This window comes from Ictidomys tridecemlineatus, chromosome 3, assembly GCF_052094955.1.
Source record: "Ictidomys tridecemlineatus isolate mIctTri1 chromosome 3, mIctTri1.hap1, whole genome shotgun sequence".
NCBI classification, from domain to species: domain Eukaryota; kingdom Metazoa; phylum Chordata; class Mammalia; order Rodentia; family Sciuridae; genus Ictidomys; species Ictidomys tridecemlineatus.
Genome location: NC_135479.1, coordinates 69080775 through 69152299, shown reverse-complemented (window position 1 = coordinate 69152299; position 71525 = coordinate 69080775). Strand labels below are relative to the sequence as shown.

Here is a 71525-nt window from a genome sequence, read left to right as displayed (position 1 = left end):
ATTTGTTTTCTTCCATAGCTTTTGAATATTTTGAATTGAGCTGCTACAAACATTGATGTGGCTATGTCACTATAATATACTGATTTTAAGTTCTTGGTCCTGGTCTCTTTTCAGCAATATTCCTGGGAACTAGGAAGATTTCTGGAATATAATGTAAAATGGAAGGTCCTCAGGAAGCTGTTGAGGAAGTTACAAATTTGTGCACAACAGAAATTTCTATTAATATTTTAGAGAAAAATATAAAAGACTCATTAGGCATAGTGTTTCAGGGTTTTATATTGATACAATTACCCAAGCTTAGGAGCTTTTACTTTGATTTACAAATTCAAGAACTCAATTCTGTCCATGTTCAGAGGTAAAAATTAATCAGCATTTTAAAATATTCAATTATTCATTTCACAGGTGGCTGATATATAAAAACAATACATCACAACCAGAACACTCATCACTTATCCAATGCATTCCATTCTTAATACATAGAAGGTGAAATGTCAAATTGGTAGCCAGAAGTTGAGTTGTTAATCTCAGAATTAGACCATAGGTAAATAGAAGGCAATGTCCTCCAAGTTACAGTGAGTCCTAAGGAAACTTCCCTGCTCATACAATAGAGCACCTACTCTCAAGCAGATACAGTGAACATTCATTGAATCCCCAATATTAACCAGCACTAGGGATACACATATGAATAAGAGATAGCCTCCCAAGTGGTTCTTCATGTAGTGAGGACAGTTGGTTGACAGAACATTTCTCCCTTTGTGGGTAAGAAAACTTAGCTGATGGGAGAGTATATGACACCTGGGTACTTTCCACCCTGCACAGGGCCCAAGCCTCATTTCTCTCTTTCCAGTGGAGCTTCATTTATTTTGTTGTCACAGATTTTGACTATTGTCAAAACATACTAATTCTGCATTTTAACCTTTGCATATTTCCTGTCTTAAGGCTTATCAGCCCTAGTATGATGGGTATGGATAGCTTTCCTTATCTAATATGATGTGAAATTCCTTGATTTAGAGAACTGTAAGGGCTGCCCTGAACTAGTAGAAATAATTATTAATTAGAAATGTGGAGAAAAATTGTATCAATATTAGTTTTATTATTACTTTTTATTATTTTATGATTCAGTTTTTAGATTGATAATATCAAAACTATAACCTTATAATAGAATTATCCTTGACACTGATACAAGCAAACTCTTTTTCTTTAAATCTGGTGCTATGATTTACCTATATGTCCTCCCAAATCTTATGTGTAAGACAATAGAAGAAGTTTTAGATGTGAAACAATTGGGTTATAAAAGCCTTAGGCCAAGTAGTAAGTTAATCTCTAAGTGGTAATTGAAAGCAGTTAGGGTATGGCTGGAGAAAGAGTGTTCCTAGGAGACATGACTTTGAGGCATAAAATTTTGTCTTTATTGTGTTGAGTGTGTGCACTCGTGCGCTCTCTCTCTCTCTCTCTCTCTCTCTCTCTCTCTCTCTCTCTCTCTCTCTCTCTCCACACACTGATTCCTAATGTTGTGTCTTGAGCCACTTAGCTGCACCTCAGACTCCTGCTGTGATGTTTTCCCTCATCTCAGACTCTGAGGAATGGATTCAGTTGTCTATAAACTGAGATCTCTGTGAGGCCCAAATACACTTTTCCTCCTCTAGAGCTGTTTTGTCAGGTCTCTCAGTCACACCAGAGGAAAGGCTGACTAAAACATCTTGAGATCAATATTGGGAAAAGAACATAGAAAAACATATGTGTTCGGGGCTGGGGATGTGACTCAAGCGGTAGCGCGCCCGTCTGGCATGCGTGCGGCCCGGGTTGGATCCTCAGCACCACATACAAAGATGTTGTGTCTGCCGAAAACTAAGAAATAAAATATTAAAAATTCTCTCTCTCTCTCTCTCTCTCTCTCTCTCTCTCTCTCTCTCTCTCTCTCTCTCTCTCCTCTCTCTCTCCTCTCTCTCTTATTTTTTTAAAAAATATGTGTTCCTTTGTGTAGATACATACATGCTCAGTACACTAAGGGTATTATACAACAATAACATTCTTCTAAACCCCAAAATAATCCTACTTTAAAAAAACCTGTATTTATTGTTCTTCTTATTTAGTGTTCCATTAATATCCAAGCACAAACTTGAAAGTTATAGCCATGACCTAGAAACTATTTATTTATTTCTGGTTTATTGTACCAGGGACTGAACTTAGGAACACTTAACCACTGAGCCACCTGTTTTTATTATTATTATTTTATTTAAAGACAGGATCTTTCTAAGTTGCTTAGGGCCTCACTAAGTTGCTGAGGCTGGGTTTGAACTTGTGATACTCCTATCTCAGCTCTTCAAGATGCTGGGATTACAGACATGCACCACCATAACCATCTTAATTTTATATTTAAACCTGGTTTCATATGATACCTGTTTTACTATGAAGAGTGTTGAAAATTAGTTTCATTTCCTTTTCCATTTGTACACATATTTTATACAGGATGGCTGCCTGATTTACTAAACTAATTAAATAAAATTTAACTGCTGGGTATGGTGGTGCATGTCTGCAATTCCAGCAGCTCAGGAGCATTATGAGTTCAAATTCAGACTCAAAACATTAGTGAAGCCCTAAGTAACTAAGTGAGACTATGATTCAAAAAAATTTTTAAAAGGGCAGGGGATGTGGCTCTCTGGTTCAGTGCCACTGGGATAAATCCCCACTACCAAAAATAAATAAATAATTTCTACTGAATCCTTATCAATTGCAAAGAATCTTGCTAGGTGCTGGAGACATGGGTGCTCAAGGAGCTTGCAATTTAACAGGATTCAGATCAAGAAGAAACTGTCAATATTTCTAGATAGGGAAGAGGAGAGGGAGGTAAAGGAAGGAGTCAGAGGAATACAAACAATGGTGGAATGTGATGGAATTTATTATCCAAATACATGTATGAAGACACAAATTGGGTGTCAACATACTTTGTATACAGAGATATTAAAAATTGTGGTATATATGTTTAATAATAATTATAATGCAAAAAACCCACAAAAACAAAGCACATGTATAAAGACATGAATTGGCATGAACACACTTTATATATAAAGATATGAAAAATTGTGCTGTTTATGTGTAATAAGAATTGTAATGCATTCCGCTGTCATGTATTTAAAAAAATAAAATCAATAAAAAAGAAACCGCAAATAATTGTATGAATACATCTGACTGAAGGATGTGAGTAAAGGAGGGATTCAGAAAAGAGAAATTAAACACTTACTATATCCCCATTTGATTATTTCTCATTAGAGTACATACTATTATCATGCCCATTTTGTAGATCAGTAAACTGAGTCTCAAAGAGTAACTAACCTAATATCACAGTGCTGTCAAATGGCAGGATTAGTAATTCAAACCCAGATCTGTCTGATTCCAGAGTCCAAGTCATTAACCAAAGGGAATATTGAGGGGTTTTCTTCCTCAATAATTTTAAATCCACCCATTTATCTCCATTCTCCCAGGGTACTTACATCTCCTTTGTGTTATAATTATATCAAGTTTCCAAGCCTTGCTAAAGATTGCTGTGTGCACAGCCCTTCAATGAGCCCAGGGCACCCAGCATAAAGTCAGAACACTTTGATCAACATGCATCCCTACAGTTCACACCTTATGACATCCAGTTTTTGCCTGGATCTACCTTAGATTTTCTGTCTTATTTGTGCGATTGGTATATACAGCTCCTCCCAATCCCTCACTCCACCCTACTTAACTAGACACAATGAGCATACCTGGCATGCTTCCGCTCCTGCATTTCTTGGCTGTGAGCACTGAGCCTCTCACCTCTGATTCGAGACCCTCCTCTTTGCTGATTCTCAGAAAGCATTTGTAACTTCTCTCATGGTACTGAATTTCCCTCTAGCAAGTCTTAGTACATGTTCCCCTAGACTATAAACTTATGAGAACCAGAACTGTATTAGTCTTATTTACCTTTTTTTCACAGAGCTGCTAATTTAAGATAACTCCAAATAAATATTTCTAAACAAATATGGATATTTATTATGTGAAATATTTAATAAGTGAATACAAATTAAGACCTAGATTCAAATCTCAGTTCTGCCACTTCCCAGTCTTTTTGACCTCAGAAATGTCAACCTGTTGGGCATAGTGTCAGGGGCATGTAATTTCAGTGACTTGGGAGTCTGAGACAGGAGAATTGTAAGTTAAAAGCTAGCCTCAGCAACTTAATGTGGCCCTAAACGGATGTGTCTCAGCATTTAGACACCCCTTGGTTCAATCCCTGATGTGAAAAAAAAAGTCTCAACCTGTTTGAACCACTTTTTTGTTGTAATCAGAATGCAAATCATCATCATTGACATCATCTTCATCATCATCATTGTCATCATCACAGTGGCCACACAGGGTTGTGAAACTACCAACTAAATGTATAGCCATCCTGCTTTCTCTCTTTGAATTTTGTGTAGCATTCTAAGAACAAAAGGCAGTGTTTTGGTTATGGGAATGGGAATCAGTAAATACATTATTGCACCACCAAGAAAAGTGCTTTTTCTATTTGTGAGTGGAAGTCATCTCCGTAGGTTTGGCTCTGAAAACTTCATTTGATATTTCCCCCCAAGTTTGATCAAATTTCCACCACACAGTTTCCCAGTTCCTTTCCTATAAACATAATATTAAAGCCAGTAACCACAAACAGTGGGCCATGTCCCAAGGGCTTGCCATTGCTGACTATTTTCAGGGACAGGAAGAGTTCTGCTATTTGTAAAGGTGAAAGGCAAGGTCATTTATGAGAGAACAGGGAAATCTGATTAAGTGGAAGAGGAAGAAAAAATCAAAGCCAGGATCCATTGGCACCAACAGTATCACTCTGACAAGACACTTGACAGGAATAAAGAAAGTTATAGTGCTTCACTAAAGAGGGTGATTTGAAGTTTCTGTCCTGGGGATATTTGGAAATGAGGCAAGATTGAACTCAGGGGCACTCAACCTCTAAGCCACATCCTCTAAGCCATATTTTTATCTTATTTAGAGACTGTCTCACTGAATTGTTTAGTGCCTCACTTTGCTGAGGCTGGCTTTGAGTTTGTGATCCTCCTGTGTCAGGCTACTGAGCTGCTAGGATTACAGGTTATATGCCACCATTCCTGGCTTCCATCATAATTCCATTATGAACTATATATTGACATTTAGAGCCAAGCATATAATTACTTACACATATTTAGTACTGAATAATATTTGTGGAATAAATGATAGAGAAATCACATATAATGTTGAAGAAATATTTGAATGTCTTTTTGGTACTTAATAGTAATATTTGAGGAATGTTATTAGATGATGGACAACATTGTGAGAAAGAAACAAATTAGGTACTCCAGATATAGCAAATCACTTCTGTGGATGTACCATTAGGGATGAGAAGGAGTATGTCTGTGAAATCTTCTGTTCCCCAGCAGAAGGGAATTGACAATTGATGGAAGGAAAATAAAAATAGAAAGCTGAGAATGATGAAAGACATCAAACACTAGCCTGGGAATTGTGCCGAATTCACCAGACACTATAAATTTCCAGAGTGAAATAGGGTAATGCTTCATTCAGTAAAGCACCTCAGTGAGACCCTGTCTCTAAATGAAATATAAAAAAGGATTTCACCAAGAGTTCTCATATTCACTCTCCACACTCACATTGAACAAGATAAATTGAGAACTATTGAGTTCAAGAATCAAGCAAGGCAAAGACCTTGGCCATTTCTGACTCATTCCCAGGAATCTGCAGGACATTTTGTAGTAGCTGCAGTGTAGACAGGCACTAGATCTCCCTCTGGGCTGCACTCAGGGGCACTGTGGCATTTAGTCCATCTAAAAGTGGTGAACTTACCTCCTGGGAACACAATGAAACAATTACCAGGGGAAAAATGAGCCAGCTTCCTGCTAAAACCATGAAAGTCTGTAGGTAGAAGAAGAAATGACTAAGAGGTAGACACCTAGCTACATTTCTGAAAAGATCAGCAAATAACTCATTGTGTGGTAAAGGCTTGTGCTCTCTCTCTCTTTAACCTGGGCATTTTTTTCTATCATTAAAGTGAGATTATACACACCTCTTGGTAATAGATTTATTTGTAATCTCCCATTCATCAGGAGGATAGCGGATAGACTTGTAGTTTAGTTCTGGTGATAACACTTAAGGGCTGTACATGTAGAAGGCAATTTATCCGATTGTTATGAGTTTTAATTTCCTCATCTGTGAAATGAGGGATAAAAATACTAGAAATCTAGAGTTATCACATGGGTTAAATGAGAGTGTAAGTAAACAATTTAGCACAGTGCCTGTGATGCAGTTAAGACTATGGTAGTTTTGATACTCATACAAGAGTTTTAAAAGGTTTGTCTCTAATTCTTTGTGACTTCTGGATGTAAGAGGGTTTTACACACTAGGCAGAGACTTGCAGGACCAAGGTTCTGAATTACTCATGAAAACAGGTTCCTCTCAGGTAGATCTCTTTTCAATGGAGGCTCCTACCTAAGCCTCTTTGCCAATGCAGCATGAATCAGTGACTCCATTGTGCTCCCCAAGGGCATCCTTCTACTTGAGGATTCATCATTTCATAGTTGCTAAATCAATGCCACACCACTCCCTTTTCAGTGAAGAAAAGTTCCTGGCTAACTTACTAAACCTAAGGCACACAAATTGTCAGACACACCATGGAGGGATTTATAATTTTACCTGCATAATAACAAGGAGTTTAATTATTTCTGCATACCTACAAGAACTTTTATCTATAATAGTTTAATTACTTATCTTTCTTCATGCTAGACTCTAACTTTCTCAAGGGAAGGGGCCATATCCTATTCAGCTCTGAAGGACTTGCCCATGGAAGGCATGATAGTTGAAAATAGGAAAGAAATAATGACTTCAGAAGAGCTGAGTGACAACCTGTGAGATTGCGTGTTTTCAAACATGTTAATCTTTTGACTCCAAGCTAGTAATGAAGCATAAAAAACTGAAGGCCTTTCCAGCTTAATTACAGCAGCTGAAGGCAAACTGCATGGAAATGTATGACCACTAAGTGGCTCCAAAGGGCAGCAGCAGACACAAAGGCCCTAAGTTTACTTTTTAGGAAACAATAATAACATTTTATTTCTCCAAATGTTAGGAGATTCAAGAGTGAAAGAAATATGATATTGAGGAAGATTCTTAGGATGAGGGTCCCGAGAATGAACTACCACTTAATCAAATAGAGTGATAAATGAGAATGCAATTTAAAATTAACTAGCAAGACGTCCCTAAACAGTTCCTGCTTGGCCTGCAAAGTTCAATGACTTCATTATTCTAGAATTACAGAGCAACATTCATTTGTATACAGCAAACCACAAAAAGAGCTAAAAGGGAACAAATGGAAAGGGAAAGAGATGCTCATAGCACCTACCTAGACAGAACTCAATTCCGTCCCTAAATTTACAGATTCACACACATGTATATATGAGCTCTAGAGTCAGAAGTGGGTGCAAACAGATACACCTACTGAGAAGGGATTATGGGCTCTGAGGAGTTAAGAAACATCAATACTGGGTGTGATCTGTGCTATGGGAAGAGCACATAAAATTCATGGAAAATCGAGGAAGAAGACTCACCTCCAGCAGAGGGCATTTCAGTGGAGCAAGAGAAACTGGGAAAGCTATAGACCAATTTTTAATGCAACTTCAGGCATTTACAGACCCCTTGAAGCTGTATTTTAAGTCTTTCCTAGTGCTCCTAGCTTGGAGTAAAATGCTCAACCTAATACATCTCGCTTGCTTTGTTTTACCAGATGGAAAAAAAAAACCAGGAGAGGGAAATCTTCCAACTCAGGACACTCCCAGCCAGGTCTCTCCAATCCTTGTCCCGGTACTTTTCCCATGAAGCCACAAATATCTATATGCTTTAGTTTCACTTCTCCACATCACAAGTTCAATGACATCAGAATACCTCTTCAAGTCCAGGAACTAGAAACTCAGCAGTGGTTGTTGTGGGGCTTCATCACCAGAAAAGCCACATGCAGAAATTTTTGGCTTGAAGTAGTTCTTTCCATCACTAGTCCTGTGCACTCGCAAGTTCCCTTAAGATTCCCTCCTGAAACAACCTTCCTCTAATCCTCCCTGGCTCATGTACCTTCAGTGAGACACCTTGCCTATAGAACACACTTTCCAGCAGGCATTTAGGACCTTTCATGATGTAGCTCCAGTATGTTTCTAGGTCTTATTTTCCTTACTCCCTACCACCAACTTACCATACACTCTTTACTTTTGTTCATGCCCATTACTGAATATGACTTCTGTCTTTAGGCATGTCCCTTTCTCATACAGTGGTCCAGGAGACTGGACATAGCCCCTGTGCAGGGCTGCTTCTAACGTCCTCCTTTCCACTCTAAACTTTCTAGTGTTTCCTATTCCTCTGATTGTCTTCTGGGAAGGAAGCTCGGAGACTGGATCAGAGTTTGGCCACTTGATCAGCCCAAAAGGATTGGTATATAAATATTAGTCTCAGCAACTCATAAAATTCAAACTTGGATAAAGCTCTGAATAATACTTGTACAGAATTGTGTAACAAAACAATCTCAATGTGCTCCAAAATAAGACATTATTCTTATGCAGCCAAACAATAATCTGTTATCATCATTATACAGAGAAATTTCATAAATCATGATTATCACAATCACCATCCTAACTGTCATATCTAGAGCACTTGCCTATTTTAGTTCTCACAGTGATCTTTGGATGTAGGCTTTAATAATATATGCCCTTTTTGAGCATTCACTAAAGAATTGGTTGCACAAAAAGATTAGGATCTGAGGAAATGGAGGTGGGATTCATAGTGTTAGACATTCTACTGGCAAAGTACACAGAGCACTCCATCACCAAAACAGAAATGTAGAGTTTACTCACTTGCAATGGCCCTCAGGACACATATTCATACCTATATTGTTTCTCCATATGAAGAGTCTGAAAAAGAAATTTTCCTTGATATTTTTATTCATTGAGTGGAAAAATTACTACTCTTCAGCGATTGTTCACAGATGCTTAAATTAATGAAGAGAAGCTTTTAACATTTATATGCCTGATCTGTACATTTCTATGTAATAATGTTTCTACTTGATCCAGCATCTGGCTCTGTATTATCTTCAAACTTTAGAAATATAATTATTTTTTACTCAAGAGTTTAGTAATCTTGACTTAAAATTTGGATAAGTGTTCCCAAAAGTTCTGTGTAATACAAAAGCTTGGTCCGAGGGTGGTACAGGGAATTGTAACAAATCTTCAGGAGATGAGGCCTAGTAAAAAGTCCTGAGGTATTTGGAAGCATGGTTTGAAAAATAGATTGGGAAATACCAATCTCCTCCTCCAGCATCATTATCATCATCGTCATCATCATCATCTCCTCCTCCACCTTTCCCTCCTCCCTCCCCTCTATATTCTCCTTTGACTTGATGTGGGAGAAATTCCTCCAATATTTTCTCCCTTAATAATGTGCCACCTTTCACAGAGGCCCAAACCAAGGGGCCACCAGATCTTGGACTTGAAACGTAAGTCTTAAATTAAGCCTCTCTTGCTGGAGCATTTCCTTTGGTTTAAATGCTATGTATTATAGTTACATGATTTCACTACTAAGGCTTACTCCTGTGAACTTGTCTATGAACTTATGTCTTACCGTTGCTTCTCTATATCATCTTATCTTATTCCTATAGTCTATAACCTATGCCTATGACATTGATTATATTGACCAATTCACACCACAGCAGAACTGGCCACGGGGCCCAGAGCACTTATCCTCCTTGAGTCTGAAACAGTCCCTGAAAAGTTCCCCAGAGGCCGAATATACGGCCACACTCAGTCTGGCCACAGCCTGGTCCACTCTGTTGCAGGTATGCTCCATGTGGGGCCTCTCCAGGCAGCGCGTGCTGAGTCTCTGCGTCTGTGCTCTGGAGCTTGGCTTCCCCCCAGAGCTCTGCGTGGCTGCCCAAGGGCGCTTCATGCTGTGCATGTCCTGGTGACATGCTCCTGCCCTCTCCACGTTCAGTCTGTGGCATTGGCCCTCTAGAGGTGACCCATGTGGGCCATTGCCTGTCTGGAGTGCAGGGACAGGGCTAGGAGCAGAGGAGCTGCTGCCTCCGCCCACAGCTCGCCCTGGCCTGCACGGGAATCAGAAAGGAGGCGAAGCCCGTGGGGCACTGGTGGGGCTGGGGGCCCAGAAAAAGCAGGAATCACGGAGAAGCGGGTCAGCTCCGCGAAATAGAGGGCCCTGCAGGCGGCTGGAGTTCAGGGTTCTCATGCTTCCTGGGAGGTGAGGGCCAGTTGGGCGCAGGAAGAAGCCCTGAGCTCTTTGGCCACAGTCAAGGCTCAAGCTGGAGGCGGTGGCCTGCAACACATGTGGCCTGCGCTCTGCCTGTGTGGCCACCGTCCTGGCCCAGCTTGGCCCATGGGCTGCCCCAGCTTCACTGTGGGTACCTTGGCCACGCAGCTGGTGCAGCAGAGGTCAGAAATCTTCAGCAAAGAGAACCATCAGAAATGGCGGGTGTTGCTGGTCCTGGGCCTCCAGAAGGTCAATGCTGGGCCGGCAGCCACCAGAGACCTGAGGGAGGGACCTGGCTGGCCCACAGAGGGCGGGGTGCCTGTCCATCCCTGAAGTCCTACAGGAAGCAGGGTCCTCCCTGCTTTCAGCCAAGGCTCAGCCATGTCCCTGTGGCCAGCGGCAGGGACTCAGCTGCCTGTTGGTCCTGGAGGGCATTTTCTCAATTTTTTGTTTTGTTTTGATTTTTTGGCGGGTCCTGGAAGGAAGGGTTGGTTGTGGTCATAAAACTGGATTCAGGTCGCAGTTCTTTCTCAAACTCTGCTGCAGTCCATCTTTTGTCCCCAGGAGGGATTCAGGAGAGAAAAAGACTGCACCTGGAATATAATTCTTCATACATTAAATTCCTAGAAAAGGAAGGCAGTAGTGTGTTTTAAAGGTAAAAACATTTTCTCAGGCATTCCGAATTTCAGATTTTCTAATGTCCTGATTCTTAAAAGTGGACATTGGCTCCCTTAGGGCAAATTTCAAGTCATGCTTTTTAAAACACTGGGTGGAATGATTGTCATCTCATTGGTGCACCAGGTTCTAAAGTATTAAACTGATCTTCTGATATGTGTAGTCCAATTCTGTAAGGAGACAGAATCAATGTGGAAGTGTGCTGAGTGGTGGTAATGAACTCTGACATGAATTAAAGGCAAAGGGAGAAATGCTTAGATAGTACTTCTATCATGAAGTGTGAGTTCAGTTACCAGGTAGGTCTATGCTGTTGGGAGCATAAAGCAATATACGCCCATTACTACTTTGTGGTAGCCAATAGTATTTAAGTGTAGGTAGTATTGACAAATCATCTTCATGTTCAGGTCCATATTTGTTTGTTTTTTTTTCAGGATATGTTAGAGCAAAACCAGGACTAGCATGTAATCCTTGTCCTTTGCTTTCTTCCTATTAGGTAGCATTCATATGTTGTGCTTGTTTTCTAGGTACTTGGCAAATATTAAATTGTTGAACTCAACAATTGTGGTATTCCCTTTGCTTATAAAATATGTGTAAGAAAATTTGACCATTTTAGTGAAGTATAAAAACAATTTCTATTAATTTATTAATAATTTTAATAGAATTAATGTATATTCCCACAGAAACATTTTAAATACCTTTGGAAATTTTTGGTGAAGTACTTTAGATTATATTCAGTTTTACGCTATTTGGGACATTGTCACATGCACGTTTGTAGTGCCTGCTGAGAGTTGCAGGCATTATAGCTCTTAAGTTGCTCAAGATTGGCTCTGGAGGAAGTTTTTGATTAGAAAATTACCTTGTTTTCTTATTTGTATGTGGTGAGCCGTTCCTGTGGACTGTGGTCGCCATTACATGATGGCGCTGGCTCCGATGTGGTCTGTGAAGGACAACTCCATATCAAAGAGAGTTGGCGTGTTCCCAGCTCCTTATCAGAGAAAGTTGGCGTGTCATTTTCTAGCACCCTGTGAGAAGGGTACACGTGGCAGCTTTGCATTGGGGTTCGCGGTGCTTTATTAAGGCTGGGAGGGGCATCCGAAGTTTAGTAGAAGTAGGAGTAGAAGAATTATTAGAAGAATATCAAGGGCCTGAATAAACTGCTGAAAGAAGATTCCTGAGTCGCGTCTTCCTTGCGGGCAAGGGGGGTCGCGACAAGTGGTGCCGAGACCCGGGAAAAAGAAACAAAGAAACACCCAGGAACCAGAACTTTCAGCAGTCAGGGAGGTGCACTGGTAAGTCCCAGGTAACGTGGGACCCGCTGTTAAAAAGCGGGAAGCTCCTCTGTAAAGAGAGGGCGCTACATCTTATAGCAATTGCACTCTGAATTTTTGTTCTCTTTCTGTGTATGTTCGTTTTGTTTTGTGTACTTTCACTTTCGATTTCTGTGTTTTCTTGTGTTGCGTCATTTCTGTGTTTCTTGTGTCGCGACATTTGTATAGTATTCTATGTTTTGATTCTCAAACTCTCTACCAGTTTTCCAAATATTCTCTCAAGATTTTTAGTTCCCTCAGTTGTTGTATCAATTTTCTTTCTTGAGACAGTTTCTCCCAGGGCCTTCTGACCTGAATGTGGACTGGTGATATTTTTGTTTATTAAATAGTTCTCGTCCTGTAGTTTCCCTTCATTTCATTCTGGGCATTCTTTTGGCCATTCTTCCATAATAGTTCCTTCATTTCTTATATTCCAGATTTTTCTTTTATTGATATTTATATTCATTTTATAATAGCAGAACCCACATAAGCTTAATGAGAAAGAATATATGGGAGATAAGATTTTTCACCTTGGTATATTTAGGAGTATGTTATTATGACACGTCATTGATAATTTGTTTAAATGTTGAATTCTGTTTTGGAAATTAGTGTTGTTTAGCTTTTAGTATTACTATTAAAATCTGGACTAATCTCACTGCTATTTGTATATCATCCACTCTTTTTTCCTCCCTAACCCCCAGTCTTGGAGGAGGTTCTCTGTCTCTGAAGCTCTGACAGTGTTTGTGTTTGTGTGTGTGTGTGTGTGTGTGTGTGTGTGTGTGTGTGTGTGTGTTTAATTCAGGAGCACTGTACCCTTGAGCTGTATCCCAAACTCTTTGTTAATTTTTACTTGTTTTTTTAAAAAATTTTGAGACAGAGTCTCACTGAGTTTCTGATTCTGACCTTGAATTTTGATTCTCCTACCTCACTCTTCTTCTGAGAACCTGGTGTTATGGGTGTATTCTGCTCTTCCCTTACAGAATTTGAAAATTGTCCTTTTTTCTTTGAACTGGGTACTAGAATGACCATTTAGACTTATTTTTGATAACTTTACCCTTCTTTTTTCTTTGCCTGATGATTCTTTATTAAGTCCTCTTTATGGTGAATTGTAACCCAATCAGAAAATGCATATAAATAAAAATATACAATTTATAGAACACCAGTATTTAACCATCTCTGAGCATAATGTGTGTTGAAGTTAGCACACTGTCAACACTTTTCTCATCATATCTCTTTAAAAAGTACTCAACTTTTATGGTAGTCACTGCTTTTTTTATAATTTTCTCATCTAATCAGGTGTCCCTAAATACCATAATTAGTTTTGTCTGATCTTGAACTTAATAGATTAGAATGAATTCAATAATATGTGTTTTTATTTTTTTAATCTGTCTTCATTATGTTAATAATATTTTGAAGATACACCCATGTTTTTATTACTACTGTTATTTTTTTTGCTACATGTTGTATGAATATGCCACAATATATTATTACACTCTAGTAATAATTTCCAGTTTGGGAATTATAACTAATAATGTTACTTACAATCCTCCTGGTGCATGTCTTCAAGTATACATGTGAGTAATGTCTCTAAAATAGTGATATGTAATAGAATATAATGTGAAATATATATATATATATATATATATATATATAATTTATATATAAAAAATTTAATTTTTTCCAAGCTACATTTAAATGTAAGTAGACAGAGATAAAGTTGATTTTAATGATATATTTTATTCAGGCTAATAAATATATAATCATTGCAACACATGATAGACTAAAGAAATTAAGATATTTGCATTTTTATACTAAATATTTTAACTCTGGCCTGTGTTTTATACTCTTTAGAGCCTGTATCAATTCAGTGGAGCTACATTGTAGATGTGCATTATCCATATTTGACCAATGTCTACTGTATTGAATGCTTAACTGTAAAGAATATATATGTATATGTTCATGATGGGACACATTCTGACAGATTATTTGTTAGGTGATTTTGTCCTTGTTTGAATATCATAAAGAATACATACACAAACCTAGATAATATTAGATAATCACATACTGACTATAATATTAGATAATCACATACTGTGGCCCACTATGGCCTGTTATTGCATATTATTTTATAGTAAACTTGCAATTTTTGTTTTTTAAGAGATGGTGTCCTACGTTGACTGTCACTAATACCCTGAATTAAAGCAATCTTCTTGCTTTAGCAATCCTCCTCCCTCAGTTTCCAAATATACAAATGAATAACATAGATGCTCATTATAATTATCAAATGTTATTCACTTTTCAGAATTGTATGTGCTATACTTTGATATGACTGGAAGAACTGTAAGTTTGTTTATACTAACATCACCACAAATACATGAGTATCATGTTGATGTCAAGGCAGCTACGACTTCATTATGTATTAAGGATTTTTTTCAGTTAGATTATGGTCTTTTTTGGTGGTACTAGGGATTAAAGCCAAGGGTTCTCTACCACCAAGCCACATGTACAGCCTTTTATTATTATTACTTTAAAAAAATTAAAACATTGTCTTGCTAAGCTTCCCAGGCTGGTTTCAAAACTTCAGTCCTTCCATTAGCTCGAATTGTAGGTGTGCACCACTGCACCTGGCTAGCTCCATTATAATCTTATGGGATCACTGTCATATATATGATCTGTTGCTGATTAGAATCTCATGTGACTCATGTATGTATGAAATGGTGAATTTGAGCCATTTAATGCTCCAATAGCAGTGTAAGAAAGTTCCTATTGCTCCAAATTATCATCAATATTAGATAATAATTTTGCTGACTGGTTAGTAGGTAATAGTTTTCAATATTGTCTGAGTTGCATTTCCTTATTTCCTAAAGAGTTAGAGCACCTTCGTATGTATATTGGCTATTTAAATGTCATCTGTTGTGAAGTGCTTGTATTTTTTCCTTTATTTTGTAGGACATAGATCAAACCTAGGCCTTGCTCATGCTAGGCAAACACTCTACTACTGAGCTGTATACCCTATGCATAAGCCCATCTTCTTCTATTAGGGTTTTGATACTTTTCTTCCTATTAAAGGTTTAGGCATCCTTCATATATTCTGGATATGAATCATTTGGTTATATGTGTCATATCCATCTCCACTTCTGCAACTTAATTTTTTCTTCTTTAAGGTGGCTTTTGATGAATCTGAATTAAATGTAGTTAAAGTGTGTTATCCTTTCTCTGTATGATTAGTAACTTCTGTGTTCTATTTAAGAAGTCTTTTTTTCTACCTAAGGTCATAAAGATATATGTTTACATTATCAGAACTTTAATAAATATGTTTAGTTATTATGAAAGCCTGCAAGTATTGATTTTTATGTTGAATATGAAGTAGGGATTGAGGTTGATTTTTTCCATATAGATGTCTTTAATTGTTCAGTATCATTCATCCACTTTACCCCAATTCTCCACTGTCTACACTCTCCCATACTCTAATGTCACTTGTTGTAAGACAAGGGTATAAATGATCTTGCTTCTGAACAATCTAATCTGTTCCATTGATCTATTTATGTATCCTTATGCCAATATATTAATTGCTGCAGGTTTGTGGTAATTATAACAACTAGAGGAGCAAATACTTGTGCTTCTTTAAAGATTATGTTACTTATTTTCTTAACCTTTTGAATTTCCTATGTTATTTTTTAAATTATCTTGTCAATACAGGCTGCTTGATTTGATTGTAATTTTGCTAACTTCTTGTGGGGAATTAACATAGCCCTTCAGAAAATATTAAATCTGATAATCACAAAAATAGTATCTTGTTCTTAGAACTTCAGTTTCTCTTAAGAGTATAATTTTCTCCTGCGGGTCTTCTTATTTTATATGCTTTAGTCCAAATACATGATATTTTATCCTATTACAAGAGCTATTATTTGAAAATTTTATTTCTTAGTTTTGTAGCTGGTACATAAAAATGAAAGTTTACTTTTCATGAATTCAAATAATTTATCTGCATAACAGGTGTATCTTGTATGGGAGTATTAATCTGGTATCTCTAGAGAAGCTAAATTAATAGTATGCAAACACAAATAGAGACATTCAAAAATACATTTACTATAAGGAAATTGGTTCATGCATTTATGAAGGCTAAGACGTCCAAAATCTGTATTTCACAAGTTGGAGACCTATAATTATATAGTTCCAGTCTGAGTCTGAAGGCCAGAGTGAGGCTCTCTCCTGAGAGCTCATGGTCTGAGTTCCAGTGAGAGTCATAATCCAAATGCAGAAGACTTACATCTCACTTCAAATACAATCAAACAGAGAAAGATTTCTTTATTACTCAGTCTTTAAGTCTATTCAGGTCTCTAGTAGATTAGATGAGGTCACCCTCATTGGAGAGGGCATATTGCTGTACTAATTTTGCCAATTTAAATGTTTATTTTTATCTAGAATAACCTTCAGATACTCAGACACAATATATAACCAAATATCTAGGTACCTAAAATCAGCTATCACAAAGCATAATAAAATTAACTACAAATTACTTTGTTCCTTACAAATTCTACAACTAAAAATATAAAATCTGTTGATTTTAACAAAAGTAACTGTTTGAGAAAATGTTCATATTAAAGAATAATGATTAAACAATAATGAGTTAATTATTTATCTCAGCAAGTTAGCAAAAGAACAGCAAGTTAGCAAAAGATCAGAAAAACAGAAGAAATAATAAAAATGAAGCAGAAATAAATGAAATATACAATTGATATCAATGAAGTCAAGAGGTGATTCTTGGAAAAATTAATAAGATTGATAAACTTTTGAGGTACTAAATCAAGAAATAGAATGGACATACAAGTAACTAATATTAGCAATGAGAGAAGGGAGTTCATTATAGCAATTTTAAGACTTATTTATTATATGAGAGGCTATAATGCTTTGTTAATGTTAAATGTTTTTGTACTAATTTTTTTCAAGGAAAGTCCACTCAGGAAATGGTAAATCCTAAATGATAAGCCATTCATTAATTGGTATTCATTGATTTCATAGTGGGTCCATGATCCAGATATGAGGGAGAATGTTGTGATAAATTTTGAGAATTTAAATGAAAGAGTCAACTTCATGCTTTTTCTTTGTAGGCTGAATTTAATTACCAACTGAATTTTAAAAATAACTATGAGATTATTAAAGATTTCAGGGATTTTTTTTGTTTATTTCTTGGTCATTGGTACTGATATCCTTTTAATACCATGCCATAAAAAGTTTAAGACAATACTTGCATTCAGTTAACAAGTACTGATAAGACACCTAATATATAATAGGCAATGTTACTTATGGTATTTCTTATATCCAAAAAAGGGGTTCAGCATAGTTATATGATGACAGTGAGCAACATATAACATTATAAAACTTGAGTAGCATCTACTTAAAAAAGCATCTGTATGATTTGTGTAGTAGTATGTTTTATCAGAGGCACCTTTATTGCTGGGATTTTTTACCTGGTGGCAGTTTTAACTGGCTTCAAAGTATCCATGATTTTTTTTAATTGTACACAAATACACACACAGACACACACACAGACACCCCCCCACACACACACACATACACATACACACACACTTTTTAGTTTTAGGAAGAAGAGTACTCAATGGCTGTGGGCTCACTTGGTCCAGCCAAAGCCCACTGAATAGCTGAGGAGGTTGTGGTGACAAAGTCAAAAAGAGGCCTTTGGTGACCAGTTTCACAGAACTTGTTCCACGTTATTATTGCATAGGGAAGCCTTTTATGCATAGTCTGTTACCTTGTAAATTTAGCTGAGGGCCATAATAATCCAATGAGCAAGCAACACACTTACAAGTGGCATCCAATGGGCTGAAAGTTCACAGGCAAAAAGCAGAAAGAAAAGGAACACAATGTGCACGTGAGAGTGGCCAGGTTACCATGGTGATGGGGCTGGTTGTGGTTGGTGTTCCAAACCACAAATATCCAGACCAGTGTGTGGAGCCATATGAGCCCGCACAAAGGCAGGTAGGCTTATTTCCAGCTTACGTGCCCAACAAATGGCCTTTTCACATATTTTCAAAAGATCCAAAAACTATATGATAAAATACACCCATTAAATAGACTATGCCTGACAGGTAGTTGAGATGATAGAAACCAAAGCAGATGGGTGAATTAAGTGCTGAATAAATTTATTTCTTGATTTTCAAAGTTTTTAAAAATATTCTACACATTAGGAAATTATTTTCTCTTTCTGCTGATACTAGTTGTTATCTGAGAGAGAGAGAGAGAGAGAGAGAGAGAGAGAGAGAGAGAGAGAGAGAGACCCCTAATATGAAGAGAGAAAATCAAAATATCTTAAAAGTTTTCCAGCTGTCTCTAATTATTTTTGGTAATAACAGGAGACATTTTTATTCAATGGGGAAATAAAAGCATTCATACTGAATGTAGGCTACTTTAAGTTCCTTTAGGAATTTGCTATTTGAGAAATAGGAGATTTTTACCTTTATATATTTTTAAATGTTCAGTATAATGACTCTTGAAATTTTTCATAAAGTACAGAAAAAAGAATACCGAAGTGTTCAAAGTACTTACATAAATATTAGACCAACCACAAAATGATGGGTGTGTAGGAGGGGGGCAATTTATAGGATAAAGTTGACTTACCATAAATATAATATTTTAATAAGAATAAAATTGAGACTTGGAAAAATCAATATGAAAGAGAAATTTGACTTAATGAAAAACTGCTTTCCTCAAATTTATTTACTTGTTTTGCAAAATGTGATAACTATATTTTTTTATAGTTACTCATAATTTTAATTCTTCTTTGGAATGTCTTAATTACAGAGCATGGTGACCTGGGTAATAGCCGATTTTTAGATTCAAGAAACAAAATTTCCTTTAAGTTTGATCACTTATGGAAAGAAGCAAGTGACCCTCAACCAGAGGAAGTAGATGGAGGTTGGAAGTCTTGGAGAGAATCCTGTGACAATGCTTTAAGAGCCTATGTGAAAGATTATTCCAAAGGCTTCTGTACTGTTAAGTAATTGTCTGCCTATTTCATTATCAGAGTGTTATATTTCTTACATCTACCTTATCACTTGGGAACTTTGGCCAACCAAACATCACTTCTTTCTTAGTTATGGTCTCTGTATTTTATTCCCTAAATCTTTTTTTTTTAATATTTTTTAGTTGTCAGTGGGCCTTTATTTATTTATTTATTTGTGTGTTGCTGAGAATTGAACCCAGTGCCTCACACATACTAGGCAAGCGTTCTACCACTGAGCCACAACCCCAGCCCTCTAAACCATTTTTGAAAGGAGTATAAATACATGAAAAATTTCTTTATATAATCACAATGCCTAATAATTTTGAATTTTTATATGTTCTATTTTATATTTATCTTATTTACTTACGAAAAAATATTGCCTTACTTCAAAAATTAATTTTTTTTAAATACTTTAACTTAGACTTAGGAAAAATGTTAAAATTGTTGGGAGATCTATTGTCCACATTTGTGTCTTTTTGGCATAGGCATTTATACAAAATCTACTTCTGCATAGTTAATATATTTTTCACTAGATAATCAAAACTGTTTTGAAATAAACACTTTTAGAAATCCAGAGTAATTTTATTTTTATTTTTTACTATCTCTTGGGCTCTAATGGATAAATTTGGCTCTAACATGATTTCCCCTTTATAATATTGTGACAAGAAAAATATGTATAGAATGTTTAATTTTTTATTTGTTTGTTTGTTTTGGTGGTGCTGTGAATTGAACCTAGGGTTTTGTGCATGTGAAACAAGAACTCTACCAGCTGAGCTGTAACACCAGCCTCAGAATGTTTAATAATTTTTTATTATTGTATTTTAAAACTTATATCAATTAATAAAATCATGATGTTTTGAAATATGTATACACTGTGGAATGGCTAAATTGAGCTAACAAACATGTATTATCTAACAGGTTTATTTTTTAATGAGAATGATGAAAATCTAATCTCTAAGCCATTCTCAAAAACAATATATTAACTAGAGTATTTTAAATATGTGATGATAATGAGTTAAATGGCAATATAGAAAGTTAGTTAAGAGCACTTACATTTAAACTTTAATAACTGGTTTGAGTTTTAGTCCTGCCACCTAACTAGCTGTGTGACCTTAGGTAAATGACTTAATAGTTCTATGTCTGTTTTCTCATTTGAAATGGAATAGTTCTTACCACATAGTATTGATGTGAAGATTAAATGAGTTAATGATGCATTTACAGTGCTTAAAACAGTGGCACAAAGTAAGCCCTGCCTAAATGGTAGATAAAATTATTTTATTTATTTATTTATTTATTTATTTGTTTGTTTGTTTGTTTGTTTGTTTGTTTAATAAAGGAGAAAACCCATCTTGGTGGATACCAGTACAGAATTCCTTTTTGGAACCCAGTATTGCAGTGGGAGACTTGATACATTTCCTTTTAGAAATTGGCTTTTCGATCCTAAATATACTTTCAATTTGTCATTTGTTACCTATTCAAAGTTTGTCATTCCCCATTCTTTAATTTGGAGAGTTTCAATGGCAAATAACCTCAGGAGTCTTTTTTCACTTCTCTTAGCTATCAAATGAGCAACACAGTCCTGGAATTTTTCTAATGGTGTCTACTATACACTAGTTTTCTATATTCTTAGCTGTCCTGCTTAGTAATCTATTTTAGTAATTTCAACTCATTATTACCTATCACATTTTCTATGTGGCATTTTCCAGACAATTCTTATTTGTCCTAGATGGGCATCTAATCCCCAACGATTTTTTAGGTGTGAGTCTGACATAAAATATTTTTCTCTTCCCTCCACAGTGAAAAACGTTTCTGTTATACTTGAATTTGAGAAAGAAAGGTTCTTACTCTTGGTTTCATACTATCCTGTGTACTTTAAGACAATTTCATATGACTTTGTTTTCTCTTCTTATATAGTTCTCATTACTTAGGAATGTTGTTATTTTTTCCTGTACTTAATGGAAATAAAACTTTAATCATGATAATTCCTCTGAGTTGTTTCTGTTCATCTTGCTGTTTCTCCTCTGTTTTCTTCATTACCCTCCAAATCATTGGGCCTTCTTCCCCTACTAGTGCCATGTCCTCAATACTCATCCACTTATGAGCCTTTGAGTTTTACTCTAGTCTCCATCCTATAGAAAGTGATCTCTGAGAGTATTAATGGTTCCTGAATCACTTGATCCAGTGAACATTTTTGTGGTCCTTGACTTCTTTTGCTGTTTCATACTGAGCCCAGAAAATAGAAATGATCTTTTGCTTAGACTGCTATTATCAATACCTATTAATTCTTTTTACTTTGTCTCTAATTTTCTAATATCCCAAAACTTTTAAAATACTCTTGAAAGTTCATAGCCCACTAAATATAGGGACTGTAACATAGACTTAGTGGTAGAAAAACAATGTGTTTGGGTTTTATCTTCACCACTTATTCTCTTAAGAGACCTTGGACAAAAACACCTATGAACTAACTTCAGCTTTACCTTTTGTGGATGATAAACATGCCTTTTCTTTTATTTTGTTGTAGTTTTGCCAGTTTTGTTAGAGCAAATAGAAAATAATATGGGAAAACATATTATGTGAACTCTAAAATTCGATGGCTTCTTTGCATTCCCCTAGTAATTGTTTCCATTTATTTCTACTGTAAGGAAGAGTTGGTGTTTCTGTAACTACTGGCTAGACATTTCCATCTAGATTTCCCAGTTTGTTACTGATACCACCATCTTCCAAGTCATTCAGATGTACAAATACTTTGGCCCTTCCTTTTTTTGTTTGTTCGTTTGTTTGTTTAACCCTTCAGTTACAATATATTGCTAAACTTATGCATTCTGTCTGCAACCCTTCCTTTTCATTACCATTTGATACTACCCTAGATTATGACCTAAATTAATTTATGTGGTCTTCTAACCAGCCTCCATCTTTTCTTCCCTTTTTTCCTGTATAGCAGTATTGGTCATTCTCCAAAAATAATAGTGCTGGTCATATTCTCCCAAAATAATAGTTTTGGTCATGTTGTTTTACTCTTTCTGCTTCCTGTAGAATGAAATCTAAAGTTTTTACTTATATCTACTACTGTATGGTCTAAATATACCATACTGTCTCCCACTAGTCTACTTTACACATACCCTCTAACCTGATGACCGAATTGACATTCACTTAACAAATCCTTGATTTCATGCCTAAACTGTTTACTGGTCTTTATTCTCAGTCTCTGCTTATCAGAATCTTATCTGCTTTGTAAAGCTTAGCTTAAATGGCATATACATTAAACTCTAAGCCCGGAGCAATATTTTTCTCTATTCTTTGTACCTCTGTCTCTGTTAGAATTTAACAGAATCTAGGGCTGGGGTTGTGGCTCAGAGGTAGAGTGCTTGCCTAGCATCCGCTGGGCACTGGGTTTGATCTTCCGCACCACATAAAAAAATAAAATATGGGTATTGTGTCCACCTACAACTAAAATATATATATATATATATATAAAGAATTTAACAGGATCTGGTTGTGAGTACTATGTTTTGCTTATTCTGTCTCAAGGATTTAACACACTGCTTATGTGCATTGTCTGTCATTTAGATTAATTGTGTTTTTCTAGTTTGATTTTTTTCCCCAATAGGTTTATGCTAAAACTATAGATGGGCAACAGACTATTATGGCATGTATCGAAAGACACCAGTTTCAGCCTAAAAACTTCTGGTAAGAAATAGATATTCTCTTTTGTTTGCATATAATTATTTTGTAGAGAAATCAGCAATTTTTATCTATTTTGAGAATTTTTTTTTTGCTGCAAACTGCACAGCAGTTAATTCAGATACCAGACCAGGTGATAAGGAGATGGAGACAAGACAAATAGAGAAAAAGCTGGGCCCCCATGGTTCTCCATCCCCTGATGAGGGATGGACAACCCAGAGCCAGTTCAGCATGTTTATTATATAGGTTTTAACCTCAAAAGGATTCGTTGTAAGAAAGTTTCTTAAAGATAAACAGAACCAAAGTGGAGGGTATAAACACCCCAATTAGAACTATCAGCTTGTGCTCATAATTCTCCACCTGTGGACAACTGTCATTAGAACCCAAGGTTAAGAACTGATAAGTCCCTGGCTAGCATGGAATTTCCCTTTGAACAAGGGATCACCACAGCAGCTGGACAGTTTCAAATCTAGGCCTTTGCACAGAGAGTTCCCAGGAGGGACAGCTCAAGGATTATATAATTCATTCGCTGCTCCCAACATTTATTAATTTTTCATACATCCTAGTCCTTTTTATTTTTGAGACAGGATTTCACTAGGTTGCTGAGGGTCTTGCTACATTCCTGAGGCTAGCCTTGAACTTCTGATCCTCCTGCCTCAGCAGGGTAAATTTTTTTACTTACAAGATTTTAGTTCTCCATGTATGAATTTAGACATTATTTAGATTCCCTCCAATTCTAATTTGTTTTGGTTTTTTTGTTTTGTTTTGTTTTCTACCCAATATGTGAGATTGAACCAAGGGGTGCTTTACCCCTGAGCTACATCCCTAGTTCTTGTTATTATTATTTTTTTTTTAAATTTTGAGACAGGGTCTCTCAAAGATGCTGAGGCTGGTCTTGAATTTGCAGTCCTTCTGTCTTGTGAGTCACTGAAATTACAGGAATGTGTCACCATACCCAGCTCAAATCCTAAGATTCTATAGCCATATCTTTTTAAAAACTACTTTTATATTGAGTGAGAACAAATGATTAATATAAAGTGCCCAGTTGAAATTATTGAGTTTTACTTGGGTAAGGGTTAGTAATATTTGAGTTGATTATGTAACTCAGCAGCCTGTCCATTTTCAGAAGAGCCTACCATGAACAGAATGGGCATGGTTCACTTCAAAGCAAACTAAGGAAAAGTGGAAATCCAGATAATTTAGTAAACGTTTATGGTCAGGCCACTTGGTTCCAGACTTAGGTTTGAGTATGCCTTGGGTTTATCAAATTGGGAATGAATGGCCCCTCCTCCACAACCCCTCAAAAAAATTTTTCAACTTTTTGGCCTCAGAGGTAAATCACCTCTTTCTTGTGCCTACTGCTAATTCTGCAGCACTGTATGTGTATGTTTTAATAGGAATGGTCGTTGGAGATCAGAGTGGAAGTTCACTATTACACCACCTACAGCCCAGGTGGTTGGAGTACTCAGGATTCAGGTAAGATTCCAACATGTTCATTGATCATGGTAAAAAAAAGTTTACATTTTTTGTTTGGGAGTATGACTCAGTGCTTGCCTAATATGCATAAGACCCTGGGTTCAATCTCCAGCACTGCCAAAATAAATAAAACTTCACATTTTAAAATAAACATGCAAGTTGGTCTTTGTTGTAGAATTAAAATAAGTACTAAATTATATGCAGATGCAAAGAGAGGTGGATGGAAGTGAGTAGAAATAAAAGCCTTCCTGGGGAGGTAGTTAAACAGAGATCTATTTTGGGTTGATAAAGATAATTATGTAGAGAATACTGTTTGTTGGTTGTTTTTTTTTATGTGGTGCTGAGGAGCGAACTCACTGCCTCACACGAGTGAGGCAAGCTCTCTATTGCTGAGCCACAACCCCAGCCCTGTTTTATACTTGTGTGTGTGTTTGGAGGGGGGTGCTGGGGATTGAACCCAGGGTCTTATACATGCAAGGCAAGCACTCTACCAACTAAGCTATATCCCCAGCCCTATACATATACAATTTTTAATATAGAATGCCTGTTCACACTTTGGGAGAAGGCTTACTTTATTTTTATTATCTTTTAAAAGTCACAATGAAAATTATTTGAAAGAGACATTAAGATATTTAGGCCTAGCAAGACACAGTGGCACATACCTGTAATCCCAGTGGCTCAGGAGACTGAGATAGGAGGATCTAGAGTTCAAAGCCAGCCTCAGCAAAATGAAGGATCTAAGAAATTTAGTGATTTATTTTATTAGAGACAGGGTCTTGCTGAGTTTCTTAAGGCCTGGCTAAATTGCTGAGTCTGACTTTGAACTCAAGATCCTTCTGCCTCACATTCCAGAGATTACAAACATGTGCCACTGCATCTGGCCTATGTCACACTTATTTTTATACTGTAATTCCCCATCAAATATTTGGTTTTCAGTGATTTTCTTTTAACTCCCAATTAGGTTTTTCCTGCCAGTCAGATCTATGTACCTCCTGCATATTGATGATATTTGTATGGCCTTGTCTCACATATTAAGGATTCATTAAAACTCCTTGGTTTTCAAAAAAAACTAATTTTCCATGCTTTTTATTATTTTTACTATTTCTAAAGTAGGATCTTATTTATCTTTGTAGTCATAATGTCTGTCCCAGTGCCTGGAATCGAAAACACAAATGTTTTTTGTTGTTTTTGTTTTTGTTTGTTTTTAAATATTTTTTTAGTTGTTCATGGCCTTTATTTTCTTTATTTTTATGTGGTGCTAAGGATTGAACTCAGTGCCTCATGCATGCTAAGTGAGCATGCTACCACTGAGCCACAGCCCCACACAAATGTTTTTTGAACTTAAATTTTATCTGGTAAGGAAAGAGGTTTTGTTTCTTTTTCCTTTTGTACAAGATTGAACTCAGGTTCACTTTACCAATGAACTATATCCAGCCCTTTTTATTTTTTGAGACAAGGTCTCATTAAGTTGCTAATACTGGCCTCAAATTTTCCATCCTCTTGCATTAGCCTCTCAAGTCACTGGGATTACAGGCATGCACCATCAAGCCCAAAGAATTCTTAAACTGGGCTGTGTTTGTGGCTCAGCAGTAGAGCACTTGCCTAGCATGAGTGAGGCCCTGGGTTCGATCCCCAGCACCACATAAAAATAAATAAAATAATGATATTTTGTCCAACTATAACTAAAAAATAAATATTAAAAAAAGAATTCTTAAACTTAAATATTCTATGAATTGTATTTTAATACCACTATGAATTATCATTGATTGTGTTAATTATTCAAAATTGCTAAACATGGATTGTCAACTTAAAAGATAGCTTAAATCATGAATCTGTGCATTAAGTAATAGGATTCTATATGAACTAAACATAAACATAAACTTTATCAGATACTTCATCACACAGGTTCACTATTATGAAGACGGCAATGTTCAGTTGGTTAGTCATAAAGATGTACAAGATTTAGTAACTGTTTCGGTAGGTATACAATATTTAATGTCTTTTTCACTTTTGTCTTTTTTACTTTAAAATATTTTGTTTTGATCTGGAGTGCAATCTATCCATTATTTGTTTTTATTTTGTTTGTTTGTTTAGTTATATATGACAATAGAATGTATTTTGACTTATACGTACTTGGAGTATAACTTCCCATTCTTGTGGTTGTACATGATGTGGAGTTACACTGGTTATGTATTCATATATGAACATAGGAAAGTTATGTCCGATTTATTCTACTATCTTTCCCATTCTTAACTCTCCTCCCTTCCCCCTATTACCAGCCCACTCCCTCTTCCAATTCAGTGAACCTCTGCCGCGCCCCCCCTGCCCCCCGTTGTGAGTCAGCATCCACATATCAGAACACTTGGCCTTTCATTTTGTGGTATTGGCTTATCTCACTTAGTATGATAGTCTCCAGTTCCATCCATTTACTGGCAAATACCATAATTTCATTCTTCTTTATGGCTGAGTATTATTCCATTATGTATATGTACTGTGTTTTCTTTATCCATTCATTTGTTCAAGTGCACCTAGGTTGATTCCATAGCTTAGTTATTGTGAATTGAGCTGCCATGAACATTGATGTGGCCATGTCACTCTAGTATGCTGATTTTAAGTCCTCTGGAACATTGCCGAGGAGTGGTATAACTGGGTCAAATGATGATTCCATTCCAAGTTTTCTGAGGAATCCCCCATACTGCTTTCCAGAGTGGTTGTACCAATTTGCAGTCCCAACAGCAATGTATGAGTATACCTTCTCCCCCACTAGGGACTGAACCCAGGAGGAGCACTTAACCACTGAATCATATCCCCACCCCATCTCCCTTTTTTTTTTTTTTTTTGAGATACCATCTCGAAAAGTTGCTTAGGGCCTTGGTGAGTCTGGCCTCAAACTTGTGATCCTTCTGCCTCTGCCTTCCAGGTTGCTGGGATCATAGGCATGCACTACCATATCTAGCAACATAGAAACATTTTTTTTTGTGAGTGATAACTAACTTTCCAAAGAAAAAGAAAAAAAAGTAAATAGAATAACATTAATTTATGTCTTCACAAATTGTGTAATATCTTCCTTAATAAAAGCCAGCTGGAGGGCTGGGGATGTGGCTCAAGCGGCAGCACGCTCACCTGGCATGCGTGTGGCTCGGGTTCGATCCTCAGCACCTCATACCAAGAAAGATGTTGTGTCTGCCGAGAACTAAAAAAAAATAAATAAATAAATATTAAAAATTCTCTCTCTCCCTCTCTCACTCTCTCTTTAAAAAAAAAAAAGACAGCTGGATTCTCATATCAGCTTCATACAGTCTGTAACCCTCACAGTGGTAAAGTCACTGCACATCATGAAGTTTCTATGAAACTGTATTGTAGAAGCATGAGAGTAAGAGTGGAAAAAGCAGGGCTGGGGCTGTGGCTCAGTAGTAGAGCATTTGCCTAGAATGTGTGAGGCACCAGGTTTAATCCCTGGCACCACATACAATAAACAAATAAAATAAAAGTATTGTGTCCATCTACAACTAAAAGAAATATTTAAAAAAAAAGAGTGGAAAAGGCAGACATGGAGCTGGAATGTAACTCAGTGGCAGAGCACTTGCTTAGCAAGCAAAGGTCCTGGGGTGAGGCCCTGAGGGCATTATTCATTTCATCTTTTAAAAAATATTTATTTTAGTTGTAGTTGGACACAACACATTTATTCCACTTATTTATTTTTATGTGGTGCTGTGGATCGAACCCAGGATCTTGCGTGTATGAGTCGAGGTCTCTACTGCTGAGCTACAACCCCACCCCTGTTCATGTCATCTTAAAGCAAAAATATTTTTTTCAGGGCATTAAGATTTAAAGACACAGTGATGATCTCTTCAGACCATACTGTGATAGACTGGAAAGTGCATGGGGTTTGTTTGTCTGGTTTTAATTTGTGTGAAGACCTGGATTCAGATTCTATTTTCATCATTCAAAAGCTGTATAATTTTGATCATATAATTTTAGAGGATTCTATTTTTGTCTGCAGAATGAAGGTGATGAAAATAAACTATTTATTTCACAGGATAATTCTAAGAATCAAAGGAGGTAATATGCATTGGAACGCTTGGTAAACTAGGAATTATCATACCAGAGTTAGTTAATATGGATCAACTTTTCAGCATCTTTTTACTTAGTGCTTGCTTGTTTGTTGCGATACTAGAGATTGAGCCCACGGATTTGCTCTATCATTGAACTATTATCTCCAGCCCCTTGTATTTATTTTCAAAATTTCTATTTTGAGGCAGGGTTTTGCTAAGCTGCCAATGCTGGCCTTGTAGTTTTCATCCTTTTGCCTTAGCCTCTGGAGTTGCCACTGTATCCAGCACAAATGATTTTTTAAATATATAAGCACTGCTTGCTTCAGTGGCACACACCTATAATCCCAGCAACTCTAGAATCTAGAGGCAAGAGAATTGCAAGCTCAAGGCCAGCCTTAATAACTTAGTGAAACCATGTCTAAAAATTCAGAATAAGGTCTGTGCTCAGTGGCAGAGCACCCCTTTTGCTTTACTCATCCAATAAACAAGGAAACAAATAATTCATTCATTTTTTTCTTCCTCTTTCTCCATTAGAATGAAGTTCAAACTGCCAAGGAGTTTATTCAAATCATAGAGCGTGCAGAAAATGAATATCAGGTAAGAAGACTTGGAACTAATTTTTCTAGATCCTAGTGCCATATTTTTCTGTTAATATATTTGTTAGACCTTTCTCTCTTTTAACTCGAATGCCTATGCTGTTGAGTCAGACCCTTTAATCTGGCATTCTGCTTGAAATTAAGGTTTCAAGTTTGGAAGAGACCACAGCTCTAGTTTAAACAATATAGATGATCTTGTTGGCTCACTTCAGAAATTGAAGAGGAGCTCACTAGAAAATATATAATCTATCCTGTCTAACTCTTGTAATGTAAGTGTGTCCTTTGACTAATGAGTTACTTTCCTTTTCACAACCAACCCATTTCTGTTCAAGTAACTAACCTTCGATTATCTGTTGCAGACTGCAATTAGTGAAAACTACCAAACAATGTCAGACACCACATTCAAGGCCTTGCGCCGGCAGCATCCAGTTACCCACACCAAAATTGACTGGAACAAGATACTCAGCTACAAGATTGGCAAAGAAATGCAGAATGCTTAAAGGCTGACTGTAGGATTCTTCAGTATGTAGAAAGAAAAGGATTCAACATGTGGTCATATGATAAATAAGTGTTTTTTAAACAAGAGTGATATTTTGCTAGGGCTTTCAAAGTTAACAGATTTTTTTAGCCTCATGAAATACTGTTGAACCTATAGCATTGACTTCATCTTTTTGTGTTCTCTGCCTTGTATTTTTCTGTTATCACTATATCTACTTGTAAATCTTTTTTTTTCCTTTTTGTTAATTCTGCTACAATTTGTGTTGAAGAAAGATTCATCTATTCTGGGGTCATTTTACTCTTTAGAAAATTTTTCTAGCCATGAAGTCCTGTTACTGATTTAGACAGATAATATGCTTAGTACTTTCACCCTGTGCTCCAAAGCACTTCTGGTACTTCAGTGCTTTTTACTGACCCACCAACAGCCGAGGAGGCTCTGCTACAAATCATAGCTAAATGGAAGACACATTCATCCTTCTCCTTCTGAAAGCTTTGATCATCATTTATAGCATCTCATAACTATAGTTTTCAAAAGTTTGCATTGAGGATTTCCAGGTCCATTTTGGGGGGCAAAGGAAGTTTTCTGGAAATTCCATGACAGCCAGCTTCTCTGGGGGGCACTCATTTTTAAATCCAAAGACTTGAACCACATTCCATGCACATGGAATATGTTTGCTTTCTTCATTCCCTCATTGTCTTCTTCCCACTTAGTACCATTGTAGTTATAGACATCTGCATTTTTAGAAGAGTTTTATTCATGTATTATTTTTCTAAGTATACAAGAACTACGGACATACTGTGGATGTAGTAGAGTATAAAACTTGAAAATGCAGATGCTGAAGGAATAATACATATCTTGTGCTTTAACACTTTGTGGCAGGTTTATACTATAAGCAAATGAATCAACTCTGTAAATCACAAAACCTTAAACGTAACTTACAGGCAGTATCTTTCTACTGTATTTATTTAAGGGAATACTAGTGTTTTCTAAGTAGGATATAAAATTTGTTCCAAATTACTATTCCTCAGTCCTGCCTGCCAAGAAACAAAGTGTAACTGTGATATAGCAACCTTTTCCAGGTATATTGGCAGGTATGTATGTGATCTCAGAATACACAGGTGACATAGATATGATAAGACAACTGGTAATGGTAGATTCATTTACATTGTTTACAATTCTATGACCAGGCCTTAAGGGAAGGTGAGTTTTTTAAAACCAAGTAGTATCTTCCTACCTGTCTCCAAATATATATCAAATAAGAAGGGTATTTGTGCTTCAGCTTTTTCTTTGCTCAGTAATACAGTCAAGCAAGAGTTTGTTTCCAAGTGAATACTGTGTAAGCATTTTTGTTTATTTCAAATATAATATATTTGTATTATTTGTCATTCATACTATCCATCCATACAAAACTATCTTCTGTATCAGGTATTTCAATAGAAATATACCCATTTTGTTCTAAAAGTATCTGAGCCTCTCTCCTTTTTGATGCATCTCTTCAACCTTTCTTCTCAAGGTAAGAAATTCAATGTATTTGATCTTGTATTTTAACTTTCTATTAGTTTCTTCTGGGATATGTTTTTCTTCTGTCCAACTTCCTCTTTTGATATAGGAATAATTTGTTCCTTTTTATCTCTGTAGTAAAGTTTATGATTAGGTTAATCTGACCATGAACTCTGGTGTACATTTTGGGTGCTTTGTTCACCTGGATCTGTTCAGTGATCAGAGAATCTTCACCTAAAGTTTAACATTACTTTCTGCATTTTGGGGACACTGGGGTGGGGGGTTCCAGAGATTGAACTCAGGAGCACTCAACCACTGAGCCACATCCCCAGCCATATTTTTATTTTATTTAGAGACAGGGCCTCACTGAGTTGCTTAGGGCTTCATTAAGTTGTTGAGGCTGGCTTTGAACTCAGCAATCCTCCTGACTCAGCCTCACAAGCTGCTGTGATTACGGGTGTGCACCACTGGACCCAGCTACTTTCTGCATCTCTGAGCATATCAACAAAAGTTCATTCTGTTTAGGCCACCAACCCTGTGTCCAGCCCCACTGTTTGGCCTGAGCACACCTACCAACTCCACTGTAATACCAGAATATCTTTAAAGTGACAACTTTCAGATACTTGTTGGCTTTTTGGATAGTCATATCCTTGATGGTTTGAGCAGTTTAATGGTATTCTTAAAGTGAATATGCAGATTTCAATCTCTTGGATGATTTTGTAGGGTTTTCTAGGTCAGCTGAGTAAGGAATCATTCTTACAGATCACTTCAGGCTGCTTGCAAGAAGAGCCCTACTTTCAACTATGCAGTAAATATCAAAGACTCGGCAAGACAGCTTTTTTAATTGTTGTTGGTGGTGTGTGTGTGTGTGTGTGTGTGTGTGTGTGTGTGTTAGCAAAGTAGGAACCACTCTCCACCCAAAAGCTACCAGCAAGTCAAAGGTTTTGTTGATTTATATTAATGCCCAAAAGAAAAAGTTATCTTCTCTACCCATTATAGATGGCAGTCACTAGGCTGGAAGTAGAAATTAAAGAATTCCTGCACCTGGAATTTGGGTAATATTTCACATTGCCTTAACTTTAAATGCTGCTTTCCTCTCCTCCAAGTCTGGCTTAGCTACTGATGACCTGTGGAAAAGGCTTTTTATCCTGTTTCCCAACAGAGAACCAGAGGGAGTTTCTTCACCTTCCACCTAAAGTCAGTTTAATTTCCACCTTTTTGAGGGACATTTAATGTATTCCATTATTGTAATGCAAACAGTTTCAAACATTTTTACATTTAACTTGATAAACCTTGTCAGCCTATCCCAAACTATCTTATTCATTTCTTTATTCCAGAAAGACTGTACAAGTTGAAATCTCAGGCTATCTAAAACTTTTAGTTGCTTGTGTAAATGCTAGGAAATCAACCCCCCTTGGCATCTCTGGCAGAGACCCCTGACTTTCTTAAACTTCTTCAGCAGAATAATTGCTTAAATTGTGCCTGTTTTAGCACACATTGATGAAATCACCCTATGGTATCCTGGGCCAAAGGCTACCCATAAAGGAGTTTCCTATGAGGCCTCACATCTATATCTGGGTTTGAAATGACACTGCTGAAGACTATTTGTTTCATCTGAGCCTTCGTGTTTGTCTCTATTGTTTGCCTAGTTCTAGTGCCAGTTCTATTTTATAATCAACCAAAGCTCTAGATGCTAGACTCATCTAAGTTCATGAGATAACTTGGCAAACCTTGACACATTCTAAATTCAGAAAAGACCAATTTATACATCTGAATGCCAATTTATTAATTTAAAGTTCTATATAGAACTACCAAGTTGAAGCCAGGCATGGTGGTGCATGCCTGTAATCCTAGCAGCTCAGGAGGATCGAGAGTTCAAAGCCAGCCTCAGCAAAAGTGAGGCTCTAGACAACTGAGTGAGACCCTGTCTCTGAACAAAATACAAAATAGGGCTGGGAATGTGGCTCAGTGGTAAAGTGGCCCTGAGTTTAATCCCTGGAACCAAAAAAGAAAAAAAGAACTACCAAGTGAATCACACATTCATAACCACCTTCAAGTTGTTCGGCAACCTACCCTGAGGAAAGTCAAAGAAAGTTTGGGGGGCTTGGTTTGTGGCTTAGCAGTAGAGCGCTCGCCTAGCACATGTGAGACTCTGAGTTCAATCCTCAGCACCACATAAAAATAAAGATATCATGTACACCTACAACTAAAAAAATATTTTAAAAAAAGTATTCTGTTGCTGGGTGCAGTGGTACATGCTTGTAATCTCAGCAATTTAGTAAGAACCGGTCAAAAAAAAAAAAAAAAAAAAGAACTGCGTATGTAGCTCACTAGTAAAACTCCCTTGGGTTCAATCCACAGGACCAAAGATAAAAGTATTCTGTTATGTATACGGATATACAGGTGATTCTCATTATTCAGAGTAGTTATATTTTATAATGTCTGTGGACGTGGAATGGGTAAATACTATGACTTGTGCCTGAATAAAGCTAATCTAAGGAATTTTCACTGGAAAGCCTTCCTGTGCTTAGGAACACTAAACAGCATTAAGCAATATCCTTTGGGGCCATTTTAAGCAGCAAAAAACACAAAGTGGCAAAAGAGCACCAAATGGTCCATGAAAAGTACAACTTTTTAATAATATGAGGGCTAAAACAAGGCCAAAAAGGACACTTTTTATAATATGAGAGCTAAAACTAGGCAGAACATCAGAGTGCTGTGCCTCATTTGGGAACGTGTGTACTGGGAACTTGCCAACTTTCCACTGCTCTACCTGTCCATTGCAAGATGATGTGAGCCAGGCTGGGTTCCACATAAATTTTACTAAATACATGAACTTGTAAATGCAGGATCCTGGAACAATGAGGCTCAAATGTTGTAGCTTCTCCTTTGGTCTGTGGTAGACTGACCAATTTCAGTATTTTAGGTTTAACAGCTATTTCTAGTTGCCTTAGGGAGTATAGTTTGAACAAGATTGGAGAACATTGAAATTCTGAATTATACAACCCAACTAACAATTCAATTAATGAAAAAAACAAAGCTTCTACCTGCAAAGTAGTGTTATTGGGAGATTTACTCCATTAGTAATGTTCGCCAATGTTAACTTTCAAACTGCCTTCAGTGCTATTTGGACTCACTAAAATGAACTTTAACTACTTCGAAGTGCAAATAGATTTAAGGAAGGCTCTGCAGAAGCTGGATATTAAAGGTGAAAACTTAATGAAAGAAGCAGTCTGGGTTTTTCCATGTGTTGGGTTTTTATATTGATCTGAAAACTTCCCACCTCAGTATTATGTATTTGTGGCAGTTATTGAGGTTTCTCTATCATTGGCTTATTCAATGTAAATGATATTACAATGAACCTGGGATCCTCCAACTGATAGTGCCCTCAGTGCTCTGTGCATGCTCCAAAATTGAAAAAGTCCTTTAATCTGGTGACACCCAGTTTTAGTTTGTTTTTGTTTTTTTAGTTGTAGATGGACACAATACCTTTATTTTTATGTGTAATTAAATGCCCAAATATGTGGCTCAAGAGTAAGAATCACCAGCCTTTAATGAATGAAGCCTGTGTGGTGCCAGGGATGAAACCCAGTGCCTCAAACATGCTAGGCAAGTGCTCTACCACTGAGCCACAACCCCAGCCCCCAGTTTTAGTTTTAGGAAGGTAATATTTGACCCTAAAGGAGGCCACTTAGTTTGTGGGAGGGGTTTCCCTTCACCTGAAGTAGAGTGATCTGTGTTCTAACAAAAACTATTCTAGACATCTAGAGCCCCCTGTGTGAAAATAACAATTACAATTCCACCTGAAGTAGACTTTCCAGATGAAATTGATTTTTAAAAAGTTCCACTGTAACAAAGCCACATAGTAACAAAATTTTTACCCATTTTAACTACAAGACAATTGTTTTAAGGACATCCAGAAGATAGGTTTGCCCAGAGAAAGAAGGTTATGTGTTCAAAAATAATGGAGACTTAGATTTGCTGGTCAGAATTGAGCAAGACCTTGGGTTTGGGTATGGTAGATGGTAGGTTAGGTTTTTGAGATGGTAAGCAAGAGCAATTTTTTGTTCACCATCTTTACTCCTCTGGGGCTTCATCGGGTAGTTGGGGGAGGGGAAAAAAGGGTAAAATCTTTTGGCTGTGTTTTCCCCTGCTTAATCTTCCCCATCCTTGTAGCTTTGATTCTCACTGACATTGCATTCCCTGTTGCTAAAGCCTGTTATTTCTTATTCCTGGCTTTCCTATACTGTTGGCCTGGAAGAAGGTACAAGGTTAGCCCAGCTGGAGAATGACTTCGGTTCTGGACATTTCCTCACACTAGGTTAGATTGTGTGGCCTCCTATGGAGAACTACTTGAGAACAACACAAGCTGTGATGTATTTGGAACTTCTTTATGGTGTATTTGTATATTTGATATAATTTTTTATATTTATCTTTATCCCATCCTACTGTGGGTTTCTGTTATTTCTTTCTGGAGGATAAACATGCAAAAGGCTTGTTATATTTGTTTTGGTGGTAGCTCCACCCCTTTATTCGTCTAAACAGTTTCTCTTCCTGGTACTCATGCTGTTGCTGTTAATCATTTATTGCCTAACATAACAGTACCTTGCTCTCAGGGACCTAATTTTATTTTGATGACTGGGGCAACCCTTACTTAAATACTACTAACAATTAAAGAGCAATACAGACTGGAGTGTAATTAAGTGCCCAAATATGTGGCTCAAGGGTAAGAATCACCAGCCTTTCAACATAATGAAGCCTGTGCGGTGAAGAAAATGACTCCTGTTCGTCCTGGCAGAACCCCTTGTCCCTCTCTCCCACATATACACACCTTTATCTCAGGGACTTCTAGTTCTTTTACCCCAAACTTCTTTGACTCATGCCTTCCTCCCTGCATCTGAGCCCCACAGGGAATATGGGGGGGGAGGGCGTGACCGCCTGCTTGGCTGGCTTGCTGGTTTATGTCTCTGCTAGTCTCTGGGAGGTGCTGGATGAGCTGCCCTAGTCCAACTGCAGCTGACCCAAAGCACTTCTGCTTTTCAATAAGTCCTGAGGATGTGGAGGGTGGAAGTAGCCTCCAGTGCTAGGGAGTATCCCTAGCAGAGGTTCAGAGGTCCTCCTGGGCTGTTTGGGGGCCCTTGGTGATGGCCACATTCAGATACTGGCTGGAAGCCAGGGGAGGGAGCTTGGGGTAAGGGAAGGGCCCTGAGGGAGGGGTCAGACTCCTTAGGAAAGAGTTAATGCGAAGAGGGGGAGGGGATAAGACAAAGAGACCAAAGGGTAGGGAAAAAACTGCGGAGGGAAGCCTGGTAGGGGAAAGGGAGCTTGCAGGAGCAGGAGGTCAGAGGTAAGGAGCTTCCCCCTTCTGCACCCTCATCACAGGGCCGCCAACTTCCAGCCGCGGTGGCGACTTTCAGTTTCATTTCCACGGACCCTCCTGCCTGGGCAGCAGCCGCCACTGCGATGCCCTATATGTTCAGCTGCGGGCAGCTCCGGGAGACGGGCCAGTGCTTCCTAGTCGTTCGAGGACTGGACATGGAGACAGATCGCAAGCAGCTTCGAACCATTTATAACCCCCACTTCAAGATCAAGTAAGGGCCTATGCACCCCCGGCGGAATCCTGGGCCCTGCCTACCTCTGCTGCCTCCTGCCACTCCCCTTGCACTTCTCACTTTAGTGCAACCAAACTTTATGTGATACTAATCATCACTCCCTATTACTGAGGTCTTTTATGTGCCAGGTGCTGGGTTAAGTGGCTTGCTACAATCTTGGGTGAGGATCACAGCAACCTTTAAAAGAGGCATGCCTTGCCATTCCCATTTCATAACGGAGGGAAGCTAGGCTCCCAGAGTGCAGTAACGGCCCAGGTAGCGAGGTCACACCCCCTCACCTTGACTTACTGTGCCCTCCCTCTTTTTCCTGGGTAGTGTCCATTCATCTTTGGGAGACCTGTCCCCTCCCCTAGGCTGCCCTGGGAGCCTCAGAGGCTGCACTGTGGTCACACACTGGAATCTCTGGGTTCAGTCTGAGTGCCTCTCAAGGCAAATCTGGCCTATGTCACCAAGACTCAGGTTAGGTTCTTCAAACTGGACCGCTGGACTGACTCGCGGCTCCCAGAAAAGAGGAGAATGAAGCTGAGCTCAGATATCAGCAAGCACCACAAGTCACTGCTAGCCAAGAACTTTTATGACAGGTGTGTGTCCATGTGTGTGTGTGTTTCTTGGTGCACACACACTTGCTTGTGAGGGGTGCTCAGGGCATGGGGGAAGGGGATGTCTAACCAAGAAAAGAGTAGTTTGCTCAGGTTGTGGGGAGGCCTCTTCCTTAAGGAATGGGGGAAGCATTTGGGGGGCTTGGCTGCGGGTGGGAGCATGGCTGGCACTCTCCCCAGGGCATCCCCCAGCCCAGGCCCCTCCTGCCCTGGCCCCTACCCTTGACTCCCACTCTCCCCAGGGCTGAGTATCTTCACCGGAAGCATGGGGTGGATGTGGAAGTCCAAGGGCCCCATGAAGCCTGAGATGAGCAGCTCCTTATCTGCTGGGATTTGAACCACAAGGAGGTGCTGACCCTGAGGCTCCGGAACAGAGGAAACAAACCTGCTACCCTCAGTCACCTCTTCCCTCTCTGCTGGACACCCCAGTTTGCCTTCTACTATGGTGACCAGAAGCTGCCCTGCCTGCTGGGCCCCAGTGAGTAGCTTTCCAAAGGGAAGAACTCTGGTGGGCAGGGCTTGTCCTAGCAGGGCTGCAGCTTTGGAGCACACACTGTGGCTGTCCAGTGGTCTCCTCTCAGGATGGGTCTGGCTGGGGGAGTGTCGGGGTCAGCATGTTGGTGGGAGGGTCCCTGCCTTCCCTTCCCACTCCCATTCACTCAGCCTTCTTCCTGCAGGTGAATGCTATGAGTTGCATGTGCAATTTAAGACCAGCTTTGTGGGCTACTTCCCAGCCACGATGCTCTGGGAGCTGCTGGGACCTGGGGAGTGGTAAAGTGCCCCTGGGTTCAATTTCTGGTACCCCCAAACAAAAACTATATATATATATATATAATATAAATTAATCTGGAATCCTGCATACCCCCCAAAATTAACATTGGCTGTCTCAGGATGGTAAAAATGTTATTATAATTTTTTGCCAGATTCTTTTTTAATAATGAAAATGTATTATAAATAATATTTTTTAAATATTCCAAGTATTGGGCTTTCCAAAATTGGTCCAGCCATGGACCGAGCAGCCACATGAGCTAGTGAGCTCCATGTCCTTGGGCAGAGGCTGCTGACCACCCTTTGGCAATGGCATCACAGGGGTCCTTGTGCATCCTCCATGGAGGGGCATTCCCAGAGTCTTGAAGGTGACAAGTTCAATGCTTATGAAAGCTTTTCCCCCCACTTCTGCAGTGCTAAAGGCCATGGCTTGAAGCTAAGTATGGAACTGGGGACCTACTACCTACCCCCACGCCTCAGGCAGCTGCTCCCCATCCTTCTTCAGGGAACAAGTATCTTCACTGCCTCAAAGGAGATTGCTGAGATCAAGTAAGTGCCTCCCCTCGGTACCCCACTCCTGTCTTCTCTCTCCCTGCTTGCCTCTGCCTGTTGCTTTGGATGTCAGTCCAGCCTCCCAGGCTCTATTCGTTCACCCTTGCTGAGCATGCCCACTTGCCAGGTGCTGTTCCAAATGGGCCTTGCCCATTCTGGTGGGGAACAGTGAGCACTGATCATTTCTTTTATTTTATCTTGTACATTCCATATTCTGGTGAGTGCTTTGAAGAACTCAAGTAATGCTAAAGTAAAACCAAAGCAGGACAAGGGGATGAATTGGTGATGTTTTACAGAGAGCAGTCAGTCCTGGTGTCTTTGAGGAGGTGACATTTGAACAGAGAATGACATTTGAATGAGGTTAGGGTGTGAGTCATGGAAGGAAGATCTGGGGAAGAATGTTTCTGCCATAAGATCTACCACGGATACTCAAGTCAGGTCTGAGGTTGGGTCAAGGACATTGGAGGAAGCAAGACTTGGGGCTCCCTTCTTCAAGGCCTCTGACCCAATCCATTTCTCTGTCTTTTTGGTCTTCTCTGATTCCTGGTGTGTTCCTCGTTGCAAATGGGAGAGGGTAGATGCTCCTGGTCATGGGGGTGCTTGACCTGTCCCTTTCCTGCCCTTCCCACTTCATCCCCCAACCATCACTGCCAGGGCCCAGCTGGAGACAGCCCTGACGTGGAGGAACTATGAGGTGAAACTCCGACTGCTGCTGCACCTGGAGGAGCTGCAGATGGAAAACGACATCCGGCACTATGACCTGGAATTGGTGCCCATGACCAGGGACTCCGTGGACCAGAACCCCAGGCTGCTCACGCTGGAGGTTGGGGCTCAGATCAGGTGCAGGAAGGGCAAGCTCAAGTCAGCCAACCTCTATAGGCCATTCCTAAATACAGGGCAACCCTAGAAGAAGGATGAAATGGTTCCTGCCCCAGAAGCGTCAGCAAGGGGTAAGGTGGGCATCCTTTGCCCAAAATGGTGTCAGAAAAGGACATTGGGGTTTTAATCTAGACTTTGCTACTACTGGCTGTGTGATCTTGGGCAAGATCCTTGCTTTCTCTGAGCCATAGGTTCCTTATCTGAAAAGCATAGAGCTGGACTGGATAATTCATAGGCCCCTTTCTACACACAGATTTTGAATATGTGTACCTTAGACCAGAATTATCCACGAGAATGAATTTCTCCACACAAATGCAGGTGGGAAGAGAGAACAAGGATGATCATGGCAAGATGACTACAGGAGATGAGTTTTAACAATATTTTAAAGGCAGAGTAGAACTGAGCTGGTGAGAGGGCAGCTGAGTAGAGTGGGAAGCAGCTGCCAGGCCTTAAACTAGCACCCTGGAGTTCTGAACCTGTGAGCAGCTTGGGAAGGTTGTATTCTTCCTCTCCCCACAACTCCTGTCTGGTGGGAGAGGAAGGGAAACAGGGAAAATGCAGCTCTCTGAGTCTTGGGTTAGAAGGCCAGAGCCTCAGTTTTTGTCCCTCAGAGATCTGGAGAGCCTGGGGGTTGGGTCCTTCAGTGACCATGCTTGGGACAGAAGCTTGCTTACTTTCACACCCTGTAGGTTCCTGGTGTGACCGAGAGCCACCCCTCAGTGCTGCAGGGGGACCACCTCTTTTCCCTTCTGTCCTCTAAGACACACCAGGAGGACCCCATCACCTACAAGGGCTTCATGCACAAAGTGGAACTGGACCGTGTCAAACTGAGCTTTTCCATGAGGTGGGTGTTGGGGGAACCCTTCTTCAAGCTTCTCCCTCAGGCCAGGGGAGACAAGAGGCTTTCTCCTAGGTTGAGTGGATCCCAAGCACAGGGCAGGGGCTTTTCTTCCAGGGAACTCTGAGCTACCTCAGCAGCTGCCTCTCCTAGGGAGCTTTTATGGAATTCTTGAAAACAGGGAGTAGAGCAGAGGGAGGCGGAAGGAGGTCCTGGCTTTTTACAGTCTGGCCCACCTAACTGGAGCTCCTCTACCTTTCTCCCTATCCAAACCCTCCTGAGCCGATTTGTGGATGGGCTGACCTTCAAGGTGAACTTCACCTTCAACCACCAGCCCTTGCAGGTCCAGCATCGGGCCCTGGAACTGACAGGGCACTGGTTGCTATGGTCCATGCTTTTTCATGTGGCCTCCCGTGGGGTCCCGCTGCTGATCTCAGATGTGAAGCTCAAGTGAGACTGAGGGCAGGAGACTCCAGGGCTGGTTGGAGTGTGGGGCTTGGGGATGGAGTCCTAGAGGCCTCTGGGATGCTGGATAAGTTGAAGTTCAGATTCCCAGCCTCCCTGCCAGGCTGTATGACCAGAGTCTGGAGTCAAACCCAGAGGAGCTGTAGGCCATAAAGCACATTGTTATGGACACCACATGTTCAGCCCCCTACATCATCTTTGGGCCTCCAGGCACTGGCAAGACTGTCACATTAGTGGAGACCATTAAGCAGGTGAGGCTTGAGGATAAACCTGGGACCTATATCTTTGACTCCCTCAGATGGAGCTGTTTTCCCCAAATTCTGATTTCCTTCATCTCCCTGAAAGTTCTTGTTTTTCATCAGCCATCAAAAGGAGGTGGGGAGGGCTGGGGCTGTAGCTCAGTGGCAGAGCACTTGCCTAGCATGGGTGAGGCACTGGGTTCAATCCTTAGCATCACATAAAAATAAACGGATAAAATAAAGGCATTCTGTCCATCTACAACTACAATTAAAAAAAAAGTGGGGAGCTAGAGTCAGTGTGGCTGTTGAGCACTGTTGGGTAGGTTGGGCACTGTGTGGCTCTTGGAGTGACTTTTTGCATTTCGATATTCATAGACTTGTGTGTTTTATTGCAGTTGTTGTCCCACGTCAAAGTGCTAATTGGACTAGCAGGGCTCCAGGATAGAACTTGTCTTTTATATCACTGCCTCCCTTGGCTGTGGGAGGCAGATGCTGCACTGCCCCAGTGTGAGTCACCAGAGTTTGGGAAACTGCTTCCCACACTCTACCTGTCCGCATCTCAGGTGGTGAAGCACTTGCCTGAAGCTCACATCCTAGCCTGCGCGCCATCCAACTCGGGTGCTGACCTTCTCTGTCAGCGGCTCTGGGTCCATCTGCCCATATCCATCTACTGCCTCCTGGCCCCCAGCAGGGACATCCACATGGTACTTGAGGACATTAAGGTAAGGGAAGTGCAGAGGGTCAAGGGATTGCAGATGTCTGGGAGACTCTAAGGGTAAACCAGAAAAGTAGGGAGACTTGGATCCTCACCCTTGGGTGGGTGAGAACCCTCCCTGGGCCTCAGTTTCCTTGTATATAAAGTGGCCCATTGCCAGAGTGAGGGTGGGCATGGGTAGAGCCAAGCTGATGCCTCATGTTGCTTCACAATCCACAGTCCTATTGTAACAGGGATGCGAAAAAGGGGGAGTATGTGTTTCCTGCCAAGAAGGAACTGCAGGAATACGGCATCTTAATTACCACTCTCATCATGGCCAGCAGGTGGGGAGTGTGTGTGTAAATAAAAGGGTAGTGGGCTGGGAAGATGGGGAAGGGTTCTCAGTGGGTGAGTGAAAGACCAGATTGGGTGAGCATTCAGGTTTGGTAGTTGAGTACCTGGGGATGACCCTGCCTGGCCTGACACCTCCCAGGTTGGTATAAGCCCAGTTTCCCATTGATCACTTCACACACATCGTCATCGATGATGCTGGCCACTGCATGGAACCTGAGAGTCTGGTGGCCATAGCAGGTGAGCGGCTCAGGGTGGGCTGCAGGTGTGCCACCCTGCATGGGGAGATCCCATCACTTACCTTTCTCCTCATACCACCTTTGCCTTCTAGGACTGATGGAAGTTAAGGAAACAGGCAATCCAGGAGGGCAACTGCTGCTGGCTGGAGACCCTTGACAGCTGGAACCTGTGCTGCGGTCCTCACTGACACAGAAGTATGGGATGGGGTACTCGCTGCTGGAACGGCTGCTCACCTACAATGCCCTGTACAAGAAGGGCCCTGATGACTATGACCAAGTTCATCACCTCAGTTCATAACCAAGCTCCTATGAAACTACAGATATGCCCACACCCTCATCTCCCACCACTGCTAGCCCATGCCTTTGCACCCACTGCACCCCAGCAGGAGGCTCTGGTCTGCATTCCTGGTGCTCTGCGCCTCTGTGATGCAGAAAGGACTATAGACTGGAAGGTCGGATGCCTCCTTTAGCTAGTGGTTTCATTCTGGACTAGTGAGATTATCTAGATATGTGGGTGGTCAGACACCAGGATGTGTCTGATGTCTGTCTCAGATGGCATTTCCAGGCAATCCAAGGAGAAATGAGAAAATTAATAGTTTTTCATAAACATATTATCAATTAGAGGGCTAGGCAGGGTTGTTTGTTTTGCAGTGGTGGGGATTGAACCCAGGCTCTCACACATGCTAGGCAAAAATTCTACCACTTAGTTACCTAGCCAGCTCTGTTTTGTTTTGTTTTTTTAAGAGTCTCTTTGTTCCCCAGGCTGGCCTCAGGCAGTCCTCCTGCCTCAGCCTCCTGAATAGCTAGCTAGACCTACAAGCACACAGAACCACACTCTGTTTATATACTTCTTTTACTGAATAAGTTTAGACATTAAAAATGCTTGGATGAGTACCATATAGGACAGTTGCAAAAAGGAAATGTTATTGTGTCGTTATTACTTTTATTTTTGGATTTAACATATTATCTCAAATAAGGGAAATGGGAAGTGATACATTATTTTTGTACTGCCCTTCCTTGGCAAAATTGAAAGCTGAGTCCCTAATTTCCTAGTTTTTTTTTTTTTTTTTTTTTTTTTTTTTTTGAGGGATGGAGTGTGCCAGGGATTGAATTGGGCATATGATCACTGAGCCACATCTCCAGGCATATTTTGTATTTTTAGAGACAGGGTCTTACTGAGTTGCTTAAGTGCCTTGCTTTTTGCTGAGGCTGGCTTTGAACTGGTCATCCTCCTGCCTCTGCCTCCAAAGCCACTGGGATTACAGGCATGCACCACCATGCCTGGAAAATCTTAGTTTTTAAAAGTAATTTGAAAAAAATAATAATAATTTCACTGGTCACTGGATCCCTATGGACCCACAAGTTCTGCTTTATGTGGTGTGCAATGCCTGGCAGGAGAGCTTGCAGGTGAATGTGTCCTGCTATGCAGGAAGCAGGAAGCAAGATGCTCATGTGTGGGCCTAAAGCCTGTCCCCTCAGGGCAGGACAAAAGTAATACAGGCCTTGGTCTACTCTCCCTCCCTCCTGCCTCTCAGGTCCCATCCCACCATCCTGGACATTCCCAACCAACTCTACTACGATGGAGAGCTGCAGGCCTGTGCAGATGTGGTGGATCACGAGTGCTTCTGCCACTGACAGGGTCTGCCTCAACAGGTGAGGCTGGAAATAGCAGGACTCAGGCCCCCACCCCCATATCTTGATTGTTTACTGAAGGTAGGAAAAGGCTCAACTGAACACCAGGGGTCCCTCCAGTTGTCACCTTGGCCTAAGCTTCCTTATTGCCTGCAAGGGTTTTGGAGTGGGAAGGAAGGGAAGCAGGGAAGTCCAGCTGAGGATTTCTTCTAACCCTGTGACCAGGGATTTCCCATCATCTTTCATGGTGTGATGGGCAAAGATGAGCGTGAGTGCAATAGCCCAACCTTCTTCAACCCTGAAGAGGCTGCCACGGTGACCTCCTACCTGAAGCTGCTCCTGGCCCCTTCCTCTAACAAGGGGAAATTCCGCCTGAGCCCATGAAGCATTGGAGTTATCTCGCCATACGGGAAGCAGGTCAGGCCCTCAGTTCCCAGCAAGGATGGGTCCTCCCCCAGGTGATACCTCTCGAACAGCCCTGGCCTCTGCTGGCCCTGTATCTCAGAAGAGTGCAGAGGTCAGCTGCCTCCTCCCTCTTTGCTCCCCAGCTCTCTGACCTCCTTCCTGCCTGGTTACTCTTGAATTGAGGTGACTGCATAAGAGAAAGATGCCTTTCCCTTCACTCCAGGTGGAAAAAATCCGTTATTGCATCACCAAACTTGACAGGGAGCTTCGGAGACTGGAAGGACTTGAAGGTGACACACTACTTCACATTCATTCTCACCTTCTTTGTACCCTTCTTTTTCCCAAATCAGAGACCTCAGCTCCTGTGCCACTGCTTCAGTCTAGCCCATGTCCCTGTCCCACCTCCACTGCCTTGGACAGAACTGGGTTTTTCCCCATCCTCTTGCTCCTCAAAGCTCCAGCTTATAGTTCTGGCATGGGATCAGGAAGCCTGCATGTTTAACAAACTCCCAGGTCATTGTGATTGGGCAGGTTTGAGGTCTTTGCCCTAAGAATGAAGTCCAAATGCCACAGCCTACCCCCATCTGTCATGTGATATTGTCACCTCATCTCCACCCTCAGTAGCTTAACACTTGCTCTGAGATGGTGATTTGAAGCTCTTAGTACAGAGAAAAATCACCTGGAGGGCTTTTAATACTACCAGGGCCCCTCCCAGCCAATTAACACTGATATCTGGGGGCAGAGCCAGGGCACTAGTATTTTTTACAGCTCCTCAGTTACAAGCCTGAAACCTACTCTTTTGAGATTTGGAGACATCTGCCTTGGAAAATTCTGATCAGGAGATCTGGGTTAGGGCCCCAGGTTCCATAGTCTTAACAAGTACTTGCTGATTATCTCCAGGAAAGTTTCAGAAACACTGTTTGTAGTTACTGTGTTCTTTGCAACACTGTTTGCTTTGTTCTGATGGCTTTACAGGCCCGATTCCAGAGCTAGCTTCACTCTTGAGGCTTGTGCTTCCAGAGCATGCTTCCTGTCCCCTGTGGCAGCACTCACCCACTGATTGACAATTGCCCAGTGTACCCTCCTTGCAGCTCAAGAGCCATTGGGCAGACGTCCCTTAAGTTTCCCTTGAACCCAACTATTCTCACGCCCTGCCTCTATCTCTTCTAGGTGGGCTCTGTGGAAGAATTCCAAGGCCAAGAACCCAGCGTGGTCTTCATCTCTACTGTGCGAAGCAGACAGAGCTTTATGCAGCTTGATCTGCACTTTAACCTGGGTTTCCTTAAGAACCCCAAGGTTGGAGGGCTGGTGGGTGTGGCAGAAATTCTTCCTTCCTCTGGCCCTTCCTTCCCTTGACCCCACCACTTCTTCCTTCTAGAGGTTCAACGTGGCTGTGACCTGGGCCAAAGCTTTGCTCATCATAGTGGGCAACCCCATTCTCTTGGGCCATGACCCTGACTGGAAAGCGTGAGCATTCCTGCCCTGTAATCCCTCATGGTGGCCACAAGTCCCAGCTTAGGCAGCTGTTATCTTCATTAGTACCTGCTTATGGCTCAATCCTCAGGATCAGTTGATCTTCATAAAACCTCCTTCTTATTTGTAAGTGAGCTGACATTTAGAGCTTGAGCAACCAAGGCTCAGATGTGGCAGGACCCAGGCCTGGCCTCGAGCCTGCGCTGGTACTCCTCATCCAGGCCTGCACAGCTCTGTGTGCCAACATCTCTGTACCCTACAGATTCCTGGAGTTCTGTACAGAAAACAGAGGGTATACAGGGTATCCCTTTCCTGCCAAACTGGACCTAAAGAATGGACAGAACTTACTTCAAGATCTGAGCAAGCTCAGCCCCTCTACCTTAGGTATGGCTGGGCCAGGGTGGGCCAGGCAGGGGACAGTGTTGGAAGAGAAGATAAAGAAGACAAAGCATACCTCCTTTCTTTCTAGGGCCCCATGGTCATGACTACCTCCCCCAGGAGTGGGAGAGTAAAGGGGGCCTGTCCCTGCAAGTGGCGCCCCAGTGGAGGAATGAGCTCTGAAGCCACAGCTGCCTGCCTTCTCACACTAAGCCAATCCTTAGCCTGCTGCACCCAACCCTGAACCAGAACCAAGCTGAGCTGCCCCTCTAAGGGACAGGAAGGCTGGGGGAGGGTGTTTACAACCAAGCCATTTCACCCCTTCCACTGCTGGGGAGAATGACACATTAAGCTGCTTGTTAGCATTGTTATGGGGGAAGGGGAAGGAAGAAAAACTCTGAAAACAAAAAATCTTGTTCTATGCAAAAGCCTCTTGATCGTGTCTCCTCATCTTGGCCCCAGCTTCCTGTGTCCCCAAGCTGACCTGCAAGAGGGTGAGACTGTCACACCCTGTCCAGGGCCACATCTCCTCACAGCCTCCATGTCCAGGGGAGGAAACTCAGTGGGAAGCCACCCACCAGTTTCTAAGTTTAGTCCAGGCTAGAGACCATGCCCCTCACCCACCTCCCAGGCTAAGCCAGGCATGACCTCATCTCTGCTCTAAGACTCCACCCTTCTACCCTAGTCCTGCCTTTGCCAACAGGGGGCCAGTCTGGCAAGCAACTTGGAAATGAAGAGAGAGATGGGACTCTGGCTTGTAGCCAAGATAGGAACCAGACAAAGGAAACAGGAAACTGCCACACACGTGTTGGAACCTGTGGCCTTTATTCATGCCCCCCACCAAGTGCAGTGAGAGACAAGGCCCCTGCCCAAAGGAGAAACCCCAATCTACCTACCCTAGAAATGCTCCTCTGAGCCAGAAGTATATAAAGTGCTGGTGTGTGACCATCCTCTGGGGAGGGCCAAAGGGAGCAAGAGCCCTACCCCTGGACCAAGGCAGCAGGGAAAGGCACTGCTCAAGAAGGGCAGGCCACAGGCCCAGCTCCCAGAGGACAGGGAGGGAGGGCAGGCCTGCCACCACTCTGGGGGCTAGGGAAAGAATGCAATCCTGGGCATGAGGGAACTGGAAAAAGGAGCCTTCAGCATGGAGTCCTAAGGATGGAGCTCAAGGGCAGGTGGGTGATTCCTAAGCCCCTGTGAAGGAAAAGGGCATCAGGAGCCATGGGGATCTCAGAGAATGGGACAGCCCCTCTGGCGCTTATTCTTGCGGACCTGGAGGCCAGCTTGAGTGACCATCTCAAAAACTTCCCGCAATCCCTCATAGGTTTTGGCAGAGCACTCAAGGCACTGATATGATTTGCCATATCCCGGCCTTCCTCAGATCGGACAGGTTCCTGAGAAGACAGAAGATAAGGCAGAGGAAGCTGTTGGTTAGGTGCACCTCTCACCACATCACCCATAAGTATAGTAACTATAACAAATACCTCCTCCAGCCTTGAGCCCACAAAGCATCCAGGCCCCAGCTGCCCTAGGCAGGGATCTAAACCTCATGTTTATATTCAAAGTTGTCCCCAGACTAGCCCCTTCTCTCCCACCTAGTCGCAGACCCTATGGTCCACATATGTTTTGCCTGAATGTGTGTTGGCTACCTCCTAAATGAATACCTTATCCATCATCCTCCCAACCCATCCTCTGCCTGCTGTCCCCAGTTTAAAACCTTGCCTTATATAATTATCCTCTCAAGATAGTCTCTATTCCATAACCTGGCAGCTTCATGTAATAAACTCTTCCTCTGGTCAGTGGGCCACTTTAGTGAGACCCTGAATAAGCCAGCTCCCTCACCCCCTAAGCCTTTTTTCAGCCATTGATGATGCCCTTCCTCCCCAGGTACACTGATGGCACAGTCTGCATACCCTAAGTGAAACATAAGCTGTCTCCCGTGGACAAGGACTTCCTTATTCATCTCAGTAGCCCCAATTCCAAAGACAGAATAATAAACTGGAATAAATTAAAATGCCAAGTGACCTTGGACAAGTCACTTCATTCTATGATCATCTGATTTGATACTGAGGTTCCTTCTGGTTCTTAGCAGGGCACACACATGGGAGAGGAGGAGGTAGATATCACTATGACTGCTTAACACAGGACAGTTGGCTGAAGAGAGAGCTCCTTTCTGCCCCAGCCTGTAACCCCTCAGAGGGCACCTTCCTCCCCAGGGTTCCCTACCAGGCAGCCCCACCCACCTGCTTCATCTTGGCCAGCTCTCTCCTGGTATGCTCATCTTGCCTCAAGTCCTTCTTATTCCCCACTAGAATGATGGGCGCATTGGGGCAAAAGTGCTCACCTGTGGGGTCCACTTCTCAGGAATGTTTTCTGCACAGACATGTCCCAACAGGTACCTCAGTTTAAGCATGTGAGCACTGGTCTTCCTTCCCATAGCAGTCTGAGGCTTATGGTCTCCTTCATACCTCAAAACCCCGTCCCTTGTAGCATATCCTCCCCCAAGCCCTTCCAAACACTGGAGATGCCACAACAAAGGAGCCAGCAGAGCCTGTGTGGCCCTTGTGACTCCATCCTAACAGCCTCTGAAGATGGCTGACTCCAAAGCATCTCCACCACCTCTCTCCAAAGTCCTCACCCAGGCTGTTGGGGCTGTCAATGGAGAAGCACATGAGGATGACATCTGTGTCCAGATAGGAGAGAGGCCGAAGACATTCATAGTCTTCTTGCCCTGCTGTGTCCCACAAAGCCAGCTCCACCTGACAAATGGGCAATACATAGCTGACCCCAAGGGCCCCAACCTATACACAGAGATCCTCTCAAACCACTAGTCCTGCTGTGTGCAAGGCACCATATTAATCACAGTGATAACAAACTCAATTGAGTCTTTCTTTAAAGTTCTAAGATGTAAACTGGGTGTACTGCTGCATACCTATAAACCAGCAATGTGGGAGGCTGAGGCAGAAGAATTACCAAGTTCAAGGCCATCCTGGGGAACTTAACAAGACACTGTCTCAATTTGTTTAAAAAAGTAAAAAGTGCTGGGGATGTAGTTTAGTGGCAAAGTGCTGCTGGGTTCAACCCCTAGTAACCCCTCTCCCACAAAAGTCACTAAAATGTGTTTGATTTTTGTGTTCTCAAATGAATTGCTATTGTGAATACCACTTTAATTCTCACACTCCTTTGGGGTAAGTCATGCTATCATCACCATTTTGTGGTGGTGGGGAGTTTAAACCCAGAAGCAAAGGGACTTGGCCCTGATTACACAGCGAGTATGTGGTAGAACCAGAGGATATATCCAGGTTTTCTTTGGGGTACTGGGGATTAACTCAGAGCCTCACACATGCTGGGCATGTACTCTACCAATTAGCCACACTCCAGCCCTTTTTATTTTAGATAGGGTCTGGATAAGTTGCCCACACTGACCTCAAACTTGTGATCAATCTTCATGCTTCAGCCTCCTGAGTAGCTGGCATGATAGGCATGTACCTCCATATGTGACTATATCCAGGTTTTCTAAAAGTACAGTTTCATTTCTCAAATTTTACTTGTTCCCACAGGAAAATAAAACAAAAATGTGAGTGAGTGGTAAGGAAGGACATACTACGTGACCAAGAACAGAGTTCCAAGGCAGGATAGGAAAGGGCTCTTGGCCTTACCTGCTTGCTGTCCACCTCAATGTCTGTAATATAGTTCTCAAAGACAGTAGGGAAGTAGCCTCTGGAAACTGATCCTTGCTGAAGACAATGAGGATGCAGGTCTTTCCACAGGCACCATCCCTCACAATCACTAGCTTCTTTCTGATTGCAGCCATGGCTGGGGCTGGCAAACAAGAGGCAGTAGTGATTTAGGGAAAAAACCTGGTAGTCCAAAAACTGCTCTGTGGCCTCCAAAACCTCTCCACAAACCTGGAAGAGAAAACAAAAAAGGGGGCTTGCATTGGCACATTCTTCCCAAGCACCAATCCTGTAGGAAACAGAGTTTAAGATTCCTAATTTCTGGGGCAGGGACAGGTCTTCTCCAATGGGTTAAAATATAGCAGTGCGAGGTGGAAGAACCCACTTGAGAACCAGAAAACATGACTTTCAACATTATCCACTCAATTGAGGGGAAACATTCAGCAAGGTGTTCAGGGATGCCTCCAGAAAAGCCAGCTTTTATCTGCTTTGCATATTGGAGTCATGAGATAGATTTCATTTGTAACAAGATTTGATACATTTAAGGTTTAATAATTGCTAAGGTGTAATCTAGAAAAGATTGTCCCTCAGCTTGAGTCACGCCTGCCTAGTCAAAAACAAGGAGTCCCTCTACAAAACCAGATACTAGCATAACCACTTACTGGGTGGCTGATACGTAAGAGAAGGAATATTTACAAAGCCCCAAGGTGCCCAATTATTAGAAAAAAATATCAAGGGCCTGAATAAACTGCTGAAAAAAGATTCGTGAGTCGCGTCTTCCTTGCGGGCAACGGGGTCGTGACACCCACTCTTTGTTGGGTATTTTGACAAAAATTATTTACCTCAGTTTCCAGTGGTTTGTTAGGTGAATGGTGCACTTCCCATTTTGACCAACAAGGAAACTCTCTGAGGGTTAGATAATCAGAGTGTCAAGGACAGCACTCAAAGAAGGGCTATATGCCTCCAGAGTCTCTGCCTTTCTACATGGCACCTCAGAGGTGGAAAGGACAGCAGGAGGAGGAAAACCCAGACAGAGGATAGAGGCAGCAGCCAGCAGCTTCTCTGACCCACCCCACCCTGTCCCCAAACCCCGGGTCACACAAAGGAGGCTCAGTCCAGGCAGTGCCCACAGCGCACATTCGGACAGCCTGCCTTCCTCCCCTCTTCCTCCTGGGCCTGGTGGCAACACTAGGTTACTCAGCCCCTAGTAGGGGACAATGACTACACTGTAGGGAGTCATGCATCCACCACAGCAGAGAGACAGAATAATCCACTAGGGAATCACCTCCACCCACTCTGGAACAGCCCCTTCCTCCCTCTGTCCAGCTCACTTTTATGCCCTGCCCACCCCTCCCTGTGACTCAGGGCAAGGAGTCAGCTTCCCAGGGTTAGCATGTGTCCCTCATCACCAACACACATGAAGGAGCAGTTCATCACACCTGCAGTTCATCACACCTTCACAGCTCCCCTCACTTCCTCCTTCCCCAGGGAGGGGAGCCAAACTCCACCCAGCTAGATTCCCAGCCCTGCAGTCAGGGAGAAAGAGAGGGTGGGCTCTAGAGCTGAAATGAAATCTAGGCTGTTGGGAAGAAGGAGGGAGCTAGAGCCTGGGCTGAGAGGAGCCCCAAAAGAAATGTCAAATGAGGACCAGTCCCTCCACCAACTAGGCAGGGAGCACAGGGTATGGTAGGTAACCTGATCTCTGCCTCAAACCTAGTTTTTCCTCAGTCCCACATCCTGTCATGCTGGGCTGAGCTCTTCTAGTCCCTGCATTCCACCACCTCACATTATATAGCCTGGGTCTGCTTTTTAGGAAGCAGAATACTCCAGCCCCAGGCTGTTTCTCTTCAACAGTGAGATGCTAGATGGCCACTCCCTCTCCTCCACTTACACCTTCAGAAAACTGGGATGTGGGGGAAGAGGACATGAGTCACTGAGAATTTATCGGAACCACTCTCGGGATCACAGAGGGGCTCTTGCTGATACCCCAAATGACAGGGAAGATGTGCCCTGCCAGCACATCCCTTTGCAAACAGGGGTTCATTGAAGTCTACCCAGGTGACTGACACTAGGATTTCTTCCAACTCCCCCACCTACTCCCATTAGTTCAACTTATGCAGCTGTGTAAACAGGGCTGGGGTAACTCCAACCCAGGCAGTGCGGATAGAGGACAATCACTACTGATCTACCAGTCACTTAGGCAAGAGTGCACCACTGTCATCCCCCAGCAAGGCAACTGGCACCAGATGGTGGGAGGCAGAGGCCAGAACTTCAGGACAAGGACATGAATTAAGTGACCTGGAACCTCCAGCTCAGAAGACTTTCCCTCCAGGCTCTGGTTGGGCCAGAAGAGCAAGCAGCCCAGGCCAAGCCAGGACACAAGGCCCAAGGCCAAGATAGCATGAACAATAGTTCCCTGTGAGAGGAAACCCCAGAGGAACTGCCCCACTGACCCTAAAAGGGGCAACCAAACCCCACGCAGAGACTGAAGTGGAGCTGGAACGGAGCCTGGAACTTCTGGCGCCTCCCCTGAGACAAGATATGTGGGATACCTAGCTCATTCTCTTGATTTTCCCGAAGATCCAGTGGGCCTCCTACCTGGCTCACTTCCCCTGAAGTTTGGGAAAGACTCACTCTACAGTTGACACCTCTTTCTCAAGTTTAAAGCCAGAACTGAGAGAACTCTGTGCCCCGGGCTCCCCAGCCGACACCCCTAAAATAAATCTTTAGCCTAGCTGGGGAGTGTGGAGGGTAGATTCCTTCACACACTCATATGAACGAACACACACGGGCTGGATCCTTCCAGGTCTCCCCTACCCCATGCCCCAGGCAGTTTCCAAGGACTTTCGAGGGCAGTGTCCAACCTCCGCAGAACAATGGCAGCCCCCAAAGGTCATACTGCGCCCTTATTCCATCCATTCCACCGTCTGGGCCTAGGAGAACTCCCAGCCCATCCCCAGCACCCCAGGCCAGGTCCGCGCTGGGCCGTCTAGCTTGGGGCTAGCCAGGGCTTCTGGGCTGGGTTCCCTCGCCTAGGGAGATCAAGGCCGCTCCCTTGTTCCGCGGGGGAGGCTAGGGGAAACCGGGAGGGAAGGGAAAGGGCTCCCATCAGGGCCTCAGCAGGAGAGAGCCCCTGCCAGGCCGCTCCTGGGACCCCTCGCTGCAGTCCGGAGGAGCCAAGCAGGCTGGACCCCAGCGCAGCCTGGATGCTGCGTCCAAGGGGAGGGAACGGGCCAAAACCCCTCGCTGGACCCGCCCAAGCTCCCAGAGAGTGGAGAGGAGGAAAGTGTTCCTCCGGGAACTGGTACGCCCTTCTCCCCCTGCCCAGACTCCAGTACCTTCCGCTCCATTGCCTCCAGTTGCGTGGCCGGTGCAGGAGGCTGAGAATGACCCTAGGGGTCGAGCCCCGCCCCCGCCCTCCTTCAGCCCTTGGCTCGGCTGGCCTCTGGCCCAGACCCAGGAGGCCAAGGGTCGCCCGGGCTGGGTGAGAGGCTGGAAGGAGAGTCGCTGTGAGCTGCCAGGACTGCAGAGGAGTGGGCGGTGACCGGAGCGGGTGGGACCCTGGAGGACTCGGCCTCTGCCCCGCCTTCCAGCCCCTAGGGGCAGATGGGCGTAGAGAAAGTTGAGAAAGTTGAGAAAGTTTAGAGGCACTCTGGGTGGCATCAGGAAGGGCCGCTGCTGCCCTCCAAACAGCACCCGCTCCTGCCCCACCTGGGCGCTCACCGGAGGCAGAACTGGGAAACCCGGGTGCCAGCGCGGGCGATTAAGTGGGACATGGTGTGTGCAGAAGACCACTCTCTGCCACTAGAATCCTTGCGGACCTTCTGGGACCTGCAGACCCAGACCCAGACCACCTTTCTGCCTCATATTCCCTTCCTTCCACTGCCTGGAATTTCCCTGAGTCCAATTCCTACCTACTTCTCCAAGGGTACTATTCTTGGAAGTGCTTCTGGATCCCCAACCAGGAATACAGTTCCCACTCCTATTGTATTATTGTGCCGTTAGTGACGCTTAGCCCCCGTCTGATGTGTTACATACCGTATTTACCTACATGTAGATCTTTCTTGCAAAAATCACTGAGGAGGTGGACAAAGAAGGAGGAAACCTATCAACATTTTATTGACTTGTATATTCTAGGAACTACATAACTCAACCTTTTAAATACTTGTCACAATCCTTTGGTTTGGTTTGGTGCTCTGTGTGTGTGTGTGTGCACGCGCGCGTGCGCGCGCGTGTGTGCTCGCAGTATTAGTGATTGAACTCAGGGCTTCTCTATTGCCAGCTACCTCCTTGGCCATTTTTATTTTTAATTATTTTTTTTCTGAAATTGTCCTTTATTTTGTTGTACTAAAACTGATACAAAGTAAGATTTTAGTACAGAACCTCCCAGGTTGTCAGATCCTGTAACTGCCTGCACAACACCCATCACAGCCCAATCTGCTTGCAATATAGAAAATCAACGTGTAACCAATGCTTCAAGAATGGTCTATAGTTTTTCTCAGTTGTCTGAGCTAGAAAACTTGTACCTGAAAAAGAAAGGTCAGCATTGAGAACTGAAGCTTGTTTCTCTTTTGAAGCGCTGTGCAAGAAATCATATCCCTTTTTAAAAAATATCAGTAATGGCTAAACTACAATCTCGTTTCTAGAATTACAAAGAATAAAATCAAGTCAAAGACATCTTGGTATTAAATGAAATTTTAGGAACAGTATTAAAATATGATCCTACACCAATGACATCGGAGCCTGGTATAGAACCTACTAACAGGACACTGCAGGACACACCATTTAAGGAATCTTCAGCCAGACTTATCTGGCCTCCGAAGTGCATGCCCTTTGATTGTATTTTGAGGTAAGCTCTCACTAAGTTGCCCTGGCTGACCTCCAACTTGCAATCCTGCCTCAGCCTCCAGAGTTGCTGAGATTTACAGGTACAGATCACCACATGTGGCTCCAGAGCTAGTTTATGCCTATTCAAACAGCATAAATAATCCCTCTCTTTTACACATTTTATACACATCGTCCCACATGTTGCTGCTCCCTCTTAACAGTGGATTATCATTGGAGATCACTGCATGCATCATTAAATAAAGCATTTTACATTGTGTTTCCACAGCTGTTTGGAAGAGACTGCCCAGATTCTCTTCAAAGCATTTAGCCAGTCCTTCACTGGTGGCTGTTTGGGTTGTGTCCAGACTTTTTGAGTTTCCATTTGCTCATCTATAAAATAGGTAATAACTATCCTACTTTTTGGAATAGTCATGAAGGATTCAAGAGCATGCCTGGGTTAAGAACAGAAAAAAAATGGGAGTTAGCATGATTGTTCCTCCCACACCACAGCCCATTTTTTTTTTAATTTTGGGGGGATACCAGGGATTGAACTCAGGGGCACTCAACCACTGAGCCATATCCCCAGCCCTATTTAGTACTTTATTTAGAGACAGGGTCTCACTGAGTTGCTTAGCACCTCGCTTTTTGCTGAGGCTGGCTCTGAACTCTGGATGCTCTTGCCTCAGACTCGCAAGCAGCTGGGATTACAAGTGTGCCACTGTGCCCAGTTCTAAGACCCCTTTTAAATGTCACTTCCTCCTCAGGTCCTCCATTCCTGCTCCCCTGTTCTCTGTGGCATCCATCGCTTCCTACAGTGACTTTGTGCCAGGCTTTGAGCTGCTTGGGGACAAGGTGGGCATCTTACCCACCCTTGCCCCCAGAGGGCATAGCACAGAGAAGCAACTGGGGCTGGGCACTAGGAGAGCTCCTCCTGTCTGGAGCTATGTGAGGTGTGCCTTTCTCTCCACAGGATGAGTGAAAGGGCCATGCAGAACTGGAACTCAGGCCACTGGCTGCTGGCATTGTGCCTGACGTGGCTGTGGACCCTCCTGGCCTTTGCTTCCTCACAGCCTCCAAATGCCACAGGTTAAGGGGAGGCAGTAGGGACTAGGAAGGACGTTTTCCAGCACACCTGGAAAACTGGATAACACCCCACCCTGTTCCACACAGTGAGCAGATCTCAGAGGCAAAGTACAATCCATAGATTTCAGGGTTCTGACTCCTTTTTTGTTCATCACCCAGGAAACTGCTCCCTTCTGCTATCCCCATCAGGAGGATGCCTGGGCAGACCCACTGTTCTGTCCCTTCCAGGCCAGAAGGTGTTCTACAGGGAGAGAGGCCCTCGGGTGGGGGTTTAAGTCTAGCCTCCTGGCCTAATTCTGGGGTTTTCCTTCCGGGATGACTGAAGCCTATATAAGTGGATAATCCTCTCCTGTAAGCCCTGGGGACCTTGCCCTCACCCTGAGAAAGCAGGGAGGTGGGGGTGGAACTGGTGCCAGACTTCAGCTTTTTTCTGCTCAGACCCAGGGTCTGCCAAAGGATGATTAGTGCAGCTTCACTGGAGAGGAACAGCAGATTTCATCTGCTTCTTTCTCCCCTGCCATTGGATTTTTTCTGTGTGTGATGCTGGGGATCGAACCCAGGACTTGATGCTGCTGGGCATGTGGTCCATCAGTGAGCTAAAACCAAAGCCCTGGAAATCTCTTTAAAAACCTTCTCACAACCAGGTGTAGTGGTGCACACCTGTAATCCCAGTGACTTCTGAGGCTGAGGCAAGTTGAAGCCAGCCTCAGCAACTGAGGGAGACCCCATCTCCCAATAAAATATAAAGGGCTGGGGGTGCGGCTCAGTGGTAGAGGGCTTCTGGGTTCAATCCCTAGTAGTTCCCGCACAACACACACAAACAAGAAAGGAAGGAAGGAAAGGCCTTCTCCCTAGCAGGTAGAAGCGGCTCAAGGACCAGCAGGTGGGTGGGAGGGGAGCAGGGCTAGAGGCCTGGGCTGGGGACCTGATCTGATGTGGCTGGCCCCATCAGTCTTTGTAAAGCAGGGCACCTGTGAGGTGATCGCTTCTCATTGCTGCTGCCACAGGAACCACATCGAGGACCACTCCCAGACCGTAAAATGCTCCTGCTTTTCCAGCCAGGTGGTTGGCACTATGCGGGCAAAGCCCTCCTGTGAGGATGGTGAGTGAGAAACTAGGCCCTGGTCAGTGAGACTCTGAGCAGAGAGATAAGGAGGTCTGGTTGGGCCTTTTCATCTTCTGGGGATCCAATTTCATACCCATCTCAGGGCTTTCATTATCAGAGTCTCAAATGATGGGGCACCCTCTGGGGGACAGGAGGGCAGATATGACTATCTCTGTGTTATAGACAAGGAAAGCTCTTGTTGTATGCTGTCCCTCACTGCCCAGCCCACACCGACAGACAAGTTCCCTCATACTTTAGGCTTTCTGCCACACACAGCCTTTCAGACAGACTTGGGCTCTTCACCTACTGCTCTCTCCCCAGCCTCTTCCACATGCTCTACTCTCAACCCTGCCTTTACATGAACACTTGTGTTCCTTCACATCACCCTTTCCCACCTACCCACTCTGGCTTCTGTTCTCACGCTTAAGTGGCATCTGAGTAACCATGCCCAGTGTGATCACATGCATGCCAGCTTGTGCCCTCCTGGTCTGTGGACCTCTGCACATGGTGCATAGTAGCTCACACACACCAAGCTGAAGATTGGTACCTCTGTGCCAATGACATGATTGCCTCAGAGACAACTTCACCTGCCTCCTTTCCCCCTCAATGTTTTTGGTGAGAAGCTGGGACCTGTAGGATTAAAGTTGGTAGGGCTATGTCCCCAAGCCTCAACATTTCTTCCTCTCTGGGCATCCCAGAGTAGGCAGAAGACAAAGGAAACACGGGACTCCATGCCAGGGGTGTGTGGAAATGTGTACCTCATTCACAGACCCCCCCCCTTGACTGCTGGCTGTGCTTGCAGAGAGCTTAGAGATGCACTCCTGCCTCCTGCCCCAATAGCCTCTATCATCCTGCAGAGGTGGTGGTGTCAGATGGAGCCCTGCCTGCCAGGGGAGGAGTGTAAGGTGCTCCCAGACCTGTCGGGATGGAGCTGCAGCAGTGGACACAAAGTCAAAACCCACTAAGGTATCCAGGTGGACACCTCATTCTACTCCTCTTCTTCCTCTTTTACCTGGGGCATCCAAGGGGGCACAGGAGCCCTGGGGACCCAGGATGGCATGACCCAAGTTGGTATCTTTGAGCAGTGAGATACTCACTGCATCCCCAGGTGGTCCTTCCATGTACAGTCAGACTCTGAGGACTGGTGTTAGGGCTCTGGATCAGAAATCCAGGAGTGTCTTTCTGGCAGATTTTTTGATGGTCCATATGCCTTGTTTTCTCTTCTTTGCCTATAGTGAGTTTGCTTCTGGAAAACATCAAGTCTATACAAACAAAGTGGGGAATTGGGGAAGCTATCTAGATAATTCAGGGAGGAGTCTCTCCTCCTACCTGAATTCCAGGTATAGTAGTCACTCTGTCCAACACTTCTCCATGGACTGTCCCCACATTCCCACAATTCTAAACTCCAAACAGTTCATACCTCCCTTCCTCTAGTCAAATTGTTCTGTCTGCTGTGACAGCCCCCAAGAGGATTATTATTTTCATGGTTTGTTGCCTATCCCATGAAACAAAGGGTAATTAAAATTTTATTAAAGTTGTTAGCAATTCCATGTGTGTCATGGTTAATTAGTTGCATCTCTTTGTCATCACCATTTGTACAGATGAGTGACAATGTGGGGCAAGCCAAGGCACTGCCTTCTACATTCCATGCCCATCACCACACACATCAAACAGGTAAACAAACAAGAAGAAAAAGAAAGACAGCCTCAACAGTGTTGAAGAAAGCAACAATTTTTCCAGAGCACATACAAATGGAGCAGGGAGTTTGACTAGATATAGAGCATCTTATCTGTAGGCAGAGAAAGGAGACAGCCATTCTGAATATACCTAAGCCTAGATGAGAGTGAGACCCACCACAGAGCTTGTGACATTTGTCACCACATTATATGTTTAGGTTTGTAGCCCATAAAGCCTACATTGTGCTTGCAATTTGTACAGTGACCTGGAAGCAAATAGTGGGTAAAGCATGCCTGATTTATGTTTGCATGGTCCAGCTGGGCCACTTTTGCAGCCTGGACTGTTTCAGGAGCAAGGGACCAGCAGCAATGTGACCTGCATATCCTGGAGAGTCTCTGGCACAGTGGAATGGATCCACCTTGTCTTCTATTGTTTGCTGTTTAGGTAACACGATAGCTCTTAGGGATCACAGCCTGGACAGGAGAAGTGTGATTGAGCCTTGGACTGAAGAATGGCATCCAGTCATCACCCAGAAAATTTAGAGATTTACTTACCTGGACTCATGCTTCATGTCAAATTCAGCATTAACTCTCTTGATTTTAATCAAGTCTCTAAGCAGATATGGATGGATCTCCAACCACATATCTTGAAGACTGTGCTCTGCTAGAGACAAAGAAGTTCAAGACACAATTCCTGCCCTTAAGGAATATTCAGTTGGGCTGGGGAATTGAAGACAGATAATTTAGGTCATTAAGAGTCTATGGAACCATGACTTCTGAACCACCTGCTGAGGGCATGATAGGAGTTTGGGGAAGAAATTTTCGAAGTTCTTTGGATACTCCCTGGTCACAAGGCACAAAGATGAGAATTCACAATCAGCACCTTTCCATCCACCCTGATTCCATGGTAAACTGCTAACAAGTTGAAGGAAAGCTTTCTTCCTTATGCCAGGCCAGTAATCTCTCATTTGGATGGGATTGGATTGACTTGGGGAAGGAAAGCAATGAAGCATCTGTGGAGTCACAGCATGTTTGAGCTGTGTTTTTGGGTATGGAATGCACAGGTCCTTAGAATCAGCCTCATCCAAGCACCTCAGGTTTCTGTTCATTTGTTTATTGTAACAGATAAGAAAGCTGGATGTGGTGGCGCACACCTAATCCCAGCAACTCTGGGACTGAGGCAGGAGGATCACAAGTTTGAGGACAGCCTGGAAAATTTAGCAAGTCCTTGCCTCAAAATAAAAAGAGCTGTGGGTGTAACTCAATAGTAGAGTATTTGTCTAGCATATGTGAGAGGTCTAGGTTTGATCCCCAGCATTACCGAGGGAGAGAGAGAGAGAGAGAGAGAGAGAGAGAGAGAGAGAGAGAGAGAGAGAGAGAGAGAGAGAGAGAGAACTGAGCCCCAGAGTGCAGAGGTTGATATGATTATCCTATGAGCTCACAGCCTGGTCTCTCAAATCTCTAAGACTGCAGCATTTCACTAGTATGGACATTGAGATTCCAACCTGGACCTTCCTTATTACACCTGACCCTGTAAAGCATTGGCTGGACAGTAGCAACATATTTCTTGGAACATGCTAGACACTTTGACCAAGTTTACTGTTCTCCTATCTGCAATAACCCAGAATCTTCACACACCAGGATGTAGAGTCACTTTGTCTCCACTCTGCCCTAAGCCCCCCGAACTCCAAATAAGCTCCATGATAACACAGAGGTCACTCAGCCCACTTGCAGTAGGTGTGCTCGGTTGGCATCCCCATTGCCTGCTCTGACCCGTCTCTTTTGTGGTCTTTAGCCTGTGACGCTCTCAGAGGTTCTGGTTCTAGGAGAAAGTCTGGGAGGAGTGTAGGGCTGGCCAAAGTCCTGTCACTTCAAATTCACCTGCTGAGATGGTAGGCTGAAGCCTTTGTCTTGGACTGAGGATCAGCTGGCACCATATGATAGCTTGGATGCAGCCTCTGTGATGGTGGGGATCACCAGGGCTTTAGGAGTAGGGTGTCATCAGAAACCAACTGGGATGATGCCACTTTCTGATCCTCAAGAAGGCAAATAAGATGATTTGGGACTAGTTTCAGTTCCTCCCTCTCTGCCTACCTCTTTATACAGTAGAATCAAGACTGATGTCTCCCTCACCCCACCCTAGTGTATTTTTTCTTTTTTCTTTCTTTTTTGTTAATGGGGTGAACAATGGTGTCAGATTCTTGCTGGACTGTAAATATCAGTGCTCTGACAACTATAATCTCTGCATAGAGTGGGCTCTCAGGTGGGGTTGTCAGTGAACTGATCAGAGCCATTCTTGCCTCCTTCAAGGCTGGGAAAGGACCTGGAGGAGGGAGTAAAGGTTGACATACTATTCCTGGAAAGAGTTGGAGAGTAAATATTTTAGGCTTTGTAGACCACAAAAGTGGGATACCTTCTCCATCAGATTGAGGACAGCCTGTTGCACATTCTATGTTTTTGTTGTTTGTGTCATTTGGTTTAAAAAAAAAGTTTCAAAACTGCAAAAAACTTTAGCTCAAATACAAAAAGCAACTCTTGGCCTTTTTCAGAAGGTCACTAACCCCAGTGAACCTCTAAAGTCAGGCCGCGTTTGCAGCTTGGGATGGTTTCCCAGCCTCCTGGCCTGCCCTGGGTGCTGTGAAAACTTGAACTTGAGGGCAGGGGTGGGTTTTGTTTTTCTCTGAATGCTCCTTTAGGGATGGGTAAGTTAATTATTTAGACTACAAGTGAGATAACTTTAGCAGAGTCAGGCAATAAAAGCCTTCTCTTCTGGAGGCTAGGATGTGGGCTCCTCCATTCCCTCCTCACCCTCAAGACTGTGTCTAGGAGGTAGGGACAGAGCTCCAGGCCCTTGCTCATCATAAGCCAACTAGTGCCAGCCTCTTCACCAGCCAACCACATTCTCCTACCTTCCCTGGTCTCCCTCATCCCTGCTCAGAGGAGACTGCTTTCCTTCGACACATGCTGCGATCTGGTAGTTTATTTTATTAGCTTCTCAAAGCCACATTTCCTCCAAACATATTCATATATTTATCTGAAGGGCTTTGAAGGGTATCCTTTGCATGGCCAGAAAAGCCCCACATGAGAGGATTTGATGGAGAAGTTGTCCCACTTTCCAATAGTAGCTCCCTGGAATCTTGTTTCCAACTAAGTCAATATTTGTGTGCATTTTGTAGCTGTATAATGAGAGCCTAGAATGTAAATTGGTTTCCATGGATTGTCTTCCTCATCTCCCCTTAGTGTGCTGAGTCTCACATCCTATGAGTTCACAGACACCCTCTGCCCCTCAGCTGTGAAGGCCTTAGGAAGGTTTCTAGTTACAGATCATGTAGTGGATTTCTGTTGTCTCCTGGCAGTTTCCTTAAGGTCTGTGAGCGACATCTTAATTAATGGCCCCAGACAGTTGCACAGAGTTTATGCTGTAGCTTCCTAAAATCACAAGCTCACAGCTAGAAGGAATTTCAGGGGCCAGTTAGTTAACTCGCTCATTTATTAGTTAAGGAAAGGGTGGCTTGGAGAGCTTAGATAATTTCCCCAAAGATACGCAGCAGATTGCTGGCTTGTTCTGCCCAGTGACCCACCCAGACAAGTTATCTTTTCATTACTGCTCATCACTTTTTACCCCAGAACTGCTGAGGGACCTGGAAAGTAGTTAGCAAGAATGAATGTGAAGCTAGGTGCTGTGGTGCACACCTGTAATCCCAGCAGCTCAGGAGGCTGAGACACGAAGATCTAAGTTCAAAGCCAGCCTCAACATTTAGCAAGACCCTAAGCAACTTCCTGAGACCCTGTCTTTGAATAAAATATAAAATAGGCTGGGGATGTCTCTCAGTGGTTAAGCACCCCTGGGTTCAATCTCCAGAACAAAGGAAGAAAAAGAGGAGGAGGAGGTAGGGGTGAAGAAGAAGAGAAAGAAGGAGGAGGAGAATTATTAACGTGAAAGAGTCTGGACACTTTTATGGCTTGAGTGCAAGAGGACAGAAGTAAAATGGAAACATTTAGAGATATACACACAGAAAGAGGGAAGAAGCAGCCAGGTGCAGTGGGCACACATGTAATCCCAGTGACTGGGGAAGATGAATCCGGAGGATCACAAATTTGAGGTCAGCCCAGGCAACTTAGCAATACTCTGTCTCAAAATAAAAAGTTAAAAGGGGTGTGGATATAACAGTGGTCAAGTGCCCCTGGGTTCAATCCCAGTACTGTATCACTTTACCACAACTTCAAAACACCAGAGCACAGGACACAATAAAACAAAACTAATGCCATTACAAAGAGAATTGATTTTTGCCTTTTCTGGAGGAAACGGAATGGAGCCCCTGTCAACCCCTGAAAACTGTGAAGCCAGCCTTGATGGCTTTTAGGTTCTTATAGTCTGCTACAGGATTCTGTAAATGAAACTCCTTGGTCACCTTTCCTTGTTAATAAAGTTTTATTGCAACAGAACCATGTTTATTTGCTTATTATTGCCTACTTATTATCGGCTACTTTTGTGCTATAACAGCAGAGTTGATTTTTTTTTAAAGAGAGGGAGGGAGGGAGGGAGGGAGAGACAGAGAGAGAGAGAGAGAGAGAGAGAGAGAGAGAGAGAGAGAGATTTTTAATATTTATTTTTTTTAGTTTTTCGACGGACACAACATCTTTGTTTGTACGTGGTGCTGAGGATCGAACCTGGGCTGTACGCATGCCAGGGGAGCACACTATGGCTTGAGCCACATCCCTAGACCCAGAGTTGAATTTTTTAAGAGAGACCATATGTCCCCCCTCCCCCAGAAACCTAAATAATTATCTGAGCCTTTATAGAACAATTTTGCCAATCCCTACTAAAGTGTTTTTTTTTTAAGCTTTCTCAATATGCACATTTCACAATTTGGAAAATGAGACTGCATTGTATTCCTGCTTTGGGGGACCTGTTTGTTTGACACTGAGTGTACCTGTGTCCCCTTTATTCCCTTCCATTGTCACTTGTGATACCTGAAAAGAATTGAAGACATCAAGACTAAGAGAGAGGGGCTGAGGCTGTGGCTCAGTGGTAGAGCGCTTTCCTAGCATGTGTGAGGCACTGGGTTGATTCTCAGCACAACATACAAATAAATGAATTTTAAAAAAGAAAGAAAGAAATACTAAGAGAGATGCCATAGAGAAGACTTGGAGCAGATAGAGCCTTCCCTAAGGTTTTGTCTCTCCATATATCAGTTCAGTTTATGCTTTCCAAGTTCATGTTGTTTCTACTTTTAAACTTAAATAATATAACTGCAGGGGCTGGGACTGTAGCTCAGTGGTAGAGAGCCTGCCTCTTAAGTGTGAGGCACTGGGTTTGATCCTCAGCACCACATAAAAATAAATAAATAAAGATATTGTGTCCATCAACAACTAGAAAAATACTTTAAAAAAGGAATAAACTGCATATGTACCTTGGGGTAATGATATAATTGTACATGCCTGTATGCTGCTGGTGTTTGGGGTATCTGTGGATTTTCGTATTTCCATATCTACAATCAAGGATGATACTTGTATCATCAAACTATTTCAGCACAGAGATGATTAATCAAGACAGATGGCTAGACCAGGGCACACTGGCTGCACACAGTCCAGCACATAACTGTACATTCCTGCTCCACCTGCTGGGGCTAAGATGGGACTCCATTACAGGATAGAGAGGACTCATTTCTCTCTTTCCCCAGGGCAAGTAGCTAAACTGGATCCCGATATCCTTAAGCTTGTGGTTTGTCACTAAGTGTGGTTCTGCTGTGGACATGGGCACAGCAGCTATTGGACCCAGATGGCTATTCATGTATTTGGAATAGCCTTGTAGAATAGGTAAAGGAAAGCCCAGTCGACTGCTTTTTAAACCATTAATGAGGGTACTAACTCTGGAAGGGGAGTTCAACTTTTGAAAATGATTATGCATTTTCAAAAGTTGGATTGACCTACATGCTGGTGATTGGCAATGTACCATGATCACTGCTATTAATGAATGTCTACCATGTCTCAAGTACCATGCGAGGTAACCATATATTAAACATGTGAACTAAAGATCTCCAAAGAGCCTGAAGACTGTTTGATCTTGGACATCTAACATATCTTGAGTGGAGAGAATGTTGCAGATAAAGAGCCAAGTTATCTTGGACTATCTTTAATCTCTTTAATAGATTTTTATTATTGACCTGTGTATCTGACCTAGCATTCTTGTGACTATGAAATAAAACTCTTGGAATGAATACTAAGCTTGATAAAAATGTTATAACATCTGAATCTTGTAAAAGATTTCCTCAGTTTATGAAAGACAACACCTGAATCTTCTAGAAGAGATTTATCCATCTGTTTGTAGTCCCCATCTACTTTCTTCTGTGACTGTAAAAGCCCATTCAACTTCTTCCACAGGAGAACCATGTCATTCCAGAGAACTTGAATCTGTTCCTAGCCCATGATTTCTCATGTTTGGCTCTGAATAAATCATTTTCTTATTCCTTAGAGCAGAGTTGTTATTTTTGTTGACAAATGGAACTCCTCCCATGCTAAAATTTTGAGAGAGGGATTAGAGATTGGAAAAAAAAATGGGGTATGAATTATTCTCGAGCAACCCTACATTCTAAATCAAGATGCAAGACTATTTGTTCAGACTTGTAAAGTGGGTGGTCAACAGCTCATTACCTGCCTCCTCATGGAATGACAGAAGGCTAACGGTTGAGGCTAAAAGGTGCACTTGAAGAGCTGTCTGCAGAGAGATGTCACTTTCTTCCCCCCTCCAACCAAGGGTGTTGATTCTTTCTTACTATAACACTTAAGGTGGGTATTCCAGAGGGAAAAGAGTTTCGACTGGAATCATTGATATATGTTTGGGGGTAAAGGGACTCAGGCCTAAAGATAATCTAAAGGCAAGTGGCTGTGGCAGGATTTCTGCTCTGATAGTGAGTCCAGATCACTACCTTTAGGGTGAGCGCACCCCTGAGAGCTTAGTAGAGCAGATGTTTGCATTTTCCATGGGCCAGATGTAGACTGCCCCGGAGGGCCTGGAAAAGAGAGGTGACCCTAACTAAGGAAAGGCTTACAGAAGCTACATGGCCAAATGGTCTTAAGTGGCCAGTGGGAGGAGTATTGCCCACATCAGTTGCAGAGAATCGCTTACTTATACCTATAAGTAAGAGATCCTCTGCAATAGGACATCATCCAGAAACCCAGGACAATGACCCTCGAGACAATGCCAAACTGTGATAGAAAGAGAAAGATTCATAGATATTAAATAATTTGCTCAATATCAAGCAGCTAATAAATGGTGTATGGTGGTTTTATATAGGGTCAATTTGGGTAAGCTAGAACTATATTTTTCAGAATCATCTTCTTGTCATGGTTAGGGCTGGCTAAAAAGATATATTTTAAATTATGTGGAAGGCAGAGAAATTCAGCAGAAGCAGCAATTACTTCCAGCATGTTCCAGGTTGTACTTATTCTGCCCCATGCCACTACCAGAAGTAGTAGCAACTTCCAGCCCTTTTGACCCACAGAAATCCCAGTCCATATTTCAGAGGCAGAGAAAACGGACTTCCATTGACTTCTCTAGGATCCTGCTCTAGTAGCTGGCCTGCCTGAGCTCAAAAAGTTTGAAAGGCTTTCTCTGATCCTCCAATTTCTCTATTCAAACCTTATTCCCCCAGTGTCTCAAAAAATCATTCCTATTGCTTGATTATGGTTTATTCCCTTCAAAGCTCATATTGTAATTTGAAGTAAAGGGAGGTGGGACCTCTAAAAGGAGATTTGGTTGTTAATGCCTTTCTCATAGGAGTGGGTTTTTCCTCTTCTGCACACACCCATATGCCCTGCCACACTGAGGCCCTCACAGAAACTGAGCAACTGCTGGCTGTGCTCTTGGATTTCTAGCCTGTGGATCTAAGACCTCTAATGGCATCTGGTTTACAGGTGTTGACCTGGCAAAATGCTTATTATTTATGCCTGTTAGGAAAGATCACCAGACTCAGTATACTGCCAACTGGTAAAGCCTGCAATATGCCCTCATCTTCCTTCCTTAGGGCTTTATCTACTACAGGAATGAGATGATGCTGAATGGACCAGGTAGGTAGCAAGTAGCAAGTACTTCAGAGGTTTTTGTAAGACACATGCATCCAGATAGTTGGAAATAAGTACCACAGAAATTTGGGTAAAATTTATTGAGGCCCAGAGATTTGAGGTACATTAAAGTATCACATCTAAGGTGAAAGACAAATTGCTACCTCTCGCTTGCTTCTCTACACTAAGAAAGGAGTGCAGTGTTTGGTGAGCCTCCTTAGATTTGGAAAGTAACATTCAATTCCTTTGGTCATGCAGCTTTAATATATCAAATAACTCAAATGTCTGGCAGTTTTGAGTAGGACCCAGAATGTGCAAACTTATCTGCTCCTTGAACCAAGCTGTCAGGTTCAATGGCACTTCAAGTGTCTGGTACTGTATAGGACTATGAATAAGTTTATGGAAACTTCAGGAGATGCTAAAGATGAATCACAGAACAAACCTTTAGGATTTTGGATCAAACTATGCCATTCTCTTCAGATAATAATTTCTCTTTTTGGCTTCATTGGGGAGGGGCTACTAGAAACTCAGTGTTTGACTCTGGATTACCAAGTTACCATGTGACCTGAGCTGCCTATCGTGAGCTGGATATTATTTACAGCAATATTCTACTATAAAGTGGAAGTGGTATGCATATGTGTTAGAACTTTAGCAGGCCTTAAAGGTGAAAAAAAAATCGCATGAACAAGTGCCCCAGATTCCCTTGGCTCCTAACCCTGCTAAACTGCTGCTTCCCTGTCATGTGACCCTATGAGAAATTCTCTCTGACCCAGTTGACCTAAAGGAAAATATTTGCAGTACTACTGTCCCAGTCAGAGGAGACCCAGAAAGATAGCTGGAAAATCCTCCCTTTGTTCAGAAGTTTTGAGTAATACACATAGTTACTCATTTTTCCCGGAAGGCCAGATAGCCAGTGATACAAATATATACTTAAAAAAAGGTTTTGAGTGGGTATGTGTGCTGTGGCTGAAAGTTTGACTTGATACTCATAGTATTAGAGGGAAATACACATTTGGAAAATCAGTAATAAGGAAATCTGGGGAAGAGGTATGTGAATGAACCATGATGAGCTGAGACAAAGTGAAAATATTTGTGTCTTCATGAATGTCCACTGAAGTGAAATCTTAGTGGAGGATGATCTTCATAATCAACCCACTAAGATAGCAAATTTCTTTCCCCAGCTGTCTTTATCAGCCATCTCTATCTTTGTCCAGTGTCTCATAGATCCATTATGTAAGTTCAGGGACAGAAATTGTGCATGGCTTAGTATTATGGGCTTCTATTCATTCTGTCTACAATCACTGCTAAGAGGCCAACTTGCCAACAGCTTAGACCAACACTGAACTTTCAATGTGGTGCCATTCTCCAAGGTGAATAGGCAGTCATATGGTAGCAGGCTGATTACATTGGAACACTTCTATCATGAAGGGGCAAGCTTCCCTTCACTAGAGGACACTTAATCTGAATATGGATTTTTCCTTCCTTGTCTACATACTGCTAACTAGATCACCAACTTACAGAATATCTTATTAATATAATATTTCACTAAACATGGCTTCTGATAAAAGACCCTTTAACAGCAAATAAAATATGGCAAAGTACTCATGATCATAGAATTCAGAGGTCTTATAATGTACCTGGTCACTCTGAAGTAAATGGCCTAATAGAATGGTGGAATGGTCACTTGGTGACACAGTTTCAATGCCAGTTGAATACTCACATTGGACAGAGCTGAAGAAATGTACTTCAGGAAGCTGTGTATGTCTTGAAGCAATGATCAATATGTAGTGCTTTTTTCTCCCATAGTCAGGATTCATGGTCTGAAAATCAAGAGGTTGAAATGAGAATGATTCCTCTCATTGTCATTCCTAGTGATCCATCAGGGAAATTTTTGTATTCTGGCCCCACAACTTTGTTCTTTTCAGGTTTAGAAAAAAAATATAACTGCCTAGGTTAATGGCATGTAAGCAAAACATGTAATACATATATCTTTCTTTTTTAAGAGAGAGAGAGAGAGAGAGAGAGAGAGAGAGAGAGAGAGAGAGAGAGAGAGAATATCTTTTTTGTAGATGGACCCAACACAATGCCTTTATTTTTATGTGGTGCTGAGAATTGAACCGGGGTCCCGCCCATGCTAAGCGAGCGCTCTATGGCTGACCCACAATCCCAGCCCAATAATACAGATATTTTTCAGTGATGACATTTAGTGTGCCGGAAGCAAAGGGAATATAGATTGAATAATAGAGAATGAAGTTAAAAACACCAACTATGACCACATAACTAACTATAAAAAAGATAACTGCAATAGTTAAAAATGTTTTCCTTACATTAATATGAATATTATTATGACCATAATCATACAATTATAACATAATTGATTATATTAATATAATATGTTAACATAAATACTAAAATTTATTTCTTTCCCTGAAACTCATGAAATTGATCAGGGCAATTTATTATCTGAAAGCAACCAGAAATATATACAGAAGCTGCCTGAGATTCATCCAGAACCACAAAAATGTTGGGATTAAAGACAAAGGTGTAGTAAATAATGAAACTATTTCCTGCTTGAGCCTCCCCACCCAAGTCATTATACTTCAGCGAACTGGAAAAATTTTTCAGTGAACTGATTACATGTACCTTAAAACATTTAATCTGCTCAAGACCTATGAGGTAAGTGCTATTAACACCAGTTTACAGATGCAGAGAGAGAAAAAAAGCCTTTGGGTCTTTGATAGCTTTCATAGTAACTGGGAGAGAGATTAGGAAAATGCATATGGAAAGTGAGAATTGGTGGGGAGGATCAGGCAATGTGAGTTGTCTCATTAATCCTCAGAACAATTCCATAAGGTAGCTATTAATATTTTCATTTTATAGACAAAGAATCTAAGACCCAGAGTCTAACTAATTTGCCCAAGATCATAGAGCACACAAGCAGAAGAACTAGGATTTACCCAGGATTGCCCAACTCTAGATTTTGTAGCATTTTACATGTGGGCTGTGTCCTGGTCATATCCTTGGGGACCCAATTCCCCACAGTCCAAACACTCCACAAGAAGTGCTTAGGGAAGATGAGAAGGCCTAGGGATAGGCTGAGTAATAAATGCCACTGCAGAATCTGACAGTTGGCCAGAGTGAGCTTGGAAGAAGCTGGATACTGTGTAGTTTGAATTCTACACTAAAGACAATGGAGAGCCACACAAGAACTCAGGAACAAAAGCCAAAGTACATTAGCACATTGAAGACAGAGCTTCTAAGTCCAGATGAGGGGTGAAACTGCACAGGAAAGATCAGAAGTTTTGACAATAATCTAGGTAAGAAATGATAAGTTCTTAAAACAAGAGTTGGCCTGGGGTGCAGATATAGGGGAGAGGAAGATGAAGATGTTTTCCATCTCCAGGCTCTTTCTATTCTCTAGTCAATGCTTGTTTTTTTTTTTTTTTTTTGTGTGTGTTTTCTCTTCCCAATTGATGAGTGGCAGCCTTAATTCCATCTACTAGGCAGATGACTGACTGCTTACATACTGAAGGCTCAGTATTCCAATATACTGCCTTCTGCAGAGCCTATAATCCCTTCATTTGAGTTATTTTTATTTAGTTATTTATTTTTACAGCTGTATTCATAACAAGCAAACATAGTGGTACTCTGTTTAATGACATCTTTAAGGGCTACCATTTGAATCTGAACCAACTGTGAGGAAAGACTGAAATGCAAAAGATTTGATGGTATGGCCATTCTGGAGGACTAGATGTCCAGGAATTCCCAAGAAAGAAAAGAGGCCACTCTACCCGGGAAGGATGGACTGCTGGGGCGGGAAGGGGATTCCTTGAACACAAATAATTTTTGCCCTTTGGCTTCTAGGAATTTTGAGCTTTGTCTTTTCCCTCTCATTCTGACACAGAATGAAGTTTCTCTTTAACTTCTCTTAAGGCACAAGGATTCCCAGAACAAGATTGCTACATGCCATCCAGAGCCTGGATAGAGCTGGAGAGGCACATGATAGAACATTTCCTCTGATGCATTTTTCCACAAGAAAGGAGTGACAGATGTGGAAAACGTGGCCCATTCAGACTTGCAAGACCTATCAATGGCCAGTCAAAAACAGGAGCAGTGTGAGCAGCTCAGTATCCAAGTCCCACCCTGCACAGTCCCTAAGCTCTTGTGTAGGACTGATTCCAAGGCATTCAGCTGAGAGGACTAGAAAGTGTTTTTGTTTGTTGTTTTCTCCTCAAGAGTGATATCTGGGAAAGTCTTCAAAGCTGAAAGGTCAAGGATAGTTCCCTTTTTCCCACCTGAGCGGGTTTTTCCTTGCTTTTCTCCACCAGCTCGTGCCCTTTTTCTGTGTTGTCCAACACAAGCCAGGGGACATGCAAACATGGTTTGCTTTTAGTTGCTGATTGTTAAAGATTAAGCTGCTGGTAAGCTGATTGCTATACAATAATCTTCCAGAAAAAAAATCTTTTAATTAAGTTTACATAGAAACAATTGGTTGCAATCATAGACATTTGTCACGACCTCCTTGCCCGCAAGGAAGACGCGACTCAGGAATCTTCTTTCAGCAGTTTATTCAGGCCCCTGATATTCTTCTAATGATTCTTCTACTACCCGGAATAATAATTGGATGCCCCTCCTAGCCTTAATAAAGCACCTCGAACCCCAATGCAAAGCTGCCACGTGTACCCTTCTCACAGGGTGCTAGAAAATGACACGCCAACTTTCTCTGATAAGGAGCTGGGAACACGCCAACTCTCTTTGATATGGAGTTGTCCTTCACAGACCACAACGGAGCCAGCGCCATCATGTAATGGCGACCACAGTCCGCAGGAACGGCTCACCACAGCTCCCCCTTTTTGT

The 71525-nt window shown here is 42.2% G+C and overlaps 3 protein-coding genes and 1 pseudogene across 5 annotated transcripts; 3 read left to right on the top strand and 1 right to left on the bottom strand.

Annotated features, from left to right (window-relative positions):
- Positions 1-11856: 11856 nt before the first annotated feature.
- On the top strand, positions 11857-30249 carry LOC101975760 (F-actin-capping protein subunit alpha-1). Of its 2 annotated transcripts, XM_078043085.1 has the most exons (6): positions 11857-12263; positions 22913-22992; positions 24384-24462; positions 26368-26439; positions 29052-29114; positions 29473-30249. In XM_078043085.1, the coding sequence occupies exons 2-6, from the start codon at positions 22949-22951 to the stop codon at positions 29611-29613; spliced, it is 399 nt and encodes a 132-aa protein (XP_077899211.1). In that variant the 5' UTR covers positions 11857-12263; positions 22913-22948; the 3' UTR covers positions 29614-30249. The 2 variants fall into 2 exon arrangements, with proteins under 2 accessions (XP_077899211.1, XP_077899212.1); XM_078043086.1 differs by lacking the exon at positions 26368-26439 and having other exon boundaries at positions 11864-12263.
- An 817-nt stretch (positions 30250-31066) lies between these two features.
- On the top strand, positions 31067-46664 carry LOC110597445 (helicase MOV-10-like; annotated as a pseudogene). The gene is made up of 17 exons (XR_013436459.1): positions 31067-37305; positions 37566-38094; positions 38506-38640; positions 39298-39466; positions 40212-40366; positions 40607-40810; positions 40929-41076; positions 41628-41786; positions 41999-42102; positions 42252-42349; positions 42441-42665; positions 43881-44001; positions 44206-44397; positions 44609-44675; positions 45556-45681; positions 45764-46242; positions 46328-46664. The product of XR_013436459.1 is annotated as a helicase MOV-10-like (transcript).
- A 378-nt stretch (positions 46665-47042) lies between these two features.
- LOC101965486 (rho-related GTP-binding protein RhoC) lies at positions 47043-53342 on the bottom strand. The gene is given in 7 exon segments (XM_078043084.1): positions 47043-47579; positions 47582-47630; positions 48480-48577; positions 48580-48609; positions 48875-48995; positions 49896-50144; positions 53252-53342. Coding segments are annotated over 7 exon segments (672 nt in total). The 5' UTR covers positions 53264-53342; the 3' UTR covers positions 47043-47466.
- Positions 53343-55711: 2369 nt separating this feature from the next.
- Positions 55712-57893, top strand: LOC144375661 (chemokine-like protein TAFA-3). The gene is made up of 3 exons (XM_078041111.1): positions 55712-55826; positions 56776-56925; positions 57769-57893. Exons 1-3 carry the CDS (start codon positions 55712-55714, stop codon positions 57891-57893), a joined length of 390 nt encoding a protein of 129 aa, XP_077897237.1.
- Positions 57894-71525: the final 13632 nt, after the last annotated feature.

Excerpts from the sequence above, each read along its gene's own strand:
- LOC101975760 (XM_078043085.1), top strand. The coding sequence starts at position 22,949 with ATGGCATGTATCGAAAGACACCAGTTTCAGCCTAAAAACTTCTG. Across the intron at positions 22,993-24,383 it reads TTTCAGCCTAAAAACTTCTG|GAATGGTCGTTGGAGATCAG; the intron begins GTAAGAAATAGA and ends ATGTTTTAATAG. Across the intron at positions 29,115-29,472 it reads GTGCAGAAAATGAATATCAG|ACTGCAATTAGTGAAAACTA; the intron begins GTAAGAAGACTT and ends TATCTGTTGCAG.
- LOC144375661 (XM_078041111.1), top strand. The coding sequence starts at position 55,712 with ATGAGTGAAAGGGCCATGCAGAACTGGAACTCAGGCCACTGGCTGCTG. Across the intron at positions 55,827-56,775 it reads ACAGCCTCCAAATGCCACAG|TCTTTGTAAAGCAGGGCACC; the intron begins GTTAAGGGGAGG and ends TGGCCCCATCAG. Across the intron at positions 56,926-57,768 it reads AAAGCCCTCCTGTGAGGATG|CCTCTATCATCCTGCAGAGG; the intron begins GTGAGTGAGAAA and ends CTGCCCCAATAG.